At 50.1% G+C, this 72,089-nt stretch overlaps 1 long non-coding RNA gene across 1 annotated transcript; it reads right to left on the reverse strand.

Annotated features, from left to right (window-relative positions):
• Nucleotides 1-31,697: 31,697 nt before the first annotated feature.
• LOC116986005 lies at nucleotides 31,698-48,744 on the reverse strand. The gene is made up of 3 exons (XR_004415388.1): nucleotides 48,692-48,744; nucleotides 47,751-47,822; nucleotides 31,698-31,725 (listed from the first exon to the last, which is right to left on the reverse strand). It is a non-coding gene; the product is annotated as an uncharacterized LOC116986005 (long non-coding RNA).
• Nucleotides 48,745-72,089: the final 23,345 nt, after the last annotated feature.

A 72,089-nucleotide genomic window follows, 5' to 3' on the forward strand; every position in this document is an offset into this window, starting at 1 on the left:
ATGCCAACAATTTGCCTATTAGAACTAGTCCCATTTGCCTGCATTTGGCCCATATCCCTATAAACTATTCATGTCCATGTAACCCCACTCATACACAAGGTATTGAAAGAGAAAGAGTACAGATAAAATCAAATATCAAATCAAAATTATTGGAAACATACAGTAGATCCAATGACATCTGTGGAGACATTGCCATTAACCAATAGTATTAATCTTGTTCTTCTTTCTTCTTATTTGACAGTAAGTGCACATTCAATTACCCAATAGCTGGCACTTCTACCCCAAACGTGCAACTACTTCACAACAATTTGATTCAAAGCAATTCAATTTTCATGCTCTGTTTACAAATTTTTAAAAAGACACTCCTGAATATTTTCCATATCTAATTTATTGGGCTAGGGGCCATCAAAGAGAATAAGGGGGTACAGAGGGAAAGAAGTGAGCAAAATAAATCAGGAAAATCAAAGAGACAGAGAAAAGGAAGAACACACAGCAAATTCTCAACATAGAGTGTGTGTGGGGTGGGTTAGTGTGTGGGCGGGGGAGTTTAGTCTGTGTGTGTGGGGTGGGTTAGTGTGTGTAGGGGGAGTTATGAGGCAGAGAATTCCACGGAGTCAGAACTCTCTGTGAGAAAAAGTGTTTCCTCGTCTCCGTTCTAAATGGCTTACCCCTTATTCTTAAACTGTGGCCCGGTTCTGGAACGTGTTTCCTGCCTCTAGCGTGTCCAAACCCTTAACAATCTTATATGTTTCAATAAGATATCCTCTCATCCTTCTAAACACCAGAGTGTACAAGCCCAGCCGCTCCATTCTCTCAGCATATGACAGTCCGGCCATCCTGGGAATTAACCTTGTAAACCTACGCTTCATCGTGGCAAATGGCACTCAGGTAAGGAGCAAGAGACCAGGTCACTGAAATAAAATTTTCACAAACTAGAGCTCTACTTACAGCGTAAATATGCAGGGTCATCTACTGAGTCAGCAGTCATATTACGTGAATGTACAGACATGTTACGCTGTTCTATTGAAGAAAGGAGAAAATCTTAATGTGGTCAATCTTTCCATCAATATTAGCTTGTAATATTATGTCCTGAATGAGGTGGTATTATGTTATTTTATTGTTATGCTATGACATTATATTTCATTTACAAGTATTTTCTGTTAAAGACTGTACTCGTTATGAGCATTCCCTTTATCTCAGGGAAGGCACCAAAGTAGTTATTGTCTACACTATTGAAACAGGTTTTGTTCATTAGTCACATACGCAGAGTTAGCAATTATATAGGATTGGTTATATTTGTGTCCCTAACTGTGTCTGTCATTTAATCTTACATTTTGGAGATGATGGGAGGCTAATTGGCCTTGAAATTAAGGCAGCACTTGACCCGTTGGTTAAAGTCATATCTTGATTTTTTAAATGGTTGTTGTTATTAATCACCTCAGGCCCATTATGTCTCAAAAATAATTCTTCAAATCATTCTCCTGTGCCGGACTATCATCAGATACTTCAGAAATGACAACAAGTCAACAGCAGATGTTACCTCACTAACTCTTCACTCTGCTCTGGAGCATCTGGATAATAGGTATGCCAGGCTGCAAACCTAGGTCTCTGTACCACCTTTTGCAAAGGATCTCCGACTTCCGCATCCGCAGACCTCAATCTGTGCAGACCGATGACAACCTCTCCTCACTAACCATGAACAGAGTTGCACCTCAGGGTTGCAGGCTGAGCCTCCTGTTCTATTCTTTTTCCACCCATGACTGTGTGGTGAAGCACGGACCTAATGGCCTTAATGAACTTCTGCCGCTGCACCATCGAGAGCATCCTTACCAACTGTATCACAGTATGGTATCGCAACTGCTCTGTCTCCGACCGGAAAGCACTGCAGAGGGTGGTGAAAATTGCCCAACGCATCACCGGTTCTTCACTCCCCTCCATTGAGTCTGTCCAAAGCAAGCGATGTCTGCGATGGGCACTCAGCATCGTCAAGGACTGCACTCACCTCAACCACAGACTGTTTACCATCCTACCATCCGGGAGGCGCTACAGATCTGCTGTTGGCTGAATCATGGGTGGCGACGAGTCAGTGTACAAGAGAGAGAAAGAATACCTGGTGTAGTGCTGCCGCAACAATGGCCTTTCACTCAATGTCAACAAAACCAAAGAACTGATCAGTTATTTCAGAAAGGGGAAGTTGTGAGACCGCTTACCAGTTTTCGTTGGTGGCTCTGCAGAGGAGATATAGCAGCTTCAAATTCCTTGGTGTTAACACCTCGGATGACCCTCCCTGGACCCAGCACATAGATATAATCATGAAGAAGGCTCGCCCTTTCTTTAAAAGATTGAGGAACTGAAGGAACTGGCACAGAAGAGGAGTTGCAATCAGCATAGTTCAACCATGATAATACTGAATGGCAGGGCTGCTTTGAAGCGCTGAATCATCTACTCCTGTTCCCAGTTTCTCATGTTTTTGTACAGGAGCAGGTGAATAGGACTGACAAATTTGTCCTCCACATCTCATCCATTTTACCTGTGAAGCTGTTATATTAAAATAATCCAGATAAGCCTACTGGGCCTCCCATGATCCTCTCTTGTCTCTGGGCATACATCTTTCCTCTGAACCTGCCTATTCTATTTTCTACATGTGAGACAGCCTCCCTACCTTCTGCACTATCTTTCTGCATCCTAATCCTATCCTTTCCTGCCTCATTCATTTAAACTCTACTGAGTAACTCCAGAAAACCTCTGTAAGGAAATAGGCCCTTGCTCAGTTCAGGTGCAATCATAGTCCACAAGTGTTCCAAAACCCTGAAGCCGTTCTCCCTCACCAGCTTTTTAGCTTCTCATTCATCTGTCCCATCAATTACTTCTATGCTCACTTACATATAGCACAGTGAATAATCCCACGATAACAACCCGAGTGCTCCTGCCTTTTCACTTTCTACCCAAATCCCTAAATTCCCTCTGAATCAGTCTGAAGAGTCCTGATCTGAAATGTCACCGATCCATGTTTTCCAGTTATGATTCCTGCCTCGCTGAGTTACTCCAGCACTTGGATCTTTTTTTGTAAATCAGCATCTGCAGTCCTTTTTTTCTACCATAAATATCCTTTGTAGGTCAGACCTTCCTTTTTATCTATGTCGTTCGTACCCATATATATCTTATAACATCTACTGTAACTGCTTGCCATCCTTCTTCAGAATTGCCCATACCCTCTCTAAGACATCTTTGATCCTGGCACTTGGTAAGCAACAGGCCATAGAATTGCCCATCTGTCCCCCACTCTCTAATGAATTATTTTTCACAACTTCTCATCTACACTTGAACTTGCTTGCTTCATGAAAAACAGCATAGATTCAATGTGTTGCGAAACCTCCAATGACCCAGAAAAAATCTACAATTTCATGATGACCTAGAATAGCTGAGTACTTAGAAGCTCACGATAAAATAGGTTGAAGTCAGCATGGCTTTATGAAGGGGAGGTCTTGCTTGACAAATTTGCTGGAATTCTTTGAAGAAGTAAATAGCAGGACAGACAAAGGAGAGTCAGTAGAGGTTTACTTTGATAAGGTGCCACACATTAGGCTGCTAAGGGAGATAAGAGCCCATGGTATCACAGGGCAGATACTAGCATGCATTTCAGGTTGGCTGGATGGCAGAAGGCAAAGAGTGGCAATAAAGGGGGCTTTTTCTGGTTGGTTGCCAGTGACTAATGGAATTCTGCAACGGATGCTGGGACCACTACTCTTCACGTTGTAGTTGAATAATTTGGGCAAAGGGATTGAAGGCTTTGTGGCAAAGTTTGCGGATGATACGAAAATAGGTGGAGGAACAGGTAGTGCAGAGAAAGCAGGGACTCTGCAGGAGGACTTGGACAGGTTGGGATGAGTGGGCAGAAAAGTGGCAGATGGAATATCGTGCAGCAAAGTATGGAGTCATGCATTTTGGTAGTAGGAATAAAGTGTAACCTATTTTCTAATTGGCGTGAGAATCCAGAAATCAGAGGTGCAAAGGGACTTGCGAGTGCTGGTACAGGATTCTCAAAAACTTATTCTGCAGTCGAAACGGTAGCAAAGTACAATGGACAAAGGACATTTATTGTCACATACACCAATTGGTGGAGTGAAATTTGTCTTGCCATGCAGCACACAGATAAAGATAGGACACAACATTAAAGAATTCACCTATAAACATAAAAAACATCCCCCCACTATGGTTCCCATTATGAGGGAAGGCACAAAGTCCAGTCCCCATCCCCTTGTCCACCCATAGACAGGCCTATTGAGGCCCCCGCAGTCGCCGCTGCGACGGCCCGATGTTCCAGGCCGTTCTCGCCGGGTGATGGTGCTCCGGCGCCAGGAGAACTTTCTCATTGGGATACCTGGAGCGGCCACTTCCTAACTGGAGACCGCAGCTTCCGAAGCCGACAGGCCGCGCTGGATGGAGCTCCACCACTGGCGATCTCGCCGAGAGATCTCAAGAAGAAAGCAAACTCAATGCTAGGTAGACAAAAAAGCTGGAGAAGCTTGAGTTTCTCCAGCTTATTTGTCTACATTCGATTTTCCAGCATTTGCAGTTCTTTCTTAAACTCAATGCTCGCATTTATTTCAAGAGGGCTTGTATACAAAAACAGGGACGTAATGCTGAGGCTCTATAAGGAGCTGGTCAGGCCACATTTGGAATATTGTGAGCAATTTTGGGCACCATATCTGAGGAAGGATGTGGTGACACTGGAGAGGGTCCAGAGGTTTACAAGAATGATCCCAGGATCAGGTTAACCTATGATGAGCATTTATCAGAACATGGCCTGTTGTCTCTGGAGTTTAGAAGAATGAGGGGGGACCTCATTGAAACACACAGAATAATGAAAGGCTTGGATAGAGTGGATGTGGAGAGGATATTTCTACTAGTGCAAAAGTTTTTTGAGAGGATATTTCTACTAGTGCAAAAGGTTTATCTCTTCCTGCAAAACAAGATGGCGTCGCGTGCACAACGCGAGGCTCTGCGTCTCCGTAGTTTTTGCAATTTAGTTTTTTTTCTGTTAATAATTACCTTAGTTTTCGCCCGGAGCACTCGAGCGAAGACTATGTATGGCCGTCAGGAGCTACTGGAGCTCGGCCGTCTCTACATAACGAGCCCCAGAAGCGACTTTCAACTGCCGCCGGAGATCGCCAGGACACCGTGGTCTAGCGGGCCAGCTCCCCCGACAGGAAGTGCCCGGAGGCGGCGCAGGGACCGCAAACAAAGACGCGGGAAGCGGGGAGGCTATCGAGCTAGGCTGAAATCAAACCCGCACCAGCCAGCTCTGCCCAGCATTTTCCTCGCGAATGTCTGGTCCCTGGTGAGTAAAATCGACGAACTACGGCTGCGGATCACCACACACAGACGGATCGCTGACTGCAACGCCATGGTCTTCACCGAAACATGGCTCAACGATAACATCCCGGACAACGCCATCGAGCTGGAGGGGCGCACTGTCTTCAGGGCCGACAGAACAGTGAAGGATTCCTGTAAGACCAAGGGCAGCGGACTGTGCATTTAGGTGAACAACTCATGGTGTACGGACGTTGTTAGGATTGGTAGTCACTGCTCTGCTGACCTGGAATACCTGATGATAAAGTGCAGGCCCTTCTATCTGCCCAGAGAATTCACATCGACTGTTATCACTGCAGTCTATGTACCCCCGGACGCTAATGCCAGGCTAGCAATGGAAGAGCTGCAAGCTGCTATCAGCAAACAACTAACTGCACACCCAGAGGGGGCATTTATTGTTGTGGATGATTTTAACCACTCCAACCTTAAAACTGTACTCCTCAGATTCTACCAGCATGTCTCCTGCCCAACCAGAGGAAACAATATTATGGACTTAGTATATACTAATATTACTGAAGCCTGGGGCCAAGGAAAGAGCGTTCACGTCGCGGCCCTGTTTCAACCAATCTTTCCACCACCACGCACAAGAAGCGCAAGACAGACACCATTGTGCAGATGCCGAGAAGTGTGTTCAGCTCTGGCTGAACAACTTCTAATCTTGTGTGTGGACTCGATAAGAAGAAGAAGACTGAAGCCTACAAAGCCCTCCCCCTCCCCCACCTTGGACAGTCTGACCACCTCTCTCTGTTCCTGCTCCCCAAATACACACCTCTGATCAGACGTGTGAAACCTACCGTGAGGACAGTGAAGGTTTGGCCTGAGGGGGCTGTCTCTGTTTTACAGGAACAGTTTCAGCAAACAGACTGGAGTCTGTTTGCCACCCAGGCCACCTTTAACTCCCAAGTGGACATCAACTCATACACCTCAACCGTTTTGGACTATATAAAATTCTGCACTGACAACGTCACTACCCACAAAGAGATAAAGACCTTCCCTAACCAGAAGCCGTGGATGAGCAGGGAGGTCAGACTCCTGCTGAAGGCTCGCGATGCCGCTTTCAGATCTGGCGACGCTGAGGGATACAGCTCATCCAGGGCCAATCTGAAAAAGGGAATTAGGAATGCTGAACTCAATCACAAACGGCGGATTGAGGAGCATTTCCAAAACAACTCCGACCCCAGGCGCATGTGGCAAGGAATCAAATCCATTGCCGATTACCATAAAGTTAACACCACCCCCCAGACAACGCCTCCCTTCCTGACGAGCTGAACCATTTCTATGCTCGCTTTAACCGGGACAACAAAACTCCAGCCATCAAAGTTGCTCCACCCCCGAATGAACAACCCCTCAGTCTCTCCACCTCTGCTGTACAAGATGCACTGAGGAAGGTGAATGAGCACAAAGCTGCCGGCCCCGATGGCATCCCCGGGCGGGTGCTCAGGGCATGTGCTGGACAACTATCCCTGGTCTTCACTGACATTTTCAATCTGTCACTGGCCCAGGGTGTTGTCCCCACTTGCCTCAAGACATCAACCATTGTGCCAGTGCCCAAACAATCAGCTACAGGGAGTCTCAACGACTTCCGCCCAGTGGCACTCACCCCTGTCATTGCAAAGTGCTTTGAGCGGCTGATCTTGGCTCACCTCAAAGCCAGCCTCCCCCCCACACTGGACCCCCATCAGTTTGCCTACCGGACCAACAGGTCTACAGAGGACGCCATATCGGCGGCCCTACACTCTGCCCTGACCCACCTGGACAGCAATAACACCTACATCAGGTTGCTGTTCATTGATTTCAGCTCTGCCTTTAACACTGTCATCCCCGCTAGCTTGATCACCAAACTCAGCGGACTTGGCATCTCCACCTCCCTCTGCAATTGGACACTGGATTTCCTTACCAACAGACCACAGTCTGCTAGGGTCAACAACCTCACCTCCTCCACTATAACACTGAACACCGGCGTGCCACAGGGCTGTGTGCTCAGCCCTCTCCTCTACTCCCTCTTCACCCATGACTGCATCCCTAAGAATGGCTCCAACGCCATCATTAAATTTGCCGACGACACCACGGTGGTAGGACTGATCAGTGACAACGACGAGTCAGCCAACAGGGAGGAGGTCCAGCACCTGACAACCTGGTGTGCCAACAATAACCTCGTCCTCAACTCCAAGAAGACAAAGGAAATTATTGTTGACTACAGGAAGAACAGAGGGGGCAGACATAGCCTCATCCATATAAACGGGACTGAGGTGGAGCGCGTCTCCAACTACAAATTCCTCGGGGTACACATCTCGGAGGATCTGTCCTGGTCCCTCAACACCTCCAAGCTGATCAAAAAGGCGCAGCAGCGCCTTTACTTCCTGAGGAGGCTCAAGAAAGCTCACCTGTCCCCCCAGATCCTGACCAACTTTTACCGCTGTAACATCGAAAGCATCCTGACCACCTGCTTCATGGTATGGTACAGCAGTTGCACCGTAGCGGACAGGAAGGCACTACAACGGGTGGTGAAAACCGCTCAGTACATCATCGGTGCCCCACTCCCTGCCATGGATGCCCTCCACCGAAAACGGTGTCTGAGACGGGCCTGGAAGATCATCAAAGACCCCTCCCACCCTAACCATGGACTGTTTGCCCTCCTCCCATCAGGGAGGCGGTACAGGAGCCTCAGGTCTCGTACTAGTTGGATGAGGAACAGCTTCTACAACAACACTATCACATTGCTGAACTCGGAGTGCTGCCGATAGATTTCTCCAGTCTCTCCGTCCACATTATTTGCTTATTCTGTATTTTTATTTCTATATTGCACTATTACTACGGACTGACGCTAAACTGCATTTCGTTGTACCCATACTTGTATCTGTGCAATGACAATAAAGTTGAATTGAATTGAATTGAATTGAATTGAATAGTGGGAGTGTCTAGGACTTAAGGTCATAGCCTCAGAATTAAAAAACTTTCTTTTAGGAAGGAGATGAGGAGAAATTTAATTAGTCAGAGGGCGGTGAATCTGTGGAATTATTTGCCACAGAAGGCTGTGGAGGACTTCAGTGGATATTTTTAAGGCAGAGATAGATTCTTGATTAGTACAGATGTCAGAGGTTATGGGGAGAAGGCAGGAGAATAGCGTTAGGAGAAAGAGATAGATTAGCTATGACTGAATGGCGGAGTAGACGATGGGCCAAATTGCCTAATTTTACTTCGGAGTCACGTGACTCAATTCGTCGTTCGCATGGCGAAGCACCGGACTGGCAGGCGCATCGCTCCTGCCAGCGGTAAGTTTAAACCTACAGGTAAGTTTTGTATTTCTTACCAGGTTGTGTTTTTCTTGCAGGAACCTCTTCTTACAGAGGTTTCCTGCTGGATATTGTAGCAAGCTCCGGACGAGCCACGGGGAAACCGGCTTTGGGCTATGGGGAGACTCCGGTCTGGACCGCGGAACGCGGGTAGCCGGCGGACGTCGGGTTCGCTACTACAGTTGCTGACAAGGCGGTCAGCGGCTTCCAGACCGCTGTGGTTCCCGTGGAGGGGTAAATCCAGGAGGAAGGCGGTATCACCACCAGAGTCGCTGACAGTGTGGTCAGCGGCTCCCAGACCGCTGTGGTCCCCAGGACATGAGGTAAAACCAACAATAAGGCGGTCAGGCCTATGGACTGGGACTAGTCGGGCCGGGAGGGTTCCCCTCCGGAATGGATACCATTTTTTGCACGGTTGTCCAAAATGGAGCTCCTCATTGAGAGGATGCTCCATCTAGATACACTCCGACAGGAGGAGTTGTGTCAGCGCTGGCCTATGGGAGAGCCCGCTCCAGCAGCACCTGTTTCAGGGCTGCTTAATGTCTCCCTCTTGGAGGAGATGGAGCTCCTAATGGAGAGGATGCTCCACCAAGATACACTCCAACAAGGGAGTTGTGTCAGCGCCGGTCTATGGAGGAGCCCGCGCCAGCAGCACCTGTGTCAGGGCTGCTTAATGTCTTCCTCTTGGAGGAGGAGAGCAAGCAGGGGCCTGAGCCAGCACCCGTTTCAGGGCTGCCTACGAATCTCCCTCTCTGTGGAGGGGAGTGCGAGTGGTCAGTATGTAACTGACTTCAAATTCTAAAGTATGTCCATGGAACATACTGGAGCACATGCGTATGACTTCAAGGGAATCCTTGCAAACAAAGGTGTTGCTGCCAGAAGAGTTGGTTACCACCCGGAAGGGGCCAGAGTTCCCCTCACGCTACAAGTGCCGGCAGTGAACAGCGCTATCAGGGGGACATTAGAGCCAGCCGCCGAAACTTCTATTCAGGTAGGACCTATTCAACAGGCAAAACCAGGATGAGGAAGCAAAAGCTGTCGGACCAATCAAGGTACCAATGACGAGCAAAGCTTCATCGATTCGACGGCAACACACCCCACGCCTCCATTGGCAGTAAGCGGTTCACTGAAGCTGATGGCAGTGTGAAAGCTGGACAGAGGTTCCACGCACCCTACCAGTCCTACTCTACAACCAAGGTAACCAGGCAGGTAGGTGGGTCTGGCACTTCCGAAGCATGGGGTAAGTGGACCACTTCCAAGTTGGTAATATTTACACTTGTCTGTACAACACACAAATGGTTAAGGCATTGTCATCTACTCAGCGGCATCTAACTATGTAAAACTGCACAATGCTAGCATTCCAAGCAGTATTGGAATTAGGGCCAGAATTGTCTTTTGAGGCAGGCTCAGTATTATGGCCAGGATTGCCTTCGAGACAGGATCGGAAATATGGCCAGAGTTGTCTTTCGAGGCAGGCTCAGAATTATGGCCAGATTTGCCTTTAGAGGCAGGTTCAGGATTATGAGGCAGGCTCAGTATTATGGCCAGGATTGTCTTTTAAGACAGGCTGGGAAATTAGGCCAGAGTTGTCATTCGAGGCAGGCATGGAATGATGGCAGGCGTGGCCTGTTCATTGTGAAAGATGGAGAATGTCGTTTAACTCGCATGTGCAGTATAAACTTTTCTGAATAGGAAACTTCATTACTGACTAACAACTGATTTCATAAGGATCTCAAAGAAACATTCAATGCAGTTCCCATTTACAGGGATCACCGGAGACATTTGAAATTATCAGGAGGAGGCAATGATAACTGTGATGATAACAATAAAGCATTGCAAAATGGGCTGTTATTTACCCAGGGTATTTACCAAATTACTAAAATCGGTGCTTGGAGTACTCTGCATTCAAAACACTTGTTATGTCTTGTCTGGATGATATTCTAACGCTGTATTTTGCTAAAATCAACTATTTCAGCCACAAACTATATTTGTGAAATTGGGCCTCATCCATCCAGTGAATTTAAGTTGTTACCAAATAGACTTGTTGGCCATTGGGATTTACCTTTAACTATTAATTAACCTATGACTCTGCCCTGGAGCAAGAGATTGGATTTAATAGAAACCAGTAACAACCTTGTTGTTATAAAGCAGCCTTCATAGAAACATAGAAAATAGGTGCAGGAGTAGGCCATTCGGCCCTTCGAGCCTGCCGCCATTCAATATGATCATGGCTGATCATCCAACTCAGTATCCTGTACCTGCCTTCTCTCCATACCCCCTGATCCCTTTAGCCACAAGGGCCACATCTAACTCCCTCTTAAATATAGCCAATGAACTGGCCTCAACTACCTTCTGTGGCAGAGAATTCCAGAGATTCACCATTCTCTGTGTGAAAAATGTTTTCCTCATTGTTAGGCGCTCCCCCCCCCCCCGGTGAATGCTATGTACTTACCTTTCTCTGTTTCTCTCCCAAGTGCAGGCCTCGTGGCTGTGAGTCTGGAATCACGGGGTTAAAGGCTCCTGTACCCGATTGGCCAAGCTGCGTCAGGCGACGGGTGACTCATCTGAAGCTTAAATACCAGAGTCTCCCAGGATTCTCTCTCTTCTTAGTCGACCCTGACTTGTGAGCAGACTGCTGGTGTGAGCTGCGGAAGGCCTGGCCACATGGTATAGAACTTTGTGTACTTTCACCATGACTTGTTAACAAATATTGAATTGGGACGGATAAGGGCTGACCTTAGTGTTTTTGTGTATTTTGTTTCAGGGTTATATCTCTTTAGGCAGGTTTTAGAGTCTCCGGTTCGACGGTCCATCACGTGGATGGCTGGAGCACTGTTAAATTGTTTGTCAGTCCATCCATATCCCTGACTGGGTTGTTTGAATCAGGTTTGGGTTTTGTGTTCTGGGTTATATGGTTTGGGTTTTGTGTTCCATTGAATAATTAAAACTATTTTTGAACTTGAACCTGGTTTTTGAATTATGTTACGCGGCTCTGAAGTACCTGCATTCGGGAGTCGTAACAAAATGGGGGCTCGTCCTAAGCTTTGAGGACCCTAGACGTTTTTGGGGTTTTTTTTGGTAGGCTTCTGGTGACTGAGGAAGTATGTGTGTGTGAGGGAATTTTTTCTTCCCTGCTTTGAAGCAGTCTGTGTTGTGAGGGAATTTTTTCTTCACTGTTTGTGGTAGCATTGGTGCCCAGGGTTTAGCTGGTGGTTTGGTGCTACATTAGAGATGGAATTTAAGGTGAAAGAGTTTGTTGAGGCTCCTAGTCAGGAGATGTTTGATAGGTGTACTAAGGAGAATTTGATTGTGCTGGCGGATAACTATGGCGTGCCTATTGATAAGCATTCGAAGAAACAGTCTATAAAGACGGAGTTATGGTCTGCTTTGGTGGATAGTGAGGTGTTGCCTGATAGTCCTGGCAGTCATACATCTCCTATACAGCCAGTTCAGAACATGGAGGTCGTCATTAAACTGAAGGAGATGGAGCTTGAGTCACAGAGAATGGCCTTATAGGAGAAAGAGCTCAATCTTGAAATGAAACGGCTTGAGCTTGAGGAGGAAACCAAAAGGGCTGAATTTCAGCTGCGGGAGAAAGAAGTAGGTACTTCCCGGTTCTCTTCTAAAGAGCATGAGTTTGATGTGAGCAGAAATATTCGTTTGGTTCCACCGTTCAGTGAAAAAGATGTTGATAAATATTTCACTGTGTTTGAGCGTGTGGCTATATCACTGAAATGGCCTAAGGGCGTGTGGACATTGCTGTTGCAATGTGTCCTTGTTGGTAAAGCGCGTGACGTATATTCGTCGTTGTCGGTGGAGAATAGCCTTGACTATGATTTTGTAAGAGCTGCAGTCCTCAGAGCATATGAGTTGGTTCCCGAAGCATACCGCCAAAAATTCCGGCGTTTCAGAAAATATGATAACCAAACATATGTGAATTTGCTCGCCAAAAGGAGGCTGTTTCAATGCTGGTGTGCTTCTCAGGGGGTAAAAGATTTTGACCAGTTACAGTCCTTGATCATAATGGAGGATTTTAAAAACTGTCTTCCTGAAAGAGTGACAACATATCTTAATGAGCAGAAGGTATATGAAGTGTCTAAGGCCGCTGTATTGGCGGATGAGTATGTGCTCACTCATAAGGCTGTTTTTGGGGAGCGATCCTCTGGTTTTAGTGGGAGACCAGTTGATCGTGGTGTTGTTGCTGGTAACAGTGTAAAAACTTTTTCTGTGCCAGTTGATGGCAGCACTTCAAACCAGTGGGAAGTCAAACCTGATAAAACTGACAGTGATTTGAGGACTAAGGAAGGTCCTGTGTGCTACTATTGTAGAGGGAGAGGGCACATGTTAAAGTCGTGTCCCGTTCTGAAGCAGAAAAATGCAAAGCCTGTGGCTTTGGTGGGTACACAGAAGGCACCTGTGGTACCTGAGGTGCCTGAGTCTGATGAGTGTAGGAATTATTCTGCGTTCATCATGAATGGTTTTGTTTCTCTGGAGGATGGGGGTGATAGAGTTCCAGTATCCATCTTGCGTGATACTGGTGCTACTCAGTCCTTTATATTGGATAGTGTACTGCCGTTTTCTGGGGAATCATTGGTTGGGTCAAGTGTCCCTGTGGTAGGATTCGGGATGGATGGCATGGTAGTGCCTTTGCATACCGTGAGTCTCGAGTCCGAGTTGGTTTCAGGCCGGGTAACTGTTGGGTTACGGCCGTGTTTTCCCGTTGGGGGAGTTTCTGTGTTTTTGGGGAATGACTTGGCAGGAGGTAGAGTTTTAGTTACTCCTGAGGTGACGGCTGTTCCGATGGTGCAGAGTCCTGATAGATTGGCTATGCAGCATCCGAGGGTCTTTGCAGCTTGTGCTGTCACGAGGGCTATGGCTAAGAGCCTAGCGAAGTTTGGGGATGTAGTGGACTTGAGTGAGAGTTTTCTTGGGGAGCAGGATGGTGGATCCGGTGATGCGCAGGGTGTGTCTACATCACAAGTTGGTGAGGTGTCAGAGACTGGGCCGGTGTCGCTGTCACATGACCGGCTGGTTGAGGAGCAAAAGAGTGATCCAGGTTTATCTGATCTGTTCGACTGCGCGGTGCCTGAGGGGGATATGGATTCCACAGCAAAGGGGTATTTTCTAAGGGAGGGCTTACTGATGCGAAAGTGGTCTCCCTTGGATATATCTGGGCATGATGATTGGAGCGTGGTTGATCAGATTATGATACCTCGTCGGTATAGGGACGAGATACACTGTTTGGCTCATGATGATCCTCTGGGTGGACATTTGGGGGTCAATAAGACGTATGACCGTATCTTACGGAATTATTGTTTGGCCAGGGTTGAAAAAGGACGTAAAACAGCAGTGCAGGTGTTGTCACATTTGCCAGGTGGCAGGAAAGCCGAACCAATCGATTGTTCCTGCGCCTTTATATCCAACCCCTGTGGTCGGTGAGCCGTTTGAGTGGATTCTAGTTGATTGTGTGGGTCCTCTACCTCGGACAAGGGTGGGCAACAAGTTTTTATTGACAATTATGTGTGCGTCTACCCGCTTTCCGGAGGTGGTCCCTTTGCGTAAAATTACTGCCCCTACCAATGTGAAGTCTCTCACTAAGTTTTTTTCGTTGTTCGGTTTGCCCAAGGTTGTGCAGAGTGACCAAGGTTCCAACTTCATGTCGAAGGTTTTTGGTCAGGTAATGAAGTTGTTAGATATTGAGCATTATTACTCCAGTACGTATCACCCTGAGAGCCAGGGAGCTCTCAAGAGGTTTCACCAGACTTTGAAATCTATGTTGAGGACTTACTGCCTGGAGTTTGAAAAAGACTGGGATGAGGGGGTTCATCTAGTTATGTTTGCGGTGCGTGAGGTCGTGCAGGAGTCTTTAGGGTTCAGTCCTGCTGACCTGGTGTTCGCGCATACTGTACGTGGTCCGTTGAGGGTCCTGAAGGAGAAATGGTTGCAGGAGGATACAAAACGTAGTATTTTAGGCCACGTCTCTACTTTTCGGTCTAGACTGAGGAGGGCATGCGAACTGGCAATGGGTAATCTTGCTTCTGCTCAGTCTAGGATGAAGGACTGGTTCGACAAGAAGGCTTCTAGTAGGATTTTTTCTCCAGGTGACAAGGTCCTGGTGTTGTTGCCTATTCCTGGTTCCAGTCTGCAGGCTCGGTATAGCGGTAGTTAAGAAGGTTGGTGAGAGGGATTACGTTATTGGTACCCCTGATCGGAGGCGTAAGACTCAGCTCTGTCATGTCAACATGATGAAGCAGTACCATGAGCAGGAGCCTGTGGAGGTTGATGGGGAGGAGCTGTGTCCTTCGGTTTCGTCTAAGCCTGTTTTGGCTGCAGTGGTGCTGCCCCCTGACACGGGTGGTGATGTGGGTGAGGCACGGTTGTCTGTGGCAGTGACGCAGGGAAAGCTGTGTAACTCTGAGGCTTTGGGGTCGCTTCCCTTGCGGTTGGCTCATTTGACTGAAAGTCAGCGGGGTGATCTGCTTGCTTTGGTGGAGTCAAATGGGTCACTGTTCTCGGATGTGCCATCTCAGACGTCTGTGCTGCAGCATGACATTGACGTGGCCGGTGCTGCGCCAATTAAACAGCATCCGTATCGGGTCAACCCTGACAGGCGTCAACGTCTAAGGAGTCAGGTTGACCATATGCTGCGGCATGGCATTGCTGAACCTAGTTGTAGTCCGTGGAGTTCTCCGTGTCTACTGGCTTCGAAGGCTAATGGGGAGGACAGGTTTTGCACGGACTTTCGGAAAGTGAATGGTGTAACTAAGCCGGATTGCTATCCTCTCCCACGGATGGAGGATTGCGTGGATCGTGTGGGAGGTGCATCTTTTGTGTCTAAGTTGGACTTGTTAAAAGGGTATTGGCAAGTTCCTTTGACTAGGCGGGCGAGGGAGATCTCTGCGTTCGTTACGCCTGATGACTTTCTTCAGTACACGGTAATGGCATTTGGGATGCGCAATGCGCCGGCAACCTTCCAACGGTTGGTGAACATTGTATTGTCTGGTTTGTCCTTCTGTGAGGCATACCTTGATGATTTGGTTGTGTGCTCCAGGTCGTGGATCGAACACATCGGTCATCTGAAGGAGGTATTTCATCGTCTAGCGGAGGCAAACCTAATGATCAATCTGGGGAAGTGTGAGTTTGGCCAGGCCACGGTAACGTATCTGGGTAAGGTGGTGGGCCGGGGTCAGGTTCGAACTCTCAAGGAAAAGGTGGGGCATATTGTCGCATTTCCTGCTCCAACCTCTAGGACTGAACTCCGTAGGTACCAGGTTATGGTTGGGTACTATAGAGGATTCTGTCCAAACTTCTCTGCGGTGGCTGCCCCTTTGACGGATTTGCTGAGTCCGAAGGTAGCTTTTGTGTGGTCCGCAGAGTGTCAACAAGCCTTTGATCATACTAAAAGTCTTCTGGTGCGCGCACCTGTGCTTGCGGCACCTGATTTTGAGCGTCCATTTAGGCTGGCAGTGGATGCTAGTGATCGTGGGGTTGGTGGAGTTCTTCTACAGGATGATTCAGATGGGGTGGAGCATCCAGTTTCGTACTTCTCTAAGAAGTTTAATCGTCATCAGAAGTGGTACTCCACCATTGAGAAAGAAACCCTTGCTATTTTAATGTCTCAGAATCATTTCGAGGTTTATGTGGGCTCCTCGAATGTCCCTGTCATCGTACTCACGGATCCTAATCCTTTGGTATTTTTGCAGAATATGAAGAATAAGAACCGGCGGTTAATGAGCTGGAGTTTGCAGCTGCAAGACTACAACCTGGAGGTCAGGCATATACGTGCCAAGGATAATGTATTGGCTGATGCCTTGTCGCGCCAGTAGTCTTTTAGCTACTGAATAGTTTCTGGGATTTGGTGGTGTTTTTTCTCTCTTCTTCCGAAACTTATTCAGTATCTTTGGGTGGGGGTGTTAGGCGCTCCCCCCCCCTGGTGAATGCTATGTACTTACCTTTCTCTGTTTCTCTCCCGAGTACAGGCCTCGTGGCTGTGAGTCTGGAATCACAGGGTTAAAGGCTCCTGTACCCGATTGGCCAAGCTGCGTCAGGTGACGGGTGACTCATCTGAAGCTTAAATACCAGAGTCTCCAAGGATTCTCTCTCTTCTTCGTCGACCCTGACTTGTGAGAAGACTGCTGGTGTGAGCTGCGAAAGGCCTGGCCACATGGCATAGAACTTTGTGTACTTTCACCATGACTTGTTAACAAATATTGAATTGGGACGGATAAGGGCTGACCTTAGTGTTTTCGTGTATTTTGTTTCAGGGTTATATCTCTTTAGGCAGGTTTTAGAGTCTCCGGTTCGACGGTCCATCACGTGGCTGGCTGGAGCACTGTTAAATTGTTTGTCAGTCCATCCATATCCCTGACTGGGTTGTTTGAATCAGGTTTGGGTTTTGTGTTCCATTGAATAATTAAAACTATTTTTGAACTTGAACCTGGTTTTTGAATTATGTTACGCGGCTCTGAAGTACCTGCATTCGGGAGTCGTAACACTCATCTTGGTCCTAAAAGATTTCCCCCTTATCCTTAAATTGTGACCCCTTCTATTCATTAAGAGTAATTGGTAATATAGTAGCTGTGATTCAGCTGTGCAAGTGGGCATCGTGCAAAGTAGCAACCTCTCAAGTGCCATGTAGGTCATTGTTAACAGACTTATGCTATTATCAGCTGAAGCTACCAAAGTCACAATGATGGACGAACACATTCAGCATTGCTCCAGTAGTTTGGTCAGTAAAATATCAGTTTTATTACAAACTGATGCTAAGTGCTCTAACGTGGAAAATTGCGAATGTGATCTCTAGTTCGGAGTCGAGGAGATTTGCATGTTGCCAATTCTTCAGTTATTGATATCAACTATCTATAGACACTAGGTGCATTCTATGGGTTAAAGGGTTATTGAGCGAATATGCATAATTGCATGCTCAACTTCAAGTTGATACACTATAGTGGTGGCATATGTCAGGCACATGGGTGCAATCAAGTAAAAGTATCCTGTAATAATTTACCTAATCTCATTTGCCACTGGTGTATCATCAAGTACAGATCAATGACAACACAGAATGGGTGTTAGATCACAAAATATTTATGAAATTATGGTTCGATGAAACGCCGAATATCGATATGTTGCTTTCATGCTTATTCACCGGTTGCAAAATTATGTGGCATAATAGTGGCGAGAGATACATTCTCGCTACACGGAGGAGGAATGTTTCTTTTATGTCTTCCACCATTTTGCCTCATCACTCGGGTCTTGAAATAAGGGTGAGAGGGGTTACTATTATTATTACTTGTTCATTAAACAGCATCAGCATGTTTTAAATCTATGTCATGTCTGTATGCATTGTGAATGTTTCCCTCATCTGTCAATGAAGCAGTTGTGGGTTGTGTAGACTCGCTTCTCACGGCATGAAATCACAGAGCTTTGAAATTTTCACGGAATCACTCACGTGACTCCGAAGTAAAATAGTAAGATTAAACGAGAACTTACCAGTTTGAAGTTTGATCTTTATTTTATGAGGAGTATTTATTTGTTTTGTGTGTTGTCACATCTTCTCGAAAAATCGACGCTCTAACGATAAAATGTTCACATATTCCGATAGAGATTTATTCCCTGGAGACCGAATTCGCCTTACCTGAAAATTTCATTCTTTATTTCTTGAGTTATTTATGAAAATGTTCACAAATCCGATAAAACTTGGAAAATAAACGGGTGCTTTTGCTGATGATGTCACAATGGATCTGCCTGCCTGTTGTCTGCTCGCGCTGCGGTTGTCCTGCTCGCTCTGCGAGTGATGTCACCCCCCCACCTCTCCTTCCCCCCCTGTTATTCACAAGACGCTTGAGCATCGCTTCCTCTCGGGGGTTTCTCTCGGCTGCCTCGGTCGCTTCCTCTCACTCCCTGGACTAGAGCTCTCAGGTCTGTCTCTGATCAGGTCCATCTCGTGTCGGGTCCCTCTCACCCCCTCCTGCTCTCCCCCCCCCCCCCTCCTCCTCTCCAGCCTCCTCCCCTCCTCTCCCCCCCTCCTCTCCCACCTCCTCAAATTTCAATAGAATATACAGCTTACCACGTGGTGGTGAAATCCGTGCTCGATGTGTATCATGTGGAGCTGGTGCTGTTAAAGGAAGGAATAGATTTCAGGCCTCACATTTGGCATCAATGAAAACTCTGAAGACAATTCTCTGCTCTCTATCAGTAAAATATGGTTTAATATATTAGCTGTGTAAAAATGGGTTTATGACATTGACAGTCTATTTCTTACAGTAAATAATTAGTAAATGTAAAGTATTCACATACAAAATATTGAAAAATAACAAAGGACAATGGAAATCAAATATCCAAAGCTGTTAGAAAAACATAATAGATCCAGCATGTTGAGACAAAGACGTTCATCTAAATGTTAATTTTCTCATCTTTACATAGATGCTGCCTGACATATAGAGAATTTTATAAGAACACTAGACTAAGTGGGACCCATTAGGTCAGTCACATGGGAGGCCTGGTCTCCCCAACGCAATATTCCACCACTCACCTGTTCCCCCCAACGCAACCCACTCCCCCAAAGCAATATTCCACCACGCACCCATAGCCCCTAACTGTGCAGGCATGGCTCATTTCTCTAAATCCCCCAGCACTGCCCCCACCCCCACCCCCCTTTCTCTTCATGTGTGGGAGGAGAGAGGAGGTGTGTGTGAGCAGGGAGGTGGAGGTGGGAAGGAAGAGCGTGGTGTGGCGGGAGGGGGGTGGGGAAGGGAGGTGTGTGGCAGGGGGGTGTGGGGTGGGAGGGGACGTGTGTATGTTTTGCGTCTCTTGTTGCGTTCTTCAGGCGGGGCCTGGCGGGGGCCAGGAGGGGAGGGGGGGAGCATCCTGCACCCGGGAGGGGGATGGCTTCAGGCGGGGCCTATCGGGAGCCGGTGGCGACAGCGCTGCCATGGCCTAATGCTGTAGGACCCTACCCCTCCCTGCCCCCAACAGCCCCCTCCTGAAGCCGTCCTCCTACCTCGTTACAGGACGCTCCCCCCACTGGCCCCCAGGATGTCGGGGAGCAGAGGGGTGTGGGGGACGGGGGGTGTGATGGAGGGGGGGTGTGGAGGAGGGGTGTGTGGGGGATGGGGGGTGTGGGGGAGGATAGGGTCGGAAGAGCTTTGTCGAGGTAATGGAGTAGGGATGGGGAAAGAGAGAGGAGGGGAGGGATGAGCAGAGAGTTGGTGGAGGGTGGGGAGAGGGAGGATAATGGAGGAGGGGAATAGGGGACTGAACAGGGAGAGTGAGATGTGTTCACATCAATCATATTTTACATGTTATTGCCATTTTAAACTTAAAAAAAGTTGCAGTCACACTCCCACTTGCTGGCCGCGCCTGCGCAGTTGGGGGAGGGTTGCCATTACTCGCTTCACAACAGGGATCTCTGGCGTCACAACGGGCTATGGGTGAGTGATGGAATATTCCGTTGGGGGACCAGGCCCAATGGGTCCGCACTTGGCCTAGTATATATCTATCTATGCATTACTAAAGCTCTGATCTTTTTATCTGCGTGGTCATTTTATTTGCTCAAAAACGGTACGCGATAGCGCTATGATTTTTTTTGCCAGCTTACTCACCATTTTTCTGAGCTGCGATTCAACTAAGTTTCGTTCCTATCGGTGGTCTAATGTAAAAGTTAGTGAGGTTTATAAAATCTTAAAAACCACGCATGCGCAGATTGATCTCCTCTCCTGCCGTTCAGCACCACGTGGATTGGTCTTTTCTCCCGTTACTCCACGTGACGGTCCGCCCCTTCCTGTGCCATTGTGTCTTTACTGGAGTTGAGGTTGGCCAGAGGAGGATTCCAACCGAACAATTATCGGAGGGACCGGAAACGGCCCAGAGATGTCGCCAAACAGAGAGCGGAGAATCTGATCCCGGGCCCAGCGACCAGCAAACACTGTGAGTCCCCGTCCCACCGTCAGCTCCAGCCCCTCCCCCTCTGGTCCCTCTCGCTTGCTCCTGCCCCCTCCCCAGTGAAACCCTCCTCTCCCCGACAACCCCCGTCTTTTCTCCGAGTTCTCTCCCCCCCGCCCCATATCCCCTCCCCCACATCACCCCCTCCCCCCGCCCCCACACCCACTCTCCCCAAAACTCCCGTCTTTCCACCGAGTAGACCCCCTGCCCCCACCCCGCCTCCTCCTACAACCCCCACACCCCTCCCCCCACAACCCCCCTCCCCTGCCCACACGGCCGCCAAGCCACACCCTCCCCAGCCCACACACGCCCGTCACTGCCCCTCACCCCAAACCCACTCCAACACAACCCATCCCCCACCCCGCCATTCCCCCACACCCCTCCCAACACTGCTCCCTTGCCCCCACAACCCCCCTCGCCCACACACCCCCCTCCCCACACAACACTTCCTCCCCCACAAACCACCCACACACCCCTCCCCCGCCCACACACCCTTCTCCATCACCACAACGCTCGCTGCTCCCCCCTCCCTCCCCCACACACCCCTCCACTACACAGCCCCCCGCCCACACACAACCCTCCACCACACCCCCCTCTCCCCCCCACCACATCCAACCTCCCCCACACCCCACACACACACACCCTCCCCCACACACACTCTTCCCCACACCCTTCCCCAAATCCCTTCCCCCCAAACCCCTCTTGCCAAAACCAAATCGCCCTCCCACCCAGACACCCGCCTCCCCCCACAACCCTCCATCACACCCCCCCCCCCCCGCTTACACACCCCTCCTCCCGCCCACACAACCCCCCTCCCCGGCCCCACGCGCTACCACCCCTCTCCCAACACACCCCCCCCCCACACCCCCCGCCCACCCACACCCCCCCACACCCCGCCCCCACATCCTCCCTCCCCCACAGCCCGCCCACACACACTCCTCCCCCACATACTCCCTCCCACACACACCACCAACCACACACCCCTTCTCCTACCACACCCCCTTGCCCCCACAATCCCCCCACCCACACACACACTCCTCCTCAACACACCCCCTGTCCCCCACACACACCCGTCCCCCACACACCCCCCCACCCACATACATCTTTCCCGCCCACACACCCGCTCCCACACACCCCTTCCCACACACCCTCCTCCCCCACACACACCCCCCCCCCTCCAACACCCCCCCCCTCCCCCACACCCCTCCCCCCACATCCCCCCTCCCCCCGCCCACACACCCTATCCTGCCCTCACCCCCCTGCCCACACATCCCCGCTCACACATCCCCCCTCCCCCACCCACCCCCCGCTCACCCACCCTCTGCCCCCATACATCCCCGTCCCGCCCACACCCCCCGCCCACACACCCCTCTCTCCCCCACACCCCTCCCCCAGGTGCAGAACGCAATAAGAGATGCAACAAGAATGAATGGAATGAATAAATCTCATCTTTAACATTTAAATTGTTGTTATATTTTAAGAGTTATTCACATTTTAAGCTTTAATAAATCCCCTTTCCACTTGCCGTGCCCGTCAGCTGCGCTTGCGCAGTAATAACTGCGTGTTCTACGTCACAATGGGAACCCAATGGGCGGGAATGGCTGCTCCGCCGGAGAGCCATTTAAAGTGGATGGGGGGGGTTAAGGGGGGATGGAGTGAGTGCGTGGGGGGAAGGGCAAAGGGCGGAGTGGGGGGTGAGGGGAGGAGGGGTTATCAGGGACGTCACAACTGGAACCCGTCAGCCGCGCCTGCGCAGTTAGGGGTTATGGGTGCGTGGTGGAATATTACATTGGGGGGACGGGTTGCCTTGGGGGACGGGTGACTCATGGAATATTGCGTTGGGGAATGGGTTGCGCAGGGGGACCAGGCTTCCTGTATGACTGGGACCCAATGGGCACCACTTAATCTAGTATATAACTAAAACTCTCATCCTGTATGTATATTTGTTTGTATGTATGTTCCCGAAATAGAGCTAAAATGGTACACGATAGAGCGACAATTTTAGGCCCACCTTACTCAGGAAGCAGAGGAAGGTTGGTGGAAGGTGGCAGAGGGAGGATAATGGAGGGGGGGAAATAGGGGACTGAAGAGGGAAAGTGAGATGTGTTCACATTGATCTTATATTTTACGTTATTGCCATTTTAAGATTTAAAAACGTCGCGGACATGCTCCCACATGCCGGCCGAGCCTGCGCAGTTGGGGTAGGGTTGCCATGACTCGCGTCACAACGGGGGTCTCTGATGTCACAACGAGAACCTGTCAGCCACGCCTGCGTAGTTGGGGGCTATGGGTGAGTGGTGGAATATTCCGTTAGGGGACCGAGGCCGATGGGTCCACACTCGGTCTAGTATATAACTAAAACTCTCATCTTGTATGTATATTTGTTTCTATGTATGTTCCTGAAACACAGCTAAAACGGTACTCGATAGTGCGACAATTTCAGGCCCACCTTAGTCATCATTCGCCTTGGGTGTGAAGTAGCAAGTTTCGTTCGATTTTACAAAGTATTTCCCTTGATAAACTTTAATTTACTTTCTACCCTCCCGGTCCCGCTGCACTCCCACTTCCCGGCCCCATCAGCCACGCCACATATACACAAACAAACTAAAGCTATACTTACAGCGTAAACACATTGGGTCACCTAAGGAGTCAGCACTCATAGCAAGCGAATCTGCACTTATGTCATGATGTGCTATTGAAGAAAGGAGATCATCTTAATGTTCCCAATCTTTCCATCAATATAAACTTGTAATATTGTGTTTAGAGTGTAGAATTATTATGTTATTTTATTGTTATTTTATATTTCATTTTCAAGTATTACCTATCAAAGATTGCACATTGTTCTGAGCATTCCATTATCTCAGGTATTGGAAAAAATAAAGCAGTCATTGTATACAACGTGATTAACAATGGATCTGTTTCATTAGTCGCACACACAATGACTTAGCAATGACTTAGCCAGCTTTTACTGGCAACAGAAAATCAAGGAATGATATTATAGTGATCAAATTACTGTTCACTTGATCACTTTTGTCGCCATAAGTACCATCCAATATATAACTTTGCTGTTGATTATTAATCCATTATAATCACCAGGATACTGTTCGGATCGGAGGGAAAGATTTGTCCGGCTGTGTTTGTTTTGCATGGAGTGAAAGGGGATATTAAACGAAGAGAGGCAGTGATAAAGCAGACAGTCAGAATCTTTTTCCCTTGGAGAGTCTGTCAAAAACAAGGGGGCGCAATTTTTAAAGGGTGAGGGAGGAGTATTAAACAAGAACTGTGGGGAAGGTTTTTACACAGAAAGTGATATCGGGAACATGCTGCCAGAAGAGATGGTGAAGTTAGATACAATCACTATATTTCTTATGCTTAAGAAACCTTTAGAAAGACAATCGTAGGCACGGCACAGAACAAATGCCACGAGCCTTTGACATATTCACCGATCAGGACCGGAACAATTAAATTCTTACTTGCAGGCTAAGAATCTTAAGCAAAGGCACCACAACAACAGCAAATATGCAATAAATATGTGTGAAGGGAATGGACTGGCGACATAAAACTTACTGCTAAACTGTGGGAATTGAGATCCATGTGCTCCCGATTGATCTAATGCTGTTAAAAGAAGAAAACAATATATAATAAAAATTTTTAAAGTGTGACTATTTTATGCTTTACAATGAGTTAATCTCTCATTCTTCTAAATTGAAGAATGTATTGGGATGGTCTTAATCTCTCCTCATGCAATAAACCCACCACCCCAGGAATCAATCAATCAGTCTGCATTTTCTGTTGTTATTTCATACCCAGACTTTAGTGCATGGGGAGTGCCCTCAACATTCTCTCATTTATTAAATATAGAAACAACTTTCTGTGGCTGCAACCACTAGTCTGAGAAATGCAAGGATGGCAAGGATGGTTGAACCTCACGTGAATGGGGGAAAGCCATAGAGTCACAGAGTTATACAGCACCGACTCAAGCCCTTCAATCCAACTCATCCATGCCAACAATTTGCCTATTAGAACTAGTCCCATTTGCCTGCATTTGGCCCATATCCCTATAAATTATTCATGTCCATGTAACCCCACTCATACACAAGGTATTGAAAGAGAAAGAGTACAGATAAAATCAAATATCAAATCAAAATTACTGGAAACATACAGTAGATCCAATGACATCTGTGGAGACATTGCCATTAACCAATCTTGTTCTTCTTTCTTCTTATTTGACAGTAAGTGCACATCCAATTACCCAATAGATGGCACTTATACCCCAAACGTGCAACTATTTCACAACAATTTGATTCAAAGCAATTCAATTTTCATGCTCTGTTTACAAATTTTTAAAAAGACACTCCTGAATATTTCCCTTATCTAATTTATTGGGCTAGGGGCCATCAAAGAGAATAAAGGGGTACAGAGGGAAAGAAGTGAGCAAAATAAATCAGGAAAATCAAAGAGACAGAGAAAAGGAAGAACACAGACACAGCAAATTCTCAACAGAGAGTGTGTGTGGGGGGGTTAGTGTGTGTGGGGTGGGTTAATGTGTGTGGGGTGGGTTAGTCTGTGTGTGTGGGTGGGGGTTAGTGTGTGGGGGGAGTTATATACAATAGACAATAGGTGCAGGAGTAGGCCATTCGGCCCTTCGAGCCAACACCGCCATTCAATGTGATCATGGCTGATCATCCCCAATCAGTATCCCGTTCCTGCCTTCTCCCCATATCCCGACTCAGCTATTTTTAAGAGCCCTATCTAGCTCTCTCTCTTGAAAGTATCCAGAGAACCGGCCTCCACCACCCTCTGAGGCAGAGAATTCCACAGACTCACAACTCTCTGTGAGAAAAAGTGTTTCCTCGTCTCCGTTTTAAATGGCTTACCCCTTATTCTTAAACTGTGGCCCCTGGTTCTGGAACATGTTTCCTGCCTCTAGCGTGTCCAAACCCTTAACAATCTTATATGTTTCAATAAAATTCCCTCTCATCCTTCTAAACTCCAGAGTGTACAAGCCCAGCCGCTCCATTCTCTCAGCATATGACAGTCCCGCCATCCTGGGAATTAACCTTCCGCATCGGCAGACCTCAATCTGTTCAGACCGATGACAACCTCTCCACACTAACCATGAACAAAGTTGCACCTCAGGGTTGCAGGCTGAGCCTCCTGTTCTATTCTTTTTCCACCCATGACTGTGTGGTGAAGCACGGACCTAATGGTCTTAATGAACTTCTACCACTGCACCATCGAGAGCATCCTTACCAACTGTATCACAGTATTGTATGGCAACTGCTCTGTCTCCGACCGGAAAGCACTGCAGAGGGTGGTGAAAATTGCCCAACGCATCACCGGTTCCTCACTCCCCTCCATTGAGTCTGTCCAAAGCAAGCGATGTCTGCGAAGGGCGCTCAGCATCGTCAAGGACTGCTCTCACCCCAACCACAGACTGTTGATTTATAGGCGCTACAGATCTCTCCGTTGCCGGACCAGCAGGTCCAGGAACAGCTTCTTCCCTGCGGCTGTTACATTACTCAACACTGTACCTCGGTGATTGCCAATCACCCCCCCCCCCCCCCGGACACTCCTTCCACCAGGAAAAAAAATAATTGCACTACTATGACTGTATGCACGTAAATATATTTATCTATTGCTCATATTCTATGTCGCTCTTCCAGGGAGATGCTAACTGCATTTCGTTGTCTCTGTACTGTACACTGCACAATGACAATAAAATTTGAATCTGAATCTAATGTCATTTACAAAATCTCCGTGACACCTCTGCTGTTGGCTGAATCACGGGTGGTGACGAGTCAGTGTGCAAGAGAGTGAAAGAATACCTGGTGAAATGGCGCCGCAACAATGGCCTTTCACTCAATGTCAACAAAACCAAAGAACTGATCATTTATTTCAGAAAGGGGAAGTTGTGAGACCGCTTTCCAGTTTTTGTTGGTGGCTCTGCAGTGAGGAGATATAGCAGCTTCAAATTCCTCGGTGTTAACACCTCGGATGACCCTCCCTGGACCCAGCACATAGATATAATTATGAAGAAGGCTCGCCTTTTCTTTAAAAGATTGAGGAACTGAAGGAACTGGCACAGAAGGGGAGTTGCAATCAGCATAGTTCAACCATGATAATGCTGAATGGCAGGGCTGCTTTGAAGCGCTGAATCATCTACTCCTGTTCCCAGTTTCTCATGTTTTTGTACAGGAGCAGGTGATTAGGACTGACAAATGTGTCCTCCACATCTCATCCATTTTACCTGTGAAGCTGTTATATTAAAATAATGCAGATAAGCCTACTGGGCCTCCCATGATCCTCTCTTGTCTCTGGGCATGCTTCTTTCCTCTGAACCTGCCTATTCTATTTTCTACATGTGAGACAGCCTCCCTACCTTCTGCACTATCTTTCTGCATCCTAATCCTATCCTTTCCTGCCTCACTCAAAGGGATTGAAGGCTTTGTGGCAAAGTTTGCGGATGATATGAAAATAGGTGGAGGAACAGGTAGTGCAGAGAAAGCAGGGACTCTGCAGGAGGACTTGGACAGGTTGGGAGAGTGGGCAGAAAAGTGGCAGATGGAATATAGTGCAGCAAAGTATGGAGTCATGCAATTTGGTAGTAGGAATAAAGTGTAGACTATTTTCTAATTGGCGTGAAGAATCCAGAAATCAGAGGTGCAAAGGGACTTGCGAGTGCTGGTGCAGGATTCTCAAAAACTTATTCTGCAGTCGAAACGGTAGCAAAGTACAAAGGACAAACGACATTTATTGTCACATACACCAATTGGTGGAGTGAAATTTGTCTTGCCATGCAGCACACAGATAAAGATAAGCACAACATTAAAGAATTCAACAATAAACATAAAAAACATCCCCCCACTATGGTTCCCATTATGAGGGAAGGCACAAAGTCCAGTCCCCATCCCCTTGTCCACCCATAGACGGGCCTATTGAGGCCCCCGCAGTCGCCGCTGCGACGGCCCGATGTTCCAGGCCGTTCTCGCCGGGTGATGGTGCTCCGGCGCCGGGAGAACCTTCTCAGCGGCTTGGGATACCTGGAGCGGCCACTTCCTAACTGGAGACCGCAGCTTCCGAAGCCGACAGGCCGCGCTGGATGGAGCTCCACCACTTGGCGATCTTGCCGAGAGATCTCAAGAAGAAAGCAAACTCAATGCTAGGTAGACAAAAAAGTTGGAGAAGCTTGAGTTTCTCCAGCTTATTTGTCTACATTCGATTTTCCAGCATTTGCAGTTCTTTCTTAAACTCAATGCTCGCATTTATTTCAAGAGGGCTTGTATACAAAAACAGGGACGTAATGCTGAGGCTCTATAAGGCGCTGGTCAGGCCACATTTGGAATATTGTGAGCAATTTTGGGCACCATATCTGAGGAAGGATGTGGTGACACTGGAGAGGGTCCAGAGGAGGTTTACAAGAATGATCCTAGGATCAGGTTAACCTATGATGAGCGTTTGTCAGAACATGGCCTGTTCTCGCTGGAGTTTAGAAGAATGAGGGGGGACCTCATTGAAACTTACAGAATAATGAAAGGCTTGGATAGAGTGGATGTGGAGAGGATGTTTCTACTAGTGGGAGTGTCTAGGACTTAAGGTCATAGCCTCAGAATTAAAAGACGTTCTTATAGGAAGGAGATGAGGAGAAATTTAATTAGTCAGAGGGTGGTGAATCTGTGGAATTATTTGCCACAAAAGGCTGTGCAGGACTTCAGTGGATATTTTTAAGGCAGAGATAGATTCTTGATTAGTACAGATGTCAGAGGTTATGGGGAGAAGGCAGGAGAATAGCATTAGGAAGGAGAGATAGATTAGACATGACTGAATGGCGGAGTAGACGATGGGCCAAATTGCCTAATTTTACTTCGGAGTCACATGACTCAATTCGTCGTTCGCATGGCGAAGCACCGGACGGGCAGGCGCATCGCTCCTGCCAGCGGTAAGTTTAAACCTACAGGTAAGTTTTGTATTTCTTACCAGGTTGTGTTTTTCTTGCAGGAACCTCATCTTACAGAGGTTTCCTGCTGGATATTGTAGCGAAGTCCGGACGAGCCACGAGGAAACCGGCTTTGGGCTGTGGGGAGACTCCGGTCCGGACGGCGGAACGCGGGTAGCCGGCGGACGTCGGGTTCGCTACTCCAGTCGCTGAAAAGGCGGTCAGCGGCTTCCAGACCGCTGTGGTTCCCGTGGAGGGGTAAATCCAGGAGGAAGGCGGTATCACCACCAGAGTCGCTGACAGTGTGGTCAGCGGCTCCCAGATGGCTGTGGTCCCCAGAACATGGGGTAAAACCAACAATAAGTCGGTCAGGCCTATGGACTGGGACTAGTCGGGCCGGGAGGGTTCCCCTCCGGAATGGATACCATTTTTTGCACGGTTGTCCAAAATGGAGCTCCTCATTGAGAGGATGCTACATCTAGATACACTCCGACAGGAGGAGTTGTGTCAGCGCTGGCCTATGGGAGAGACCGCTCCAGCGGCACCTGTTTCAGGGCTGCTTAATGTCTCCCTCTTGGAGGAGGAGATGGAGCTCCTAATGGAGAGGATGCTCCACCAAGATACAATCCAACAAGGGAGTTGTGTCAGCGCCGGCCTATGGGGGAGCCCGCGCCAGCAGAACTTGTGTCAGGGCTGCTTAATGTCTCCCTCTTGGAGGAGGAGATGGAGCTCCTAATGGAGAGGATGCTCCACGAAGCTATACTCCAACAAGGGAGTTATGTCAGCGCCGGCCTATGGGAGAGCCCACGCCAGCAGAACTTGTGTCAGGGCTGCTTAATGTCTCCCTCTTGGAGGAGGAGAGCATGCAGGGGCCTGAGCCAGCACCCGTTTCAGGGCTGCCTACGAATCTCCCTCTCCGTGGAGGGAAGTGCGAGTGGTCAGTATATAACTGACTTCAAATTCTAAAGTATGTCCATGGAACATACTGGAGCACATGCGTATGGCTTCGAGGGAATCCTGGCAAACGAAGGTGTTGCTGCCAGAAGAGTTGGTTACCAGCCGTTGGCAGAATACCCGGAAGGGGCCAGAGTTCCCCTCACGCTACAAGTGCCGGCAGTGAACAGCGCTATCAGGGGGACATTAGAGCCAGCCGCCGAATCTTCTATTCAGGTAGAACCTATTCAACAGGCAAAACCTGGATGAGGAAGCAAAAACTGTCGGACCAATGAAGGTACCAACGACGAGCAAGGCTTCATTGATTCGACGGCAACACACCCCACGCCTCCATTGGCAGTAAGCGGTTCAATGAAGCTGATGGCAGTGTGAAAGCTGGACAGAGGTTCCACGCACCCTACCAGTCCTATTCTACAACCAAGGTAACCAGGCAGGTAGGTGGGTCTGGCACTTCCGAAGCATGGGGTAAGTGGACCACTTCCAAGTTGGTAATATTTACACTTGTCTGTACAACACACAAATGGTTAAGGCATTGTCATCTACTCAGCGGCATCTAACCATGTAAAACTGCACAATGCTAGCATTCCAAGCAGTATTGGAATTAGGGCCAGAATTGTCTTTTGAGGCAGGCTCAGTATTATGGCCTGGATTGCCTTCGAGACAGGATCGGAAATATGGCCAGAGTTGTCTTTCGAGGCAGGCTCAGAATTATGGCCAGAGTTGCCTTTAGAGGCAGGTTCAGGATTATGAGGCAGGCTCAGTATTATGGCCAGGATTGTCTTTTAAGACAGGCTGGGAAATCGGGCCAGAGTTGTCGTTCGAGGCAGGCATGGAATGATGGCAGGCGTGGCCTGTTCATTGTGAAAGATGGAGAATGTCGTTTAACTCGCATGTGCAGTATAAACTTTTCCGAATAGGAAACTTTGTTACTGACTAACAACTGATTTCATAAGGATCTCAAAGAAACATTCAATGCAGTTCCCATTTACAGGGATCACCGGAGACATTTGAAATGATCAGGAGGAGGCAATGATAACTGTGATGATAACAATAAAGCATTGCAAAATGGGCTAAGTTATTTACCCAGGGTATTTACCAAATTACTAAAATCGGTGCTTGGACTACTCAGCGTTCAAAACACTTGTTATGTCTTGTCTGGATGATATTCAAACACTGTATTTTGCTAAAATCAACTATTTCAGCCACAAACTATATTTGTGAAATTGGGCCTCATCCATCCAGTGAATTTAAGTTGTTACCAAATAGACTTGTTGGTCATTGGGATTTACCTTTAACTATTAATTAACCTATGACTCCGCCCTGGAGCAAGAGATTGGACTTAATAGAAACCAGTAACAACCTTGTTGTTATAAAGCAGCCTTCATTGAAACATAGAAAATAGGTGCAGCAGTAGGCCATTCGGCCCTTCGAGCCTGCACCGCCATTCAATATGATCATGGCTGATCATCCAACTCAGTATCCTGTACCTGCCTTCTCTCCACACCCCCTGATCCCTTTAGCCACAAGGGCCACATCTAACTCCCTCTTAAATATAGCCAATGAACTGGCCTCAACTACGGCAGAGAATTCCATAAATTCACCACTCTCTGTGTGAAAAATGTTTCTAACGTGGAAAATTGCGAATATCATCTCTAGTTCGGTCGAGGAGATTTGCATGTTGCCAATTGTTCAGTTATTGATATCAACTATCCATAGACACTAGGTCTTTAACCCCCCCCCCCTCTTTCCCCCCCTCTCTCTTCCTCCCCCTCCGCTCTCTCCCCCGTCGCCCCCCTCTCCCCTCGCCTTCCTCCACCCCTCTCCCCTCACGTATCCCTTCCTCCCTCACCCTCTCCTCCTCCCTCCCCCCCCTCTCTCTCCCCCTCTCCCCCCTCTCCCCCCCTCTCTCCCCCTCTCTCTCCCCCCCTCTCTCTCCCCCCTCTCTCCCTCCCTCTACCACTCTCTACCCCCTCCCACACTACCCCCCATCAACCTCCCTCTCACCCCCCTCTCCGCCCCACTATCTCCCCCCCCATCTCTGCCCCCCCCCTCTTTCCCGCCCCCCCTCTTTCCCGCCCCCCCCCTCTCTTCCCCCCCCCACCCCTCTTTCGCCTCCCCCCTCTCTCTCTCCCCCCCCCCTTTCTGTTGCTGAAACAAATTTCAATAGGATACACAGCTCACCGCGTGGTGGTGAAATCCGTGCTCGACGTGTATCTTGTGGAGCTGGTGCTGATAAAGGAAGGAATAGATTTCAGGCCTCACATTTGGCATCAATGAAAACTCTGAAGACAATTCTCTGCTCTCTATCAGTAAAATATGGTTTAATATATTAGCTGTGTAAAAATGGGTTTATGACATTGACAGTCCATTTCTTACAGTGAAAAATTAGTAAATGTAAAGTATTCACATACAAAATATTGAAAAATAACAAAGGACAATGGACATCAAATATCCAAAGCTGTTAGAAAAACATAATAGATCCAGCATGTTGAGACAAAGACGTTCATCTAAATGTTAATTTTCTCATCTTTACATAGATGCTGCCTGACATTTTATATTTTATAAGAACACTTTTATAAGAATTTTATAAGAACACTAGACTAAGTGGAACCCATTAGTTCCCAGTCACACGGGAGGCCTGGTCCCCCCAACGCAATATTCCACCACTCACCTGTTCCCCCAACGCAACCCACTCCCCCAAAGCAATATTCCACCACGCACCCATAGCCCCTAACTGTGCAGGCATGGCTCATTTCTCTTCATCCCGTGTGTGGCAGTGGGGTGGGAGGGGAGGTGTGTATGTTTTGCGTTTCTTGTTGCGTTCTTCAGGCAGGGCCTGGCGTGGGCCAGTAGAGGAGGGGGGAGCATCCTGCACCCGGGAGAGGGGGATGGCTTCAGGCAGGGCCTATCTGGGGCCGGTGGGGACAGTGCTGCCGTGGCCTAATGCTGTAGGACCCTCCCCCTCCCGCCCCCAGCAGCCCCCTCGGTGTGGGGAAGGGGGGTGGGGGAAGAGGGTAGAGGAAGCGGTGGAGGGAGAAGGGAACGGTGGGGGTGGGGGGGGGGGGGGGGGGGGGTGCTGTGTGGGGGAAGGGGGTGTGTGGGGGAAGGGGGGATCTGGGGAAGGGGGGTTTGGAAACGGGGGGTTGGGGAAGGGGGGTGTGGGGGAAAGGAGGGGTGGGATAAGGGGGTGTGTGGAGAGGAGAAGGGAGATGGGGTAGGGGAGGGAGGGGGAAGAGTGTGGAGGGAGGGGGAGAGGGGTGGGGGAGACTGGGTAGGGAGAGTGGAAGGGGGAGGGGTAGGGGCAGTCCATCTGTTCCCCGTTTTTTAACATTTTGAAAAAAAAATTCGGGTGGGGAGAAAGATTTTATTAAAAATGTGTACATAAACACGACCAAATTTAATGAGTGGATTTGAGAATTTCTGCGTGTGGTGTTGGCGTAGCAATGAATTAAAGGCCGAATCTGGCACCCACAAACACACACAGCCAGAAAAACACACACACACACACACAAAGGGGAGAGATTGGGGAGGGAGAGGAGAGCAGGGTGGGGGAGGAGGAGGAGTGTGGGGAGTGGCAGGAGAGCAGGAATGGGGGGAGACGGGTAGGGGGGAGGGAGAGAGGAAGGGGGGAGGGAGAGAGGTGCGGGAGGGAGAGGGGAAGAGTGGGGAGTGAGGGGGAGAGGGTTAGCGGGGAGTGGTGCAAGGCGTGGAGCGGGCGTGCATGAGTCGAGCCGCGGGCTGTGAACGCTTGTTCTCTCCAAACATCCTATATCCGCTTAACCGCGATGGGACATTTGGTTATTTCTTCGCAATTTGAACAACGGGGAGGGTTGGAGCGGGCGGGCGTGAGGACACGGAGGCACACAGAGAGAGGTACAGTCTTGGAGCGGAGGTTTCTGATTTGCGGCGTCTATTGAGTGGGCGACCATGCTGGTGCGAGCGGAGCGAACGATCAAATGCAGCAGAGGGCCGGCCGATGGAGAGAGAGGGCAGTGAGAGAGGGGAGAGATAGAAAGAGGACAGAGGCATCGTTTGGAGAGCCCTGGTATACAGATTCACCAGTTTGGCACCATTTCCAATTCCCAGTTGCAGAGGTGTTGACCTGACCATGAAGGACTGTTTTCTGGGGGGGAGGGGGGGGGGAGTGTGAGGGCAGAGAGAGGGGCAGAGAGAGAGAGAGAGGGGAGAGGCAGAGAGGGCAGAGACAGAGAGACTGCTGGCGGGCGTGGGGCGGCTCCTTTTTTGCCCCGGTCACGGCCCCATGTCCAACTCCGTGTTTGGCCCCCACACCAGCTGGTTAGAGAGTGTGAGGCCTCGCATCCTCGGCACTTGTGAGACGCCGGCTGCGTGACAGTGCCGGGTCGGGCACCAGCGGCTGTGAAAAATGACGGCGTCTTTGAGGCAGAGGCGGGTGTCAGCAGCCGTTATGGTCGCTGGCCAGCAGGAGGCGTCAAAATGAGTGAGTGGGGGGGGGGTGTAGGATTTTATTTAAAAATGGGTATATAAAAAGAACAGATGTTTTGAGTAGTGCAATATCGGATGTAAAAGTGAATGAGCTAGAGACATGGAAAAAATGACGGAGTGTAATGAAGGAGTGCTGGCGTAGCATGGAATCAAAGGCCGAATCTGGCACCCACAAATACACACAGCCAGACATACACACACACAGTTTTAATATGTAACTAGACCAAGTGTAGACCCGTTGGGTCTGTTTCCCAAACGCGCGTTTGCGGGGGAAAGGGGGGAGGACAGGTGCTGCGGCATCACGGGGGATGAGGGGTGGAGGGAGATAAGTGTAAGAATGGTGAGGGAGGGGGAGAGGTGTAGTGGGGAATGGTGGAAGTGGGAGAGAGGGAGTGGGAGAGGGGTAGGGGGAGTGGTGGAAGAGGAACAGAGGGGTAGGGGAAGGGGTGGGGGGAGAGGGGATGGGAGGACGGAAGGGAGGGGCGAGAGAGGGATGGCGGTGGAGGGAGAGACGAGAGGGGGTGGATAAGGGGATGAGGAGATAAGTGGAAAGATGGGTGGGGAGGGGAGGGGATAGAAGGAGTGGTGGAAGAGGGCCAGAGAGGTGGGGGGATGTTGCGGGAGCAGTGAGGGCTGAGAGCGAGGGCTGGGGAAGGGATGAGAGAGAGGGGTGGGGTAAGGGGAGAGAAGTGGAAGAGTGGGCATGGGAGGATAGCGGGAGTGGTGGGAAGAGGGACAGCGGGGTAGGGGAAGGGGGGGGGGGAGAGAGGGCACAGGGTGGTTGGGTAGCGAGGAAGGTGGGCTGGTGTGGGGGAGAGAGGGATGGGGGGGGGAGGGGGACGGATGGGGGAGACGGAGAGGGAGTTTGGCGAGACGGGAGGAGAGATGGCTTGTTGGGGGAGGGGAGGGGAAGAGACGTGTGAGGGAGGGGGAGGGAGGCGAGGAGGGAGAAAGAGTGTGGATGGAGGGGACGAGCGGGGAGGGGGTGGGGGGAGTGAGGGAAGGGCGTGGAGGAGGAGAGGGTGAGGAGGGGAGGAGAGAGGGATGGGGAGGGGGACAGAGGTGTGGGTAGAAGGGAGATGGGGTAGTCGAGGGAGGGGGCGAGGGGTAGGGGGATTGGTGGAAGCGGGACAGGGGTGGGGAAAGAGTGGGGAGGGAGAGTGGGTGGGGGGGAGAAGTGGTAGAGTGGGGAGGGAGGGAAGGGGAGAGAGGGGTTTAGGGGGAGTGGTGGAAGAGGGACAGGGGGAGTGGTGGAAGAGGGATAGGGGAAGGGGTTGGGGAGGAGAGGGAAGGAAGGGGGAGGAGAGAGAGGGGTGGGGGGGAGGAAGAGGGGTGGGGTAAGGAGAGAGAAGTGGTAGAGTGGGGAGGGGTAGGAGGAGTGGTGGAAGAGGGACAGAGGGGTAGGAGGTAGGGGGCGGGGGGAGAGAGGGAAGGGAGTGGGGTAGAGAGGGAAGGAGGGAGGGGGTGGGGGAGGGAAGGGGGAGAGGGAAGGGGTGGGGGAGACAGTTCTGTTGTGTGGGGGAGGGGGGTATGGGAGAGGGGGAGGGTGGGGGAAGGGGGGGTGGGGGAAGGGGGTTTTGCAGGGGGAGTGTAGGGGAGGGGCGGTGTAGAAGGTGGTGTAGTGGAGGGGTGGGGGTGTAGAGGAGGGGGGTGTCGGGGAGGGTGTGTGGAGGAGAGGGGTGTTGGGGGTGAGGGGGTGGGGAAGGGGGGTGGGGACCGTGGGTAGGGGACGGGGGGGGCAATGGGGGTGTGGGAGGTGGGGAGGGGGAAGGGGATGTTGTGAAGGGGAGTGGTTGCCGCAGGCGCAGCTCGCACTCTGGTCATCCCGCACTCCCAGCATGCTGATCAACACACTCCGCTCCTTCAGCTATATTCTCCTCGCCACCGGTGACTGACAGCGGGTGCCGGAAGGGACAGATTTCACGATTTTTAAACCTTCATAACTTTTGTACTATTTCACCAATCGGAATAAAACTGTTGCAATGGCAGCACAGGAGAATGGCGAGTAAGGTGGCGAAAACCGTAGTGCTATCGGTACAGTTTTCGCACAAATCTAAATACAACGCAAACCGGAAGATGAGAGTTTTATAAGTATGCTAGACTAAGTGGAACCCGTTGGGTCCCAGTCACACGGGAGGCCTGGTTCCCCAACACAACCCATTCTCCAATGCAATATTCCACCACTCACCTGGTTCCCCAGCACAATGGCGGGAGCGTTCTGTAGCTGGGGGACGGGGACGGGGACGGCTTCAGGCGGGGAGCGTCCTGCAGCCAGGGGAGGGGGACGGCTTCAGCCAGGGCCTGTCGGACGCTGTTAGAGGTGTGTGTGGGGAGGGTGGGGTGAGGGGGAGGTAGGGGGTGTGGGGGAGTGGGGAGGGGATTGGTGTGGGGTGGAGGGGGGCTGTGGGGGAGGGTTGTGTGTTGGGGAGGGAGTGTGTGGGGGATAGGGGTGTGGGGGAGGGGTGTGTGTGGGGGGGTTATGGGGAAGGGATTGTGTGGGGGAGGGGCAGGGGAGGGGGGTGTAGGGGAGGGGGTGTGTGGTGCAGGGGGGTTGAAGTGGAGGGGGTTGTCGGAGAGGGGTGGTGTAGGGGAGGAGGGTTGTGGGGGGGTTTGTGGGAGATGGGGTGTGGGGGTTGAGGGTGTGCGGGAGTGGGGTGTGTGGGATGGGGGATGAGGGGCAAGGGGGGTGTGGGGGAGGGGGTGTATGGGGGAGGGGGGGTGTAGTGCAGAGGGGTTGTAGGATAGGGGTAGTGTCAGGGAGGGGTGGTGTAGGGGAGGAGGGGTGTAGGGGAAGAGGGGAGTGTGGCCTCACCGGTTCCCGGCCCCGGCACTGTCCGCACTCAAAAGGCTCCTGGGCCATGAGTAACTTCGGACTCACTCCGGACTCACTCAGCGGCTCCCGTCCCCAGCGCATGTCGCGCTCACAGCTCGCCCCCGCCCACGAACACAGCCCATCCCAGTCCGTGAACACAGCCAGCCACCGCCCACGAACACAGCGAGCCCCCGCCCGCGTACACAGCCAGCCACCGCCCGCGGCACAGCGAGCCCCCGCCCGCGGACACAGCAAGCTACCGCCCGTGGACACAGCCCACACTCCATTCATTCAGCTTTATTCTGGGCACCAGTGATTGACAGCGGGTGCCGGAAGGGGCGTCAGCGTCCCGGCGAATAACAGACCAATAACCTTTGTAATATTTGACCAATCGGAACAAAATTTGGTGCGCTTGGAGCAGAGGAGAACGGTGAGTAAGGTGGCGAAAAAATCCTAGCGATAGAGGGTACCATTTTTGCGCAAATTTAAAAACAACGCAAACAGGAACAGGACATGATGAGAGTTTTAGTATATAGTATATATAGATAGATAGAAGATAGATATGGAGATAGATGGACAGACAGACAGACAGACAGACAGACAGACAGACAGACAGACAGACAGACAGACAGATAGACAGATAGATAGATAGATAGATAGATAGATAGATAGATAGATAGATAGATAGATAGATAGATAGATAGATAGATAGATAGATAACAAATGTAAGAATTAGACACAGAAGCAACTAAATTCATGTATATGCGCTTAATCTTCACCACAAAATAAAACAGCATCCCAGAAAATGGTCAAGCATTTTCTGCTTTTTATTTCTCTCACACACATATGTACTTGTACACGTATGCACACCCTTTTCTGCCAGAGCAGTTATTATACCCATATCATTCTTTCACTGAACACAGTATAAGCTCTTTTCCCCCCCCTCTGTAGAAAGAACTTCTGTAGGGGGCGCTGCTCTGGCAGCAGCCATGTCATGCAGCTCGTCAGTTTTTCAACTTTTTTTAATTTTTTTAGTATGTTTAAAAGTCTGTATTTAATGTTTCTTTGTGTGTTTTGTGTGGGGGGTGAGGGGGAAACCGCTTCGGTCGCCTCCTCCATGGAGGGGCGACTTTTTCCAGGTCGCCTCCCCCGTGGCCTAACATCAAGGATCGGCGAGGCCTTTCCCGGAGACGTGCCCGGGGCTTCAGCGGCGGGCGCAGCGTGGACTCTGGTCGCTGAGTGGGTGAGCCCTCGCTGGGGCTCGCTGCAGGGGAGCGCTCGGTTTCGCTGGCCCGGGGCAGCCGGCAGCCTGAAGTCGCAGCCTGAAGCCGCGGTCTGCAGAGCTCCAGCTGGTGCGGCGTCTACAGCCCGGGATCTCACGTTGGGGACCCGGGGGAAGAAGAAGCCATCACTGCCGGCCCGCGGCCGACTTCTACCGCGGGTCCGGCATGGACTTACCATCACCCCTGGAGGGGAGCTTCGACCGCCGGCCCTGCAGTCTACGGTGCTTCTGGCTGCGGCGGGGACTTTAAATCTCAACCGCCGGTCTGCGGCCTACAGTCTCCGGTGAGGAAGAGCCGATCCTGGACTGACTCTGGACTCTGGTCCTGACCACGGGGGGGAAATGGAGGAGGACTGGCCAAATTTTGTGCCTTCCACCACAGTGATGAATGCTGTGGTGGATGTTTGTGTTACAGTTTTATTGTGGTTGTGTGTTCTTTATTATTGTATCGCTGCAGACAACCCAAATTTCCACCAGCCTGGCTGTGTGGCAATAAATTATATCTAATCTAATCTAAGCGACAAAGAATTTTCTGTATTTGCAGGTATGAGTCAGACTGAGAATCTCATGACAGCAATTGTCTCTGAAATTAACAGAATGCACCTGCAGGAATTAAGGGAATTGTGCTCCATGGGTTGAGGCATAAATGACTAAGAACTTGGCCTGTGCATACTCTCTCAAATAGCACAACTGAGAGATAAGATATAGTTTACATAATGATTGGCACTGCACTTCTGCTGATCTACAGTATATGCCTAAAAATTAAGGCTTGGGATTTCAATTCACGAGTTCAAAAAAATAAAGAAATAAATCTATCCATCCATCCACCCACCCATCCATCCATCGTTCCACCCACGCATCCATCCGTCCATCCATCCGTCCATCCATCCATCCACCCACGTATCGATCCATCCATCCATCCATCCATCCATCCATCCATCCATCCATCCATCCATCCATATTACTAGAACTCTTCTCTTGTTTGTGTGTGTCATCTGGGCACAATCTGGTTAATTCCTAGTTTCTTCCAAACGCTAGGCCACAGCTTTCTTATTTTCACACATCCTACTCACATTTTTCCCCTGGAGGTGATAAACATCTTCCCGTCACATTTCCACCTATATTTCGTTACAGTCGTTACAGACTTCATAAAGAAATGTGTGGAAGACTGCATCCCCACAAAAACCTTCCGAGTGTTTCCCAATCAGAAACCTTGGATGAACTTTGAGATCGGCACTCTTCTGAAGACCAGACACCGGGCATTCATGTCTGATGATACAGTGGTCTACAAGAAGTCCAGATACGACCTTGGTAAGGCCATCAAAAAGGCCAAAAGGGACTTCTGCTCCACACTGGAGGATGAGACAGATGTTCGGCAGCTGTGGCGGGGCCTGAATGCAATCACATCCTACAAGGGAAAATCAGGAGGCAGCTCGAATGTCAGCGAAACATCATTCCCTGAAGAGCACAATGCGTTTTACGCACGCTTTGCAAGGGAGAATACTGATGTGCCTTCCCAAGTCCCCATTCGCTGTGATGGTATTTCAGTCAGTTACAGTCACAGAGGCCGACGTCAGGAAATCCTTCAGAGGGGTGAACCCTCGAAAAGTGCCTGGAACTGATGGTGTACCCGGTCGTGTTCTAAAAACCTGTGCGGACCAACTGGCTGGAGTTTTTACTCAACCTCTCACTTCTGAGGTCTGAGATTCCCACCTGCTTTAAAAGGACATAAATTATACCAGTGCCCAAGAAGAGCAAGGTGACGTGCCTCAATGACTATCAACCAGTGGCACTAACGTCTGTGGTGATGAAGTGCTTTGAGAGGTTGATCATGGCGCAAGTCAACTCCCCTCTACAAAAACCTGGACCTACTGCAGTTCGCTTACTGCCACAACAGATCAACGGTGGATGCGATCTCACTGGCTCTCCACTCCGCTCTGGACTACTTGGACAACAAAAACTCATATGTCAGGCTGTTATTCATTGATTACAGCTCGGCATTTAATACAATCATCCCCTCCAAGCTGGTTACCAAACTCGCAGAACTGGGTCTCTGCGCATCCCTCTGCAATTGGATCCTCGACTTCCTCATTCACAGATCACAGTCTGTTCGTATTGGTGGAAATGTGTCAGCTTCGATAACAATCAGCACGGGAGCACCTCAAGGCTGCGTGCTCAGCCCCCTGCTGTACTCACTCTATACTCATGACTGCGTAGCCGGTCATAATGCGAACTCCATCATCAAGTTCGCTGACGACACCACTGTTGTGGGACATATCACAGATGGGGATGAGTCAGAGTATAGAAGAGAGATTGAGCGACTGTCCATATGGTGCCAGCACAATAACCTGGCCCTCAACACCAGCAAAACCAAGGAACTGATTGTGGACTTCGGAAGGAGTAGGATGGGGACCCACAGTCCCGTATATATATACGGGTCGATGGTTGAAAAGGTCAAGAGCTTCAAATTCCTGGGCGTGCACATCTCTGAAGATCTTTCCTGGTCCGAGAACACTGATGCAATTATTAAGAAAGCACAACAGCGCCTCTACTTCCTGAAAAGATTACGGAGAGTCGGTTTGTCAAGGAGGACTCTCTCTAACTTCTACCGGTGCACAGTAGAGAGCATGCTAACCGGTTGCATCGTGGCTTGGTTCGGCAACTTGAGCGCCCTGGAGCAGAAAAGACGACAAAAAGTAGTAAACACTGCCCAGTCCATCATCGGCTCTGACCTCCCTTCCATCGAGGGGATCTATCGCAGTCGCTGCCACAAAAAGGCTGGCAGTATCATCAAGGACCCACACCATCCTGGCCACACACGCATCTCCCCACTACCTTCAGGTAGAAGGTACAGGAGCCTGAAGACTGCAACAACCAGGTTCGAGTATAGCTACTTCCCCACAGCCATCAGGCTATCAGTCTTGGTTCAGACAAAATTCTGAACATTAATAGCCCATTTGCACTTTATCCGTTTATTTATTCATGTGTGTATATATTTATATAATGGTACTAGACTTAGTGAGACCCGTTGGGTCGCCAGCATCACATGGGAGGGCTGGTCACCCAACGCAATATTCCACCTCTCCACCAATTCCAATATTGCTCGCCAGTGGGGGGGGGGGCCTTTCTGTTGCGCTAGTATAGGTGTTGTGGGCCGAAGGTACTGGTTTCCAGAGGGCTAGTATAGACATTGTGGGCCGAATGGATTCTTGGGCTGGCAGCTCAGTCACTGAGGCCTGGCAGTACAGTCACTTGGACTTGGCAGACTGGCAGCTGAGAAAGTGCCAGAAATTCTGCCCAAAACAGGTGACTGTGAGAGAGAAGGGGGAGAGGGTGGACTGAATGGAATATTGGGCTGGCAGTTCAGTCACTTACGCTGGTGGGCTGGCAGTTCACTCACTCATGATCCGTGGGCTGGCAGTGCAGTCACTCACGCCTGGTACGCTGGCAGTTCACTCAGTCACCCCTCCTCCCTTCACCCCCTCCGCTCCACAGATACACACCCACACACACACACACACACACATACACACACACACACAAACTCATTCACTCACACACACACTCACCCAATACTAAAATGCCAAGTAACTTCAGAACGTGTTGAATATACAGTGTGTAAAACAAATGTTTAAAGCCTCCTGTTGGTGCTGAAGCAAAAACATGCTTTAAATAACATTCAACAAACACACTCACCATAGACAGAGCAGCTCTCCTGAATTATTCAACAGCGCCTGCACTCGGCACCATCTTACCGTCACTCTCTGAGTGAGCCACCACACTTTCGGGTTTTATAGTCCCTCCCCCCTGCCGCCAGCGGGGGCAGCAGAGAGAATGGCAAAATCTTTTAAAACAATAATATCTCTCTGATTTTTCATCAATGGGAAAAATCCTCTGATCCAGTCCGGCGGAGGGGGGCTCTGAGCGATGTGGTCAAAAATGACGGCCGTAAGTGGCGGCGTTCTCTCGGAAATCACATTGCAGCGAGTCAAAAGCTGTCTAGATCTTACTTTTAGTAATATAGATATGGACACACTGATCTGTTCTATAGTCATGCCTACTATGTTCTGTTGTGCTGAAGCAAAGCAAGAATTTCATTGTCCTATCAGGGACACATGACAAATTTTAAAAACAGCCCAAACTCACGGATTTTGAGAACAAAATCCGACTGATGTCACAATGCACTCGCAAGGCATGACGGACACTCTGGGAGGGAGGGACTCTCCAGCGCACGCAGTGAACGAGGAATGGAGGCTGCCGGCCACCCAGTACAGTGGCCGCCGGCCACCCAGTGGGGAGGCTGCTGCCGCGGGCCGAGCCCAGTGACTGGGCCTGGGCTGGAGCCGAGCCTGGAGCTGGAATGAGTGCCGATCCCAGGGCTTGAGATGGGGCCGTGACTGGGGCTGAGAAAGAAACCGCCGGTGGAACCAAGGACGAGCCTGGGTCCAGGGTCAGGGACAGTGAAGTCAGAACCTGCAGTGGAGCCCAGGCGGCGGCCGAGCTGATGGCTGGGGGCTGCCGCTGAAACCAAGGACGATCCTGGGCCTGGACTGTAGCCCAAGCGGAGGGCGATCTGATGGCTGGAGGCTGCCGGTGGAACCAAGGACAAGCCTAGGTTACCAGCCAGGGCTGGGTCGAGTACGAGAACCAGGCGTTCCAGGCCCTGGCGCCATCCTAGGGTCCTGGGGCAGGGCATGGGAGTGAGGGGAGGAGGATGAAGGAAATGAGGAGGAGGGAGATGCGATAGGGTCTTTAACCCCCCTCACTCTCTGCCCCTCTCCCTCTCTATCACCTCCCCCTCTCTCTACCCCCCTCCCTCTCTACCACTCCTCCCTCTCTAGGGAGTGGTGAGTGTTGGGTCCGATGGGTGAGTGGTGGAATATTGCTTTCGGGGACCAACCCTCCCTGTGATGCCTCACGCTCCCCCCCCCCCCCCCCCCACCGCAGCGTTAGGGGATGGGACCCAATGGGTCCCACTTGGTCGAGTCTATTACTAAAACTCTCATCTTGTTTGTTTGTATATTTATTTGTATATCTGTTTGTATATTTGTTTGTATATTTGTTTGACGTAGCGCTGCTGCTCCGGGCCCACGGGGAGTGAGAGGAATGGGACCCGGGGCAAGGACTAGGCCGCAGGCTCGGCCTCTCCCTCCCCCTCTCCCGGCTCCAGGCTGCTCGGCCCATCCCCTCCCGACAGCCCCCCGCCTCAAGTACAACTTCATCGCAGATGCGGTGGAGAAAACGGGGCCGGCGGTGGTTTTCCTCGAGATCCAGGGGAGGTGAGGAGAAAGAAAGGCGGGGATTGAGGGAGAGGAGGGGGTTGGGAGGGAGGGGGGTGAGAAAGTGGAGGAGGTAGGGAGTGGGGGATAGACGGAGTGGAGGGAAGTGGGGGAGGTGAGGAGGGAGAGTGGGGGTGGTGGGATAGGAGGGAGAGGAGGAGGGAAAGAAGAGGGAGGGTGAAGAGGCAGAGTGAGTGCTGAGGGAAGAGGACGAATGGAGGAGGGGAGGGGAAAGAGAGAGGAGGGGAGGGAGGGATGAGCGGAGAGTTGGTGGAGAGTGGGGAGAGTGGGATAATGGAGGAGGAGAATAGGGGACTGAACAGGGAGAGTGAGATGTGTTCACATCAATCATATTTTACATGTTATTGTCATTTTAAACGTCACAGTCACACTCCCACTTGCTGGCCGCGCCTGCGCAGTTGGGGTAGGGTTGCCATTACTTGCGTCACAACAGGGATCTCTGGCGTCACAACGGGCTATGGGTGAGTGATGCAATATTCCGTTGGGGGACCAGGCCCAATGGGTTTGCACTTGACCTAGTATATATCTATCTATGCATAACTAAAGCTCTGATCTCTTTATCTGCGTGGACATTGATTCCTACACATCCTCTGTTCTGGACTTTATAAACTCCACCATCAATAGTGTCACCTCCCTCAAACGGGTGACCATATTCCCGAATCAGAAGCCATGGATGAACAGCGAGGTCAGGCTACTGCTGAAAGCACGGGACACCGCTTTCAGGTCAGGTGATGCTCGAACCTACAGTTCATCCAGGGCTAACCTGAAGAGGGGCATCAAGAAGGCCAAGCACTGCCATAAGCTCAGGATTGAGGAGCACTTCAACAACAACTCCGACCCCCGACGCATGTGGCAAGGCATCCAGGCCATCACGGACTATAGACCCACCAACACCCCTCCCACATCCAGCGACGCCTCCTTCCTTGAGGAGCTTAACCACTTCTATGGCCGCTTCGACACAGGCAATCTACAGATGGCCATCAAGGCTGTGCTCCCTGCTGATCACCAACCCCTCACACTCACCCCCTACGACGTGTACGTGGCACTGAGTAGGACTAATGCACGTAAGGCTGCTGGCCCTGACGGCATCCCCGTGCGCGTCCTCAGGGCCTGTGCTGCGCAGCTGACAGACGTCTGGACTGACATCTTCAACCTGTCACTTGCCCAAGCATTTGTCCCCACATGCCTTAAAACCACCTCCATCGTGCCGGTGCAAAAACACTCCACTGCGGCAAGCCTCAACGACTTCCGCCCAGTTGCACTTACTCCCATCATCACCAAGTGCTTCGAGAGGCTGGGCCAGGCACACCTCAAAGGCTGCCTACCCCCCACATTGGATCCGTATCAGTTTGCCTACCGCAAGAACAGGAGTACGGAGGATGCCATCTCAACGGCACTTCACTCCGCCCTCTCCCACCTCGACAACAGAGACACTTACGTAAGAATGCTGTTCATCGATTACAGCTCAGCATTCAACACCATTATACCCTCTAAATGATCACCAAACTATGCAACCTGAGCATCGACCCCTCCCTCTGCAACTGGACTTTCTAACCAACAGACCCCAGTCTGTTAGATTAGACAAACACACCTCTTCAACCCTCAACCTGAACACCGGCGTTCCACAGGGCTGTGTGGTGAGCCCCCTCCTCTACTCCCTCTTCACCTACGACTGCACACCTGTACATGGTACTAACACCATCATCAAGTATGCAGATGATACAACGGTGATTGGCCTCATCAGCAACAACGATGAGTCGGCCTATAGGGAGGAGGTCCAGCTCCTAGCAGCATGGGGCGCTGACAACAACCTGGTCCTGAACTCCAAGAAGACCAAGGAGCTCATTGTAGACTTCAGGAAGTCTAGGTGCAGCACGCACACCCCCTTCCACATCAACGGGATGGAGGTGGAACGTGTTTCCAGCTTCAGGTTCCTGGGGGTCAACATCTCCGATGACCTCTTGGAACCACAATACCTCAACTCTGGTCAAGAAGGCTCACCAGCGTCTCTTCTTCCTGAGGAGACTGAAGAAGGACCATCTGTCTCCTCAGATTCTGGTGAACTTCTACCGCTGCATCATCGAGAGCATCCTTACCAACTGTATCACAGTATGGTATGGCAACTGCTCTGTCACTGACCGGAGAGCACTGCAGATGGTGGTGAAAATTGCCCAACGCATCACCGGTTCCTCGCTCCCCTCCATTGAGTCTGTCCAAAGCAAGCGTTGTCTGCGAAGGGCGCTCAGCATCGCCAAGGACTGCTCTCACCCCAACCATGGACTGTTTACCCACCTACCATCCTGGAGGCGCTACAGGTTTCTCCGTTGCCGGACCAGCAGGTCCTGGAACAGCTTCTTCCCTGCGGCTGTCACACTACTCAACAATGTACCTCGGTGACAGCCAATCAACCCCCCCCCCCCCCCCCCCTGGACACTCCTCCCACAGGAAAAACACTATGACTGTATGCATGTAAATAGATTTATTTATTGAAATCATATTCTATGTCGCTCTTCCAGGGAGATGCTAACTGCATTTTGTTGTCTCTGTACTATACACTGACAATGACAATTAAAGTTGAATCTGAATCTGAATCTGAAACAGAGGAAGGTTGGTGGAGGGTGGCAGAGGGAGGATAATGGAGGGGGGGGGGGAATAGGGGACTGAAGAGGAAAAGTGAGATGCGTTCATATTGATCTTATATTTTACAAGTTATTGCCATTTAACCTTTAAAAACGTCGCGGTCATGCTCCCACATGCCGGCCGTGCCTGCGCAGTTATGGTTGGGTTGCCATGATTCGAGTCACAGCGGTGGTTGCTGATGTCACAACGAGAACCTGTCAGCAGTGCCTGCACAGTTGGGGGCTATGGGTGAGTGGTGGAATATTCCGTTAGGGGACCGAGGCCGATGGGTCCACACTTGGTCTAGTGTATAACTAAAACTCTCATCTTGTATGTATAATTGTTTCTATGTATGTTCCCGAAACACAGCTAAAACGGTACTCGATAGTGCGACAATTTCAGGAACACCTTAGTCATCATTCGCCTTGGGTGTTCGTTCGATTTTACAAAGTATTTCCCTTGATAAACATTAATTTACTTTCTACCCACCGGTCCCGCTGCACTCCCACTTCCCGGCCCCATCAGCCACGCCTGCGCAGTTGGGGGAGGGTTGCCGTGCCTGGTATACGCGCATGCACAGTTCGGGGAGGGTTGCCGGGCCTGCGGCTATTTTAAGATCACCGTTTTGACTGGCGTCACAACGGAGATCTCTGGCGCCACGATGGGGACCCAACGGGTCCACGGGTCATCTAATCTATATACTTTTAAAACTCTGTGTGTGTGTGTGTGTGTGTGTGTGTGTGTGTGTGTGTGTGTGTGTGTGTGTGTGTGTGTGTGTGTGTGTGTGTGTGTGTGTGTGTGTGTGTGTGGGTGTATGTCAGATTTGGCGTTTGATTCCTTGGTCCACCAAACCCACACGCTGAAACTCCGGGATTTTTTCCATTTCGCTAGCTAATTCACTTTTACATTCACTCATGCACTCCTCAAAACATTTGGACATTTTTATGTACACGTTTTTGTAATAAAATCCTCCACCTCCACTCACTCATTTTGTCGCCGCCTGCTGGCCAGCGACCATAACTCAGTACTCGGGGTCTGAAGAGCTCTGCTCGAAAAATGGCAACATTTTTCCCTACCGCTGGTGCCCGGCCCGGCTCTGTCACGCTGCCTCAAGCCAAAATCGGATGTTCAACTGTTGCTTTTTGCCTGAGGGCGAAAAGCAGCGGGGGAACAGCCAGCGTGACAGAGCCGCTTTCTCAGACTTTACCGTCAGCGGCACAGACAACTTCGGATCCAGCAGCAGAGTGGCTCCGTTAATGCATTCATTCCACAGTCAGTTCGGTTACAAACCTCCCCTCCTTCCCCGCCCCTTCCACCCCCCCTTCCCCCCCCTCCTCTCCCCCCCCCCCTCCTCTTCCCCCCCTCTTCCCCCCCTCTCCCCCCCCTCTTCCCCCCCCCTCTCCCCCCCCCCTCTCCCCCCCTCTCCCTCTTCCCTCCCCCCCTCCCTCTTCCCCCCCCCCCCCCCTTTTCCTCTTTTCAAGTGATGGTTACATCTGCAACATCTGCAAGACTCACAGGATTTTGCTATAATCTGGCACACATCTTTGATTCAGTCAATGTTTCATATTAATGTTTAGTATTAAACTGGTCAAATAGATACTGAAGGAAGTTATGTTGAACAACAGAATGAACCCAGATCCCTGAATGGTTCATCAGCCAACATCATTTATGGATGAACTTACTGATTGGATTTTCATGGGGCAAACGACACTCAGGAAAGGAGCGAGAGGAGATCACTGACATAAAATATGCACAAACAAACTAAAGCTATACTTACAGCGTAAACACATTGGGTCACCTAAGGAGTCAGCTCTCATATCAAGCGAATCTGCACTTATGTCATGATGTGCTATTGAAGAAAGGAGATCATCTTAATGTTCCCAATCTTTCCATCAATATAAACTTGTAATATTGTGTTTAGAGTGTAGCATTATTATGTTATTTTATTGTTATTTTATATTTCATTTTCAAGTATTACCTATCAAAGATTGCACATTGTTCTGAGCATTCCATGATCTCAGGTATTGGAAAAAATAAAGCAGTCATTGTATACAACGTGATTAACAATGGATCTGTTTCATTACTCGCACACACAATGACTTAGCAATGACTTAGCCAGCTTTTACTGGCAATAGAAAATCAAGGTATGATATTATAGTGATCAAATTACTGTTCACTTGATCACTTTGTCGCCATGTACCATCCAATATATAACTTTGCTGTTGATTATTAATCCATTATAATCACCAGGATACTGTTGGGATCGGAGGGAAAGATTTGTCCGGCTGTGTGTTTTGCATGGAGTGAAGGGGATATTAAACGAAGAGAGGCAGTGATAAAGCAGACAGTCAGAATCTTTTTCCCTTGGAGAGTCTGTCAAAAACAAGGGGGCGCAATTTTTAAAGGGTGAGGGAGGAGTATTAAACGAGAACTGTGGGGAAGATTTTTACACAGAAAGTGATATCGGGAACATGCTGCCAGAAGAGATGGTGAAGTTAGATACAATCACTATATTTCTTATGCTTAAGAAACCTTTAGAAAGTCTATCGTAGGCATGGCACAGAACAAATGCCACGAGCCTTTGACATATTCACCGATCAGGACCGGAACAATTAAATTCTTACTTGCAGGCTAAGAATCTTAAGCAAAGGCACCACAACAACAGCAAATATGCAATAAATGTGTGTGAAGGGAATGGACTGGCGACATAAAACTTACTGCTAAACTGTGGGAATTGAGATCCATGTGCTCCCGATTGATCTAATGCTGTTAAAAGTAGAAAACAATATATAATAAAAAATTTAAAAGTGTGACAATTTTATGCTTTACAATGAGTTAATCTCTCATTCTTCTAAATTGAAGAATGTATTGGGCTGGTTTTAATCTCTCCTCATGCAATAAACCCACCACCCCAGAAATCAATCAATCAGTCAGCATTTTCTGTTGTTATTTCATACCCAGACTTTAGTGCATGGGGAGTGCCCTCAACATTCTCTCATTTATTAAATATAGAAACAACTTTCTGTGGCTGCAACCACTAGTCTGAGAAATGCAAGGATGGCAAGGATGGTTGAACCTCACGTGAATGGGGGAAAGCCATAGAGTCACAGAGTTAAACAGCACCGACTCAAGCCCTTCAATCCAACTCATCCATGCCAACAATTTGCCTATTAGAACTAGTCCCATTTGCCTGCATTTGGCCCATATCCCTATAAATTATTCATGTCCATGTAACCCCACTCATACACAAGGTATTGAAAGAGAAAGAGTACAGATAAAATCAAATATCAAATCAAAATTACTGGAAACATACAGTAGATCCAATGACATCTGTGGAGACATTGTCATTAACCAATAGTATTAATCTTGTTCTTCTTTCTTCTTATTTGACAGTAAGTGCACATCCAATTACCCAATAGATGGCACTTATACCCCAAACGTGCAACTGCTTCACAACAATTTGATTCAAAGCAATTCAATTTTCATGCTCTGTTTACAAATTTTTAAAAAGACACTCCTGAATATTTCCCTTATCTAATTTATTGGGCTAGGGGCCATCAAAGAGAATAAAGGAGTACAGAGGGAAAGAAGTGAGCAAAATAAATCAGGAAAATCAAAGAGACAGAAAAAGGGAGAACACAGACACAGCAAATTCTCAACAGAGAGTGTGTGTGTGGGGTGGGTTAGTGTGTGTGGGGTGGGTTAATGTGTGGGCGGGGGGGTTAGTCTGTGTGTGTGGGTGGGGGTTAGTGTGTGGGGGGAGTTATATACAATAGACAATAGGTGCAGGAGTAGGCCATTCGGCCCTTCGAGCCAACACCGCCATTCAATGTGATCATGGCTGATCATCCCCAATCAGTATCCCGTTCCTGCCTTCTCCCCATATCCCGACTCAGCTATCTTTAAGAGCCCTATCTAGCTCTCTCTCTTGAAAGTATCCAGAGAACCGGCCTCCACCACCCTCTGAGGCAGAGAATTCCACAGACTCACAACTCTCTGTGAGAAAAAGTGTTTCCTCGTCTCCGTTTTAAATGGCTTACCCCTTATTCTTAAACTGTGGCCCCTGGTTCTGGAACATGTTTCCTGCCTCTAGCGTGTCCAAACCCTTAACAATCTTATATGTTTCAATAAGATCCCCTCTCATCCTTCTAAACTCCGGAATGTACAAGCCCAGCCGCTCCATTCTCTCAGCATATGACAGTCCCGCCATCCTGGGAATTAACCTTCCGCATCGGCAGACCTCAATCTGTTCAGACCGATGACAACCTCTCCTCACTAACCATGAACAGAGTTGCACCTCAGGGTTGCAGGCTGAGCCTCCTGTTCTATTCTTTTTCCACCCATGACTGTGTGGTGAAGCACGGACCTAATGGTCTTAATGAACTTCTACCACTGCACCATCGAGAGCATCCTTACCAACTGTATCACAGTATTGTATGGCAACTGCTCTGTCTCCGACCGGAAAGCACTGCAGAGGGTGGTGAAAATTGCCCAACGCATCACCGGTTCCTCACTCCCCTCCATTGAGTCTGTCCAAAGCAAGCGATGTCTGCGAAGGGCGCTCAGCATCGTCAAGGACTGCTCTCACCCCAACCACAGACTGTTTACCCTCCTACCATCCGGGAGGCGCTACAGATCTCTCCGTTGCCGGACCAGCAGGTCCAGGAACAGCTTCTTTCCTGCGGCTGTTACATTACTCAACACTGTACCTCGGTGATTGCCAATCACCCCCCCCCCCCCCCCCGGACACTCCTTCCACCAGGAAAAAAAATAATTGCACTACTATGACTGTATGCACGTAAATATATTTATCTATTGCTCATATTCTATGTCGCTCTTCTAGGGAGATGCTAACTGCATTTCGTTGTCTCTGTACTGTACACTGCACAATGACAATAAAATTTGAATCTGAATCTAATGTAATTTACAAAATCTCCGTGACACCTCTGCTGTTGGCTGAATCACGGGTGGTGACGAGTCAGTGTGCAAGAGAGTGAAAGAATACCTGGTGAAATGGCGCCGCAACAATGGCCTTTCACTCAATGTCAACAAAACCAAAGAACTGATCATTTATTTCAGAAAGGGGAAGTTGTGAGACCGCTTTCCAGTTTTTGTTGGTGGCTCTGCAGTGAGGAGATATAGCAGCTTCAAATTCCTTGGTGTTAACACCTCGGATGACCCTCCCTGGACCCAGCACATAGATATAATTATGAAGAAGGCTCGCCCTTTCTTTAAAAGATTGAGGAACTGAAGGAACTGGCACAGAAGAGGAGTTGCAATCAGCATAGTTCAACCATGATAATACTGAATGGCAGGGCTGCTTTGAAGCGCTGAATCATCTACTCCTGTTCCCAGTTTCTCATGTTTTTGTACAGGAGCAGGTGATTAGGACTGACAAATTTGTCCTCCACATCTCATCCATTTTACCTGTGAAGCTGTTATATTAAAATAATGCAGATAAGCCTACTGGGCCTCCCATGATCCTCTCTTGTCTCTGGGCATACATCTTTCCTCTGAACCTGCCTATTCTATTTTCTACATGTGAGACAGCCTCCCTACCTTCTGCACTATCTTTCTGCATCCTAATCCTATCCTTTCCTGCCTCACTCAAAGGGATTGAAGGCTTTGTGGCAAAGTTTGCGGATGATACGAAAATAGGTGGAGGAACAGGTAGTGCAGAGAAAGCAGGGACTCTGCAGGAGGACTTGGACAGGTTGGGAGAGTGGGCAGAAAAGTGGCAGATGGAATATAGTGCAGCAAAGTATGGAGTCATGCATTTTGGTAGTAGGAATAAAGTGTAGACTAATTTCTAATTGGCGTGAAGTATCCAGAAATCATAGGTGCAAAGGGACTTGCGAGTGCTGGTGCAGGATTCTCAAAAACTTATTCTGCAGTCGAAACGGTAGCAAAGTACAAATGACAAAGGACATTTATTGTCACATACACCAATTGGTGGAGTGAAATTTGTCTTGCCATGCAGCACACAGATAAAGATAAGACACAACATTAAAGAATTCAACAACAAACATAAAAAACATCCCCCCACTATGGTTCCCATTATGAGGGAAGGCACAAAGTCCAGTCCCCATCCCCTTGTCCACCCATAGACGGGCCTATTGAGGCCCCCGCAGTCGCCGCTGCGACGGCCCGATGTTCCAGGCCGTTCTCGCCGGGTGATGGTACTCCGGCGCCGGGAGAACCTTCTCAGCGGCTTGGGATACCTGGAGCGGCCACTTCCTAACTGGAGACCGCAGCTTCCGAAGCCGACAGGCCGCGCTGGATGGAGCTCCACCACTGGCGATCTTGCCGAGCGATCTCAAGAAGAAAGCAAACTCAATGCTAGGTAGCCAAAAAAACTGAAGCTTGAGTTTCTCCAGTTTATTTGTCTACATTCGATTTTCCAGCATTTGCAGTTCTTTCTTAAACTCAATGCTTGTATTTATTTCAAGAGGGCTTGTATACAAAAACAGGGACGTAATGCTGAGGTCTATAAGGCGCTAGTCAGGCCACATTTGGAATATTGTGAGCAATTTTGGGCACCATATCTGAGGAAGGATGTGGTGACACTGGAGAGGGTCCAGAGGAGGTTTACAAGAATGATTCCAGGATCAGGTTAACCTATGATGAGCGTTTGTCAGAACATGGCCTGTTCTCGCTGGAGTTTAGAAGAATGAGGGGGGACCTCATTGAAACATACAGAATAATGAAAGGCTTGGATAGAGTGGATGTGGAGAGGATGTTTCTACTAGTGGGAGTGTCTAGGACTTAAGGTCATAGCCTCAGAATCAAAAGACGTTCTTTTAGGAAGGAGATGAGGAGAAATTTAATTAGTCAGAGGGTGGTGAATCTGTGGAATTATTTGCCACAAAAGGCTGTGCAGGACTTCAGTGGATATTTTTAAGGCAGAGATAGATTCTTGATTAGTACAGATGTCAGAGGTTATGGGGAGAAGACGGGAGAATAGCATTAGGAGGGAGAGATAAATTAGCTATGACTGAATGGCGGAGTAGACGATGGGCCAAATTGCCTAATTTTACTTCGGAGTCACATGACTCAATTCGTCGTACGCATGGCGAAGCACCGGACTGGCAGGCGCATCGCTCCTGCCAGCGGTAAGTTTAAACCTACAGGTAAGTTTTGTATTTCTTACCAGGTTGTGTTTTTCTTGCAGGAACCTCATCTTACAGAGGTTTCCTGCTGGATATTGTAGCGAAGTCCGGACGAGCCACGGGGAACCCGGCTTTGGGCTGTGGGGAGACTCTGGTCTGGACGGCGGAACGCGGGTAGCCGGCGGACGTCGGGTTCGCTACTCCAGTCGCTGAAAAGGCGGTCAGCGGCTTCCAGACCGCTGTGGTTCCCGTGGAGGGGTAAATCCAGGAGGAAGGTGGTATCACCACCAGAGTCGCTGACAGTGTGGTCAGCCGCTCCCAGATGGCTGTGGTCCCCAGAACATGGGGTAAAACCAACAATAAGTCGGTCAGGCCTATGGACTGGGACTAGTCGGGCCGGGAGGGTTCCCCTCCGGAATGGATACCATTTTTTGCACGGTTGTCCAAAATGGAGCTCCTCATTGAGAGGATGCTCCATCTAGATACACTCCGACAGGAGGAGTTGTGTCAGCGCCGGCCTATGGGAGAGCCCGCTCCAGCGGCACCTGTTTCAGGGCTGCTTAATGTCTCCCTCTTGGAGGAGGAGATGGAGCTCCTAATGGAGAGGATGCACCACCAAGATACACTCCAACAAGGGAGTTGTGTCAGCGCCGGCCTATGGGAGAGCCCGCGCCAGCAGAACTTGTGTCAGGGCTGCTTAATGTCTCCCTCTTGGAGGAGGAGAGCAAGCAGGGGCCTGAGCCAGCACCCGTTTCAGGGCTGCCTACGAATCTCCCTCTCTGTGGAGGGAAGTGCGAGTGGTCAGTATATAACTGACTTCAAATTCTAAAGTATGTCCATGGAACATACTGGCGCACATGCGTATGGCTTCGAGGGAATCCTGGCAAACGAAGGTGTTGCTGCCAGAAGAGTTGGTTACCAGCCGTTGGCAGAATACCCGGAAGGGGCCAGAGTTCCCCTCACGCTACAAGTGCCGGTAGTGAACAGCGCTATCAGGGGGACATTAGAGCCAGCCGCCGAATCTTCTATTCAGGTAGGACCTATTCAACAGGCAAAACCTGGATGAGGAAGCAAAAGCTGTCGGACCAATGAAGGTACCAACGACGAGCAAGGCTTCATTGATTCGACGGCAACACACCCCACGCCTCCATTGGCAGTAAGCGGTTCACTGAAGCTGATGGCAGTGTGAAAGCTGGACAGAGGTTCCACGCACCCTACCAGTCCTATTCTACAACCAAGGTAACCAGGCAGGTAGGTGGGTCTGGCACTTCCGAAGCATGGGGTAAGTGGACCACTTCCAAGTTGGTAATATTTACACTTGTCTGTACAACACACAAATGGTTAAGGCATTGTCATCTACTCAGCGGCATCTAACCATGTAAAACTGCACAAGGCTAGCATTCCAAGCAGTATTGTAATTAGGGCCAGAATTGTCTTTTGAGGCAGGCTCAGTATTATGGCCAGGATTGCCTTCGAGACAGGATCGGAAATATGGCCAGAGTTGTCTTTCGAGGCAGGCTCAGAATTATGGCCAGAGTTGCCTTTAGAGGCAGGTTCAGGATTATGAGGCAGGCTCAGTATTATGGCCAGGATTGTCTTTTAAGACAGGCTGGGAAATCGGGCCAGAGTTGTCGTTCGAGGCAGGCATGGAATGATGGCAGGCGTGGCCTGTTCATTGTGAAAGATGGAGAATGTCGTTTAACTCGCATGTGCAGTATAAACTTTTCCGAATAGGAAACTTTGTTACTGACTAACAACTGATTTCATAAGGATCTCAAAGAAACATTCAATGCAGTTCCCATTTACAGGGATCACCGGAGACATTTGAAATTATCAGGAGGAGGCAATGATAACTGTGATGATAACCATAAAGCATTGCAAAATGGGGTAACTTATTTACCCAGGGTATTTACCAAATTACTAAAATCGGTGCTTGGACTACTCAGCGTTCAAAACACTTGTTATGTCTTGTCTGGATGATATTCAAACACTGTATTTTGCTAAAATCAACTATTTCAGCCACAAACTATATTTGTTAAATTGGGCCTCATCCATCCAGTGAATTTAAGTTGTTACCAAATAGACTTGTTGGTCATTGGGATTTACCTTTAACTATTAATTAACCTATGACTCCGCCCTGGAGCAAGAGATTGGACTTAATAGAAACCAGTAACAACCTTGTTGTTATAAAGCAGCCTTCATTGAAACATAGAAAATAGGTGCAGGAGTATGCCATTCGGCCCTTCGAGCCTGCACCGCCATTCGATATGATCATGGCTGATCATCCAACTCAGTATCCTGTACATGCCTTCTCTCCATACCCCATGATCCCTTTAGCCACAAGGGCCACATCTAACTCCCTCTTAAATATAGCCAATGAACTGGCCTCAACTACGGCAGAGAATTCCATAGATTCACCACTCTCTGTGTGAAAAATGTTTTCCTCATCTCAGTCCTAAAAGATTTCCCCCTCCTTAAACTGTGACCACTTCTATTCATTAAGAGTAATTGGTAATATAGTAGCTGTGATTCAGCTGTGCAAGTGGGCATCGTGCAAAGTAGCAACCTCTCAAGTGCCATGTAGGTCATTGTTAACAGACTTATGCTATTATCAGCTGAAGCTACCAAAGTCACAATGATGGACGAACAGTATTCAGCATTGCTCCAGTTGTTTGGTCAGTAAAATTTCAGTTTTATTACAAACTGATGTTAAGTGCTCTAACGTGGAAAATTGCGAATGTCATCTCTAGTTCGGTCGAGGAGATTTGCATGAGTTGCCAATTGTTCAGTTATTGATATCAACTATCCATAGACACTAGGTCTTTACCCCCCCCCTCATTCCCCCTCCCCCTCTTCTTCCTCCCCCTCTTTCCCCCTCTCCACCCTCTCTGCCACGTCCCTCCATCCCTCTCTCTCCCCCTCCTATCCCACCTCCTCTCTCCCCCTCCTATACCCTTCCTCTCCCCTACCCTTCTCTTCCCGCCCCTTCCCGTCTCCTCCACTCTCTGGCCCCCTCCCCCTCTCTCCCTCCTCTCCCCCTCACCTCCCTCACCTCCTTTCCCCCCTCTCTCCCCACTCCCCCTCTCACCACCTCCTCTCTCTCCCCCTCCTATACCCTTCCTCTCCCCTACCCTTCTCTTCCCGCCCCCTTCCCGTCCTCCTCCACTCTCTGCCCCCTCCCCCTCTCTCCCTCCTCTCCCCCCCTCACCTCCCTCACCTCCTTTCCCCCCTCTCTCCCCACTCCCCCTCTCACCACACCTCCTCTCTCCCCTCCTATACCCTTCCTCTCCCCTACCCTTCTCTTCCCGCCCCCTTCCCGTCTCCTCCACTCTCTGCCCCCTCCCCCTCTCTCCCCCCCCCTCTCTCCCCCCCTCTCTCCCCCCCCTCTCCCCCCCTCTCTCCCCCCTCTCTCCCCCCTCTCTCTCCCCCCCCCTCTCCCCCCCCCTCTCCCCCCCCCCCTCTCCCCCCCCCCTCTCCCCCCCCCTCTCCCCCCCCTCTCCCCCCCCTCTCCCCCCCCCCCTCTCTCCCCCCCCCTCTCCCCCCCCCCTCTCCCCCCCCCCTCTCCCCCCCTCTCTCCCCCCCCCCCTCTCTCCCCCCCCCTCTCCCCCCCCTCTCTCCCCCCTCTCTCTCCCCCCCTCTCTCTCTCCCCTCTCTCTCCCCCTCTCTCCCCTCTCTCCCCCCTCCCTCCCTCTCCCCCTCTCTCTCCCCCCCTCTCTCTCCCCTCTCTCCCCCCCCTCTCCCCCGCTCTCCCCCCCCTCTCCCCTCCCTCCCTCTCTCCCCGCTCTCCCCCTCTCTCCTCCCCCACCTCTCCTCCTCCTACCCCCCTCTCTCTCTCCCCCCCCCCTCTCCCCCCTCCACACACCCGTCCCTCCTTCCCCTCTCACACGCCCCCCCTCTATCACTCTCTCTACCTGCCTCTCTCTCCCCCCTCTCTCTCCCCCCTCTCCTCCCCCCCTGCTCGCTCGCCCCCCTCGCTCTCCCCCCGCGCTCTCCCCCCTCTCTCCCCCCCTCTTTCTCCCCCCCTCTCGCTCTCCCCCCCTCTCTTTCTCCCTCCCCTCTCTTCCTCCCCCCTCCCACTCTCTACCCACCCTCCCACTACTTACCCCCCTTCACCTCCCCTCTCACCCCCCCTCTCGGCACCTACTATACCCCCCCCCATCTCTGCCCCCCCCATCTCTCCCACCCACACCCTCTTTCGCCTCCCCCCTCTCTCTCTCCCCCCCCCCCTTTCAGTTGCTGAACCAAATTTCAATGGGATACACAGCTCACCGCGTGGTGGTGAAATCCGTGCTCGACGTGTATCTTGTGGAGCTGGTGCTGATAAAGGAAGGAATAGGTTTCAGGCCTCACATTTGGCATCAATGAAAACTCTGAAGGCAATTCTCTGCTCTCTATCAGTAAAATATGGTTTAATATATTAGCTGTGTAAAAATGGGTTTATGACATTGACAGTCCATTTCTTACAGTGAAAAATTAGTAAATGTAAAGTATTCACATACAAAATATTGAAAAATAACAAAGGACAATGGAAATCAAATATCCAAAGCCGATAGAAAAACATAATAGATCCAGCATGTTGAGACAAAGACGTTCATCTAAATGTTAATTTTCTCATCTTTACATAGATGCTGCCTGACATTTTATATTTTATAAGAACACTTTTATAAGAATTTTATAAGAACACTAGACTAAACGGGGGGTTGGGGAAGGGGGGTGTGGGGGAAAGGAGGAAAGGAGGGGTGGGGGAAGGGGGTGTGTGGAGGAAGGGGGGGGGGTGGTCGGGGTGGCGTGTGGAGGTGGGGGAAGGGGGAGAGGGGGAAAAGGGGTGGTGGGAGTTGGGGAGGGAGAAGGAATTTGGAGGAATGTCTGAAATGTTTAAGTTTTATGTGTGACCAGACCAAGTGCAGACCCGTTGGGTCTGTTTCCCCAACGCGCGTTTGCGGGGGGAGGGGGGGGGGCTGCGGCATCATACTCACACTAACCACCCTCCAACACACAGGTGGGGGAGGGGGGTAAAGGGAGACGGGATGGGAGAGGGGAGAGTGAGAAGAGGGGAGGGAGGGGAGAGGGGGAGGAGGAAAGGGAAGAGATTGGGGAGCGAGAGGAGAGTGGGGTGAGGGGTGGAGGTGGAGAGGGGTGGGGGAGGGAGAGGAGAAGGGAGATGGGGCAGGAGAGGGAGGGGTAAGAGTGTGGAGGGAGGGGGAGAGGGGTGGGGGAGAGTGGGTAGGGAGAGTGGAAGGGGGAGGGGTAGGGGCAGTCCATCTGTTCCCCATTTTTTAACATTTTGAAAAAAAATTTGGGGGGGGAGAAGGGTTTTATTAAAAATGTGTACATAAACACGACGAAATTTAATGAGTGGATTTCAGAATTTCTGCGTGTGGTGTTGGCGTAGCAATGAATTAAAGGCCGAATCTGGCACCCACAAACACACACAGCCAGAAAAACACACACACACACACACACACACAAAGGGGAGAGATTGGGGAGGGAGAGGAGAGCAGTGTGGGGGAGGAGGAGGAGTGTGGGGAGTGGCAGGAGAGCAGGGAGGGCAGGAATGGGGGGAGACCGGTAGGGGGGTGGGAGAGTGGGGCGGGGGGGGAGAGAGAGGAAGGCGGGAGGGAGAGAGGTGCGGGAGGGAGAGGGGAAGAGTGGGAAGAGTGGGGAGTGAGGGGAGAGGGTTAGCGGGGAGTGGTGCAAGGCGTGGAGCGGGCGTGCATGAGTCGAGCCGCGGGCTGTGAATGCTCGTTCTCTCCAAAGATCCTATCGGCGCTTAGCCGCTATGGGATCTTTGGTGATTTCTGCGCAATTTGAACAACGGGGAGGGTTGGAGCGGGGAGAAGAGGGCGGAGTGGGGGCGAAGGAGGGGAGAGGATGGCGGAGAGAGGTGAAGGGGGGGTGGGTGGTTGGAACGGGCGTGCTTGAGTCGAGCCGCGGGCTGTGAACGCTTGTTCTCTTCAAAGATCCTATATCCGCTTAACCGCGATGGGACATTTGGTTATTTCTTCGCAATTTGAACAACAGGGAGGGTTGGAGCGGGCGGGCAGGTGTGAGGACACGGAGGCACACAGGGAGAGGCACAGAGTCGTGCCTTTTGGAGCGGAGGTTTCTGACATGGAGGCACACAGAGAGAGGTACAGTCTTGGTGCGGAGTTTTCTGATTTGCGGCGTCTATTGAGTGGGCGACCATGCTGGTGCGAGCGGAGCGAACGATCAAATGCAGCAGAGGGCCGGCCGATGGAGAGAGAGGGCAGTGAGAGAGGGGAGAGATAGAAAGAGGACAGAGGCATCGTTTGGAGAGCCCTGGTATACAGATTCACCAGTTTGGCACCATTTCCAATTCCCAGTTGCAGAGGTGTTGACCTGACCATGAAGGACTGTTTTCTGGGAAGGAGGGGGGGGAGTGTGAGGGCAGAGAGAGGGGCAGAGAGAGAGAGAGAGAGAGGGCAGAGACAGAGAGAGGGCAGAGACAGAGAGAGGGCAGAGACAGAGAGACTGCTGGCGGGCGTGGGGCGGCCTATAGGGAGGAGGTCCAGCTCCTAGCAGCATGGGGCGCTGACAACAACCTGGTCCTGAACTCCAAGAAGACCAAGGAGCTCATTGTAGACTTCAGGAAGTCTAGGTGCAGCATGCACACCCCCATCCACATCAACGGGACGGAGGTGGAACGTGTTTCTAGCTTCAGGTTCCTGGGGGTCAACATCTCCGATGACCTCTTGGAACCACAATACCTCAACTCTGGTCAAGAAGGCTCACCAGCGTCTCTTCTTCCTGAGGAGACTGGAGAAGGACCATCTGTCTCCTCAGATTCTGGTGAACTTCTACCGCTACACCATCGAGAGCATCCTTACCAACTGTATCACAGTATGGTATGGCAACTGCTCTGTCTCTGACCGGAGAGCACTGCAGATGGTGGTGAAAATTGCCCAATGCATCACCGGTTCCTCGATCCCCTCCATTGAGCCTGTCCAAAGGAAGCGTTGTCTGCGAAGGGCGCTCAGCATCGCCAAGGACTGCTCTCACCCCAACCATGGACTGTTTACCCACCTACCATCCGGTAGGCGCTACAGGTCTCTCCGTTGCCGGACCAGCAGGTCCAGGAACAGCTTCTTCCCTGCGGCTGTCACACTACTCAACAATGTACCTCGGTGACTGCCAATCAACCCCCCCCCCCTCTGGACACTCCTCCCACAGGAAAAACACTATGACTGTATGCATGTAAATAGTTTTATTTATTGAAATCATATTCTATGTCGCCCTTCCAGGGAGATGCTAACTGCATTTCGTTGTCTCTGTACTATACACTGACAATGACAATTAAAGTTGAATCTGAATCTGAATCTGAAACAGAGGAAGGTTGGTGGAGGGTGGCAGAGGGAGGATAATGGAGGGGGGGGGGGGAATAGGGGACTGAAGAGAAAAAGTGAGATGCGTTTATATTGATCTTATATTTTACAAGTTATTGCCATTTTAACCTTTAAAAACGTCGCGGTCATGCTCCCACATGCCGGCCGTGCCTGCGCAGTTATGGTTGGGTTGCCATGATTCGAGTCACAACGGGGGTTGCTGATGTCACAACGAGAACCTGTCAGCCGTGCCTGCACAGTTGGGGGCTATGGGTGAGTGGTGGAATATTCCGTGCGACAATAGTCAGGACCACCTTAGTCATCATTCGCCTTGGGTGTTCGTTCGATTTTACAAAGTATTTCCCTTGATAAACATTAATTTACTTTCTACCCCCCGGTCCTGCTGCACTCCCACTTCCCGGCCCCATCAGCCACGCCTGCGCAGTTGGGGGAGAGTTGCCGTGCCTGGTATCCACGCATGCACAGTTCGGGGAGGGTTGCCGGGCCTGCGGCTATTTTAAGATCACCGTTTTGACTGGCGTCACAACGGAGATCTCTGGCGCCACGATGGGGACCCAACGGGTCCACGGGTCATCTAATCTATATACTTTTAAAACTGTGTGTGTGTGTGTGTGTGTGTGTGTGTGTGTGTGTGTGTGTGTGTGTGTGTGTGTGTGTGTGTGTATGTCAGATTTGGCCTTTGATTCCTTGGTCCACCAAACCCACACGCTGAAACTCCGGGATTTTTTCCATTTCGCTAGCTAATTCACTTTTACATTCACTCATGCACTCCTCAAAACATTTGGACATTTTTATGTACACGTTTTTGTAATAAAATCCTCCACCTCCACTCACTCATTTTGTCGCCGCCTGCTGGCCAGCGACCATAACTCAGTACTCGGGGTCTGAAGAGCTCTGCTCGAAAAATGGCAACATTTTTCCCTACCGCTGGTGCCCGGCCCAGCTCTGTCACGCTGCCTCAAGCCAAAATCGGATGTTCAACTGTTGCTTTTCGCCTGAGGGCGAAAAGCAGCGGGGGAACAGCCAGCGTGACAGAGCCGCTTTCACAGACTTTACCGTCAGCGGCACAGACAACTTCGGATCCAGCAGCAGAGTGGCTCCGTTAATGCATTCATTCCACAGTCAGTTCGGTTACAAACCTCCCCTCCTTCCCCGCCCCTTCCACCCCCCCTTCACCCCCTTCCCCCCCTCCTCTCCCCCCCCCTCCTCTTCCCCCCCTCTTCCCCCCCTCCCCCCCTCCCTCTTCCCCCCCCCCCCCCTTTTCCTCTTTTCAAGTGATGGTTACATCTGCAACATCTGCAAGACTCACAGGATTTTGCTATAATCTGGCACACATCTTTGATTCAGTCAATGTTTCATATTAATGTTTAGTATTAAACTAGTCAAATAGATACTGAAGGAAGTTATGTTGAACAACAGAATGAACCCAGATCCCTGAATGGTTCATCAGCCAACATCATTTATGGATGAACTTACTGATTGGATTTTCATGGGGCAAACGGCACTCAGGAAAGGAGCGAGAGGAGATCACAGACATAAAATATGCACAAACAAACTAAAGCTATACTTACAGCGTAAACACATTGGGTCACCTAAGGAGTCAGCTCCCATATCAAGCGAATCTGCACTTATGTCACGATGTGCTATTGAAGAAAGGAAATCATCTTAATGTTCCCAATCTTTCCATCAATATAAACTTGTAATATTGTGTTTAGAATGTAGCATTATTATGTTATTTTATTGTTATTTTATATTTCATTTTCAAGTATTACCTATCAAAGATTGCACATTGAAAGACAATTAAATTCTTACTTGCAGGCTAAGAATCTTAAGCATAGACACCACAACAACAGCAAATATGCAATAAATGTGTGTGAAGGGAATGGACTGGCGACATAAAACTTACTGCTAAACTGTGGGAATTGAGATCCATGTGCTCCCGATTGATCTAATGCTGTTAAAAGTAGAAAACAATATATAATAAAAAATTTAAAAGTGTGACAATTTTATGCTTTACAATGAGTTAATCTCTCATTCTTCTAAATTGAAGAATGTATTGGGCTGGTTTTAATCTCTCCTCATGCAATAAACCCACCACCCCAGAAATCAATCAATCAGTCAGCATTTTCTGTTGTTATTTCATACCCAGACTTTAGTGCATGGGGAGTGTCCTCAACATTCTCTCATTTATTAAATATAGAAACAACTTTCTGTGGCTGCAACCACTAGTCTGAGAAATGCAAGGATGGCAAGGATGGTTGAACCTCACGTGAATGGGGGAAAGCCATAGAGTCACAGAGTTAAACAGCACCGACTCAAGCCCTTCAATCCAACTCATCCATGCCAACAATTTGCCTATTAGAACTAGTCCCATTTGCCTGCATTTGGCCCATATCCCTATAAATTATTCATGTCCATGTAACCCCACTCATACACAAGGTATTGAAAGAGAAAGAGTACAGATAAAATCAAATATCAAATCAAAATTACTGGAAACATACAGTAGATCCAATGACATCTGTGGAGACATTGTCATTAACCAATAGTATTAATCTTGTTCTTCTTTCTTCTTATTTGACAGTAAGTGCACATCCAATTTCCCAATAGATGGCACTTATACCCCAAACGTGCAACTGCTTCACAACAATTTGATTCAAAGCAATTCAATTTTCATGCTCTGTTTACAAATTTTTAAAAAGACACTCCTGAATATTTCCCTTATCTAATTTATTGGGCTAGGGGCCATCAAAGAGAATAAAGGAGTACAGAGGGAAAGAAGTGAGCAAAATAAATCAGGAAAATCAAAGAGACAGAAAAAGGGAGAACACAGACACAGCAAATTCTCAAAAGAGAGTGTGTGTGGGGTGGGTTAGTGTGTGTGGGGTGGGTTAATGTGTGGGGGGGGGGGGTTAGTCTGTGTGTGTGGGTGGGGGTTAGTGTGTGAGGGGAGTTATATACAATAGACAATAGGTGCAGGAGTAGGCCATTCGGCCCTTCGAGCCAACACCGCCATTCAATGTGATCATGGCTGATCATCCCCAATCAGTATCCCGTTCCTGCCTTCTCCCCATATCCCGACTCAGCTATCTTTAAGAGCCCTATCTAGCTCTCTCTCTTGAAAGTATCCAGAGAACCGGCCTCCACCACCCTCTGAGGCAGAGAATTCCACAGACTCACAACTCTCTGTGAGAAAAAGTGTTTCCTCGTCTCCGTTTTAAATGGCTTACCCCTTATTCTTAAACTGTGGCCCCTGGTTCTGGAACATGTTTCCTGCCTCTAGCGTGTCCAAACCCTTAACAATCTTATATGTTTCAATAAGATCCCCTCTCATCCTTCTAAACTCCGGAATGTACAAGCCCAGCCGCTCCATTCTCTCAGCATATGACAGTCCCGCCATCCTGGGAATTAACCTTCCGCATCGGCAGACCTCAATCTGTTCAGACCGATGACAACCTCTCCTCACTAACCATGAACAGAGTTGCACCTCAGGGTTGCAGGCTGAGCCTCCTGTTCTATTCTTTTCCACCCATGACTGTGTGGTGAAGCACGGACCTAATGGTCTTAATGAACTTCTACCACTGCACCATCGAGAGCATCCTTACCAACTGTATCACAGTATTGTATGGCAACTGCTCTGTCTCCGACCGGAAAGCACTGCAGAGGGTGGTGAAAATTGCCCAACGCATCACCGGTTCCTCACTCCCCTCCATTGAGTCTGTCCAAAGCAAGCGATGTCTGCGAAGGGCGCTCAGCATCGTCAAGGACTGCTCTCACCCCAACCACAGACTGTCTACCCTCCTACCATCCGGGAGGCGCTACAGATCTCTCCGTTGCCGGACCAGCAGGTCCAGGAACAGCTTCTTCCCTGCGGCTGTTACATTACTCAACACTGTACCTCGGTGATTGCCAATCACCCCCTCCCCCCCCCCCGGACACTCCTTCCACCAGGAAAAAAAATAATTGCACTACTATGATTGTATGCACGTAAATATATTTATCTATTGCTCATATTCTATGTCGCTCTTCCAGGGAGATGCTAACTGCATTTCGTTGTCTCTGTACTGTACACTGCACAATGACAATAAAATTTGAATCTGAATCTAATGTAATTTACAAAATCTCCGTGACACCTCTGCTGTTGGCTGAATCACGGGTGGTGACGAGTCAGTGTGCAAGAGAGTGAAAGAATACCTGGTGAAATGGCGCCGCAACAATGGCCTTTCACTCAATGTCAACAAAACCAAAGAACTGATCATTTATTTCAGAAAGGGGAAGTTGTGAGACCGCTTACCAGTTTTTGTTGGTGGCTCTGCAGTGAGGAGATATAGCAGCTTCAAATTCCTTGGTGTTAACACCTCGGATGACCCTCCCTGGACCCAGCACATAGATATAATTATGAAGAAGGCTCGCCCTTTCTTTAAAAGATTGAGGAACTGGCACAGAAGAGGAGTTGCAATCAGCATAGTTCAACCATGATAATACTGAATGGCAGGGCTGCTTTGAAGCGCTGAATCATCTACTCCTGTTCCCAGTTTCTCATGTTTTTGTACAGGAGCAGGTGATTAGGACTGACAAATTTGTCCTCCACATCTCATCCATTTTACCTGTGAAGCTGTTATATTAAAATAATGCAGATAAGCCTACTGGGCCTCCCATGATCCTCTGTTGTCTCTGGGCATGCTTCTTTCCTCTGAACCTGCCTATTCTATTTTCTACATGTGAGACAGCCTCCCTACCTTCTGCACTATCTTTCTGCATCCTAATCCTATCCTTTCCTGCCTCATTCAAAGGGATTGAAGGCTTTGTGGCAAAGTTTGCGGATGATACGAAAATAGGTGGAGGAACAGGTAGTGCAGAGAAAGCAGGGACTCTGCAGGAGGACTTGGACAGGTTGGGAGAGTGGGCAGAAAAGTGGCAGATGGAATATAGTGCAGCAAGGTATGGAGTCATGCATTTTGGTAGTAGGAATAAAGTGTAGACTATTTTCTAATTGGCGTGAAGAATCCAGAAATCAGAGGTGCAAAGGGACTTGCGAGTGCTGGTGCAGGATTCTCAAAAACTTATTCTGCAGTCGAAACGGTAGCAAAGTACAAAGGACAAAGGACATTTATTGTCACATACACCAATTGGTGGAGTGAAATTTGTCTTGCCATGCAGCACACAGATAAAGATAAGACACAACATTAAAGAATTCAACAATAAACATAAAAAACATCCCCCCACTATGGTTCCCATTATGAGGGAAGGCACAAAGTCCAGTCCCCATCCCCTTGTCCACCCATAGACGGGCCTATTGAGGCCCCCGCAGTCGCCGCTGCGACGGCCCGATGTTCCAGGCCGTTCTCGCCGGGTGATGGTGCTCCGGCGCCAGGAGAACCTTCTCAGCGGCTTGGGATACCTGGAGCGGCCACTTCCTAACTGGAGACCGCAGCTTCCGAAGCCGACAGGCCGCGCTGGATGGAGCTCCACCACTGGCGATCTTGCCGAGAGATCTCAAGAAGAAAGCAAACTCAATGCTAGGTAGACAAAAAAACTGAAGCTTGAGTTTCTCCAGCTTATTTGTCTACATTCGATTTTCCAGCATTTGCAGTTCTTTCTTAAACTCAATGCTTGTATTTATTTCAAGAGGGCTTGTATACAAAAACAGGGACGTAATGCTGAGGCTCTATAAGGCGCTGGTCAGGCCACATTTGGAATATTGTGAGCAATTTTGGGCACCATATCTGAGGAAGGATGTGGTGACACTGGAGAGGGTCCAGAGGAGGTTTACAAGAATGATCCTAGGATCAGGTTAACCTATGATGAGCGTTTGTCAGAACATGGCCTGTTCTCGCTGGAGTTTAGAAGAATGAGGGGGGACCTCATTGAAACATACAGAATAATGAAAGGCTTGGATAGAGTGGATGTGGAGAGGATGTTTCTACTAGTGGGAGTGTCTAGGACTTAAGATCATAGCCTCAGAATTAAAAGACGTTCTTTTAGGAAGGAGATGAGGAGAAATTTAATTAGTCAGAGGGTGGTGAATCTGTGGAATTATTTGCCACAAAAGGCTGTGCAGGACTTCAGTGGATATTTTTAAGGCAGAGATAGATTCTTGATTAGTACAGATGTCAGAGGTTATGGGGAGAAGGCAGGAGAATAGCATTAGGAGGGAGAGATAGATTAGACATGACTGAATGGCGGAGTAGACGATGGGCCAAATTGCCTAATTTTACTTCGGAGTCACATGACTCAATTCGTCGTTCGCATGGCGAAGCACCGGACTGGCAGGCGCATCGCTCCTGCCAGCGGTAAGTTTAAACCTACAGGTAAGTTTTGTATTTCTTACCAGGTTGTGTTTTTCTTGCAGGAACCTCATCTTACAGAGGTTTCCTGCTGGATATTGTAGCAAACTCGGGACGAGCCACGAGGAAACCGGTTTTGGGCTGTGGGGAGACTCCGGTCCGGACGGCGGACGTCGGGTTCGCTACTCCAGTCGCTGAAAAGGCGGTCAGCGGCTTCCAGACCGCTGTGGTTCCCGTGGAGGGGTAAATCCAGGAGGAAGGCGGTATCACCACCAGAGTCGCTGACAGTGTGGTCAGCGGCTCCCAGATGGCTGTGGTCCCCAGAACATGGGGTAAAACCAACAATAAGTCGGTCAGGCCTATGGACTGGGACTAGTCGGGCCGGGAGGGTTCCCCTCCGGAATGGATACCATTTTTTGCACGGTTGTCCAAAATGGAGCTCCTCATTGAGAGGATGCTCCATCTAGATACACTCCGACAGGAGGAGTTGTGTCAGCGCTGGCCTATGGGAGAGCCCGCTCCAGCGGCACCTGTTTCAGGGCTGCTTAATGTCTCCCTCTTGGAGGAGGAGATGGAGCTCCTAATGGAGAGGATGCACCACCAAGATACACTCCAACAAGGGAGTTGTGTCAGCGCCGGCCTATGGGGGAGCCCGCGCCAGCAGAACTTGTGTCAGGGCTGCTTAATGTCTCCCTCTTGGAGGAGAGCATGCAGGGGCCTGAGCCAGCACCCATTTCAGGGCTGCCTACGAATCTCCCTCTCTGTGGAGGGAAGTGCGAGTGGTCAGTATTTAACTGACTTCAAATTCTAAAGTATGTCCATGGAACATACTGGAGCACATGCGTATGGCTTCGAGGGAATCCTGGCAAACGAAGGTGTTGCTGCCAGAAGAGTTGGTTACCAGCCGTTGGCAGAATACCCGGAAGGGGCCAGAGTTCCCCTCACGCTACAAGTGCCGGCAGTGAACAGCGCTATCAGGGGGACATTAGAGCCAGCCGCCGAATCTTCTATTCAGGTAGGACCTATTCAACAGGCAAAACCTGGATGAGGAAGCAAAAGCTGTCGGACCAATGAAGGTACCAACGACGAGCAAGGCTTCATTGATTCGACGGCAACACACCCCACGCCTCCATTGGCAGTAAGCGGTTCACTGAAGCTGATGGCAGTGTGAAAGCTGGACAGAGGTTCCACGCACCCTACCAGTCCTATTCTACAACCAAGGTAACCAGGCAGGTAGGTGGGTCTGGCACTTCCGAAGCATGGGGTAAGTGGACCACTTCCAAGTTGGTAATATTTACACTTGTCTGTACAACACACAAATGGTTAAGGCATTGTCATCTACTCAGCGACATCTAACTACGTAAAACTGCACAATGCTAGCATTCCAAGCAGTATTGTAATTAGGGCCAGAATTGTCTTTTGAGGCAGGCTCAGTATTATGGCCTGGATTGCCTTCGAGACAGGATCGGAAATATGGCCAGAGTTGTCTTTCGAGGCAGGCTCAGAATTATGGCCAGAGTTGCCTTTAGAGGCAGGTTCAGGATTATGAGGCAGGCTCAGTATTATGGCTAGGATTGTCTTTTAAGACAGGCTGGGAAATCGGGCCAGAGTTGTCGTTCGAGGCAGGCATGGAATGATGGCAGGCGTGGCCTGTTCATTGTGAAAGATGGAGAATGTCGTTTAACTCGCATGTGCAGTATAAACTTTTCCGAACAGGAAACTTTGTTACTGACTAACAACTGATTTCATAAGGATCTCAAAGAATCATTCAATGCAGTTCCCATTTACAGGGATCACCGGAGACATTCGAAATTATCAGGAGGAGGCAATGATAACTGTGATGATAACAATAAAGCATTGCAAAATGGGGTAACTTATTTACCCAGGGTATTTACCAAATTACTAAAATCGGTGCTTGGACTACTCAGCGTTCAAAACACTTGTTATGTCTTGTCTGGATGATATTCAAACACTGTATTTTGCTAAAATCAACTATTTCAGCCACAAACTATATTTGTGAAATTGGGCCTCATCCATCCAGTGAATTTAAGTTGTTACCAAATAGACTTGTTGGTCATTGGGATTTACCTTTAACTATTAATTAACCTATGACTCCGCCCTGGAGCAAGAGATTGGACTTAATAGAAACCAGTAACAACCTTGTTGTTATAAAGCAGCCTTCATTGAAACATAGAAAATAGGTGCAGCAGTAGGCCATTCAGCCCTTCGAGCCTGCACCGCCATTGAATATGATCATGGCTGATCATCCAACTCAGTATCCTGTACCTGCCTTCTCTCCATACCCCCTGATCCCTTTAGCCACAAGGGCCACATCTAACTCCCTCTTAAATATAGCCAATGAACTGGCCTCAACTACGGCAGAGAATTCCATAAATTCACCACTCTCTGTGTGAAAAATGTTTTCCTCATCTCAGTCCTAAAAGATTTCCCCCTCCTTAAACTGTGACCACTTCTATTCATTAAGAGTAATTGGTAATATAGTAGCTGTGATTCAGCTGTGCAAGTGGGCATCGTGCAAAGTAGCAACCTCTCAAGTGCCATGTAGGTCATTGTTAACAGACTTATGCTATTATCAGCTGAAGCTACCAAAGTCACAATGATGGACGAACAGTATTCAGCATTGCTCCAGTAGATTGGTCAGTAAAATTTCAATTTTATTACAAACTGATGTTAAGTGCTCTAACGTGGAAAATTGCGAATGTCATCTCTAGTTCGGTCGAGGAGATTTGCTTGAGTTGCCAATTGTTCAGTTATTGATATCAACTATCCATAGACACTAGGTCTTTACCCCCCCCCCCTCTTTCCCCCCCTCTCTCTTCCTCCCCCTCCCCCCCCCTTTCCCCCTCTCCTCTCCACCCTCTCTGCCACGTCCCTCCATCCCTCCATACCCCTCTCTCCCCCTCCTATACCACCTCCTCTCTCCCCCATCTCTCCCCCTCCTATACCCTTCCTCTCCCCTACCCTTCACTTCCCTTCTCCCCCCTCTCCTCCACTCTCTGCCCCCTCCCCCTCTCTCCCCCCTCACCTCCTTTCCCCCCTCTCCCCACTCCCCACCTCCCGTCCCCTCTCTCCCCCCCTCTATCACCTCTCTCTCCCTGCCTTTCCTGCCTCTCTCCCCCCCTCCTCCCCCCCCTCTCTCCCCCCCCCTCTCCCCCCCCCCCTCTCTCCCCCCTCTCTCCCCCCCCCTCTCCCCCCCCTCTCTCCCCCCCCTCCCCCCCCCTCCCCCCCTCTCTCCCTCCCCCCCTCTCTCCCTCCCCCCCCCCCCCTCTCTCTCTCCCCCCCTCTCTCCCCCCCCCTCTCTCTCCCCCCCCCCCCCCTCTCTCCCCCCCCCTCTCTCCCCCCCCCCCTCTCTCCCCCCCCCTCTCTCCCCCCCCCCCCCTCTCTCCCCCCCTCTCTCCCCCCCCCTCTCTCCCCCCCCCCTCTCTCTCCCCCCCCCCCCTCCCTTCCCCCTCTCCTCTCCCCCTCTCTCTCTCTTCCCGCCCCCTCCCTCTCTCCCCCCCTCTCTCTCCCCTCGCTCCCCCCCTCTCTCCCCCCCCCCTCTCTCCTCTCTCTAGCCCCTCTCTCTCTCCCCTCTATCCCACCTCCCTCCCCCCCCCTCTCTCTCCCCCCCCCTCTCTCCCCGTCTCTTCCCTCTCTCCCCCTCTCTCTCTCTCTCCCCTCTCTCCCTCCCCTCCCCCCCCCCCTCCCTCTCTACCTCTGATCCCTCCGCCCCCTTTCTCTCCCCCTCTCTTCCCCCCCCCTCTCTCCCCCTTCTCCCTCCGCTCTCTCCCCCGTCGTCCCCCTCTCCCCTCGCCTTCCTCCACCCCTCTCCCCTCACGTATCCCTTCCTCACCCTCTCCTCCCCTCCCCCCCCCCCCCCCCTCTCTCTCCCCCTCTCTCTCTCCTCCCGTCTCTCTCTCTCTCTCTCTCCCCTCCCTCTCTCTCCCCCTCTCTCTCTCCCCACTCTCTCTCCCCCCCTCTACCACTCTCTACCCCCTCCCACACTCTAACCTCCTCTTCAACCTCCCTCTCACCCCCCTCTCCGCCCCACTATCTCCCCCCCATCTCTGCCCCCCCTTCTTTCCCGCCCCCCCCTCTTTCCCGCCCCCCCCCTCTCTTCCCCCCCCCCCCACCCCTCTTTCGCCTCCCCCCTCTCTCTCTCCCCCCCCCCCTTTCTGTTGCTGAACCAAATTTCAATAGGATACACAGCTCACCGCGTGGTGGTGAAATCCGTGCTCGACGTGTATCTTGTGGAGCTGGTGCTGATAAAGGAAGGAATAGATTTCAGGCCTCACATTTGGCATCAATGAAAACTCTGAAGACAATTCTCTGCTCTCTATCAGTAAAATATGGTTTAATATATTAGCTGTGTAAAAATGGGTTTATGACATTGACAGTCCATTTCTTACAGTGAAAAATTAGTAAATGTAAAGTATTCACATACAAAATATTGAAAAATAACAAAGGACAATGGAAATCAAATATCCAAAGCTGTTAGAAAAACATAATAGATCCAGCATGTTGAGACAAAGACGTTCATCTAAATGTTAATTTTCTCATCTTTACATAGATGCTGCCTGACATTTTATATTTTATAAGAACACTTTTATAAGAATTTTATAAGAACACTAGACTAAGTGGGACCCATTAGGTCCCAGTCACACGGGAGGCCTGGTCCCCCCAACGCAATATTCCACCACTCACCTGTTCCCCCAACGCAACCCACTCCCCCAAAGCAATATTCCACCACGCACCCATAGCCCCTAACTGTGCAGGCATGGCTCATTTCTTTTCATCCCGTGTGTGGCAGTGGGGTGGGAGGGGAGGTGTGTATGTTTTGCGTTTCTTGTTGCGTTCTTCAGGCAGGGCCTGGCGTGGGCCAGTAGAGGAGGGGGGAGCATCCTGCACCCGGGAGAGGGGGATGGCTTCAGGCAGGGCCTATCTGGGGCCGGTGGGGACAGTGCTGCCGTGGCCTAATGCTGTAGGACCCTCCCCTTCCCGCCCCCAGCAGCCGCCTCGGTGTGGGGAAGGGGGGTGGGGGAAGAGGGTAGAGGAAGCGGTGGAGGGAGAAGGGAACGGTGGGGGTGAGGTGTGGGGAGGGGTGCTGTGTGGGGGAAGGGGGTGTGTGGGGGAAGGGGGGATCTGGGGAAGGGGGGTTTGGAAACGGGGGGTTGGGGAAGGGGGGTGTGGGGGAAAGGAGGAAAGGAGGGGTGGGATAAGGGTGTGTGTGGAGAGGAGAAGGGAGATGGGGTAGGGGAGGGAAGGGGAAGAGTGTGGAGGGAGGGGGAGAGGGGTGGGGGAGAGTGGGTAGGGAGAGTGGAAGGGGGAGGGGTAGGGGCAGTCCATCTGTTCCCCATTT

Source organism: Amblyraja radiata, chromosome 2, assembly GCF_010909765.2.
Source record: "Amblyraja radiata isolate CabotCenter1 chromosome 2, sAmbRad1.1.pri, whole genome shotgun sequence".
NCBI classification, from domain to species: domain Eukaryota; kingdom Metazoa; phylum Chordata; class Chondrichthyes; order Rajiformes; family Rajidae; genus Amblyraja; species Amblyraja radiata.